This window comes from Bombina bombina, chromosome 5 (genome assembly GCF_027579735.1).
Source record: "Bombina bombina isolate aBomBom1 chromosome 5, aBomBom1.pri, whole genome shotgun sequence".
Taxonomy (NCBI): domain Eukaryota; kingdom Metazoa; phylum Chordata; class Amphibia; order Anura; family Bombinatoridae; genus Bombina; species Bombina bombina.
Window position 1 is genome coordinate 1,062,463,000 of NC_069503.1, and position 72,089 is coordinate 1,062,535,088.

The window sequence follows — 72,089 nt, forward strand, 5'->3', positions numbered from 1 at the left end:
TGAGTGTGGCATGCGGTGTGAGTGACAGTGACCGGGAGGGCTTTTTAGAATTTGAGGAAAGGGGGGATAGGGAAGAGATGGCTGGTCCTTCCCGAGGTACTCCCCTCTTGGCTTCTATTTTGCAGGTACCCAGGACTTCCTCATCCAGCAGGGATATGGCGACTCAGAGTTCCGGAGCTCTCGTGCCTAGAGGAGTCAGCAGTGCTTCTGGACAAGGCCAAGCCGCATCGGGCGCTTCCTCTGGTGAGATGCAACTTGGTTTACCTAGGGGGCGGTGTAATTCTTCCAGCTCTAGTGGGTCAGGGTCAGGATCTGAGATAGATGGGTCCCTGGGTTTGCACACGAAAGGGCATAGGAGGATGTATAGAATGTTGAGGAAGATGAGTAAGGGCAATCACAGGGATGACATTGCCAGTAGTGGGGCGCAGTCATCTCAACTCTTAGGGGTTGCTGGGGGGTCACCACAGGCGGTGAACAGAAAGGCAGCGGTACACGGGGATACTTATTCGTGCCAGGTACACAGTTTGCATGCACACCTTAAAACTAAAACTGTGAAACGTATCCAGGACGGTAAGTATGTTAACATGTTTGAGCTGTCTGCAGAGGCCTTTAAGTTTAAGGAGATGGCGGAGGATGGTACGGGCCCTAAGAAATTTAGGCGGCCTGATACCCTTGAGGAGTGGCATCGGTGTTTCCGGGTATACGCCACTTGCTACTTAGAGAGGTTTCCCGATCAGGGGACGGCACTCTTTAAGTACGTTGACACCATCGATGCAATACACAGAAAGTTTGCCGATGGTGCTTGGAGGGAGTATGATATGTTATACCGGAAAAAGAAAGTGGGCAACCCACTGCTTGATTTTGGTACGATGGATTTGCACCTCTGGGCGCATCTTGATGCGGAAAGGAGGGCGCAAGGAGGCGCCATAGCGACATCGCCCGGGGCTAGGCAGACTTTGCGCTTTCGACGGCGACAAGGGGGTGTATGCTGGCGATACCAGGACAAGGCGTGTGAGCGGGGCACTTCGTGCACGTTCAAGCACGTCTGCAAGTTTTGCAGCGGGCAGCACCCCGGGGCTGATTGCTCCAAAAAGCGAGACACCCAAACTGATCGGTTTGGGAGCAAAGGAGGCGCTGGCGCTAAGGGCGGATTCACCACTTAGAGTCCAGGTCATTTGTAAATGGCTGCGTAGGTACCCTGATAGGGCGGCTGCTCAGCTTCTGGATAGCGGGTTGCGGAGGGCTTTGTGATCCCGGTAGTAGGCCGGGTGGGGGGAGCACGAGACAGGAAAAACCTGAAATCGGCTTCCCAATACCCTGAGGCAGTCAGGGAAAAACTGGGCAAAGAAGTGGCCTTGGGTGGGGTCCTAAGCCCCTTTAGGGACCGGCCGCTACCGAATTTAGTTGTCTCCCCACTAGGGGTGGTCCCCAAGAAGGAGACAGGTAAGTTCAGGCTTATACAACACCTCTCTTATCCGAAAGGGCGGTCGGTAAACGACGCTATACCGGAGGAATTGAGCTTGGTCCGTTACCAGTCGTTTGACGACGCGCTGGCTCTGGTTAAGGAACGGGGGCCCGGGAGCATTAATGGCGAAACTAGACGTGGAATCCGCGTTTAGGCTACTCCCGATTCACCCATCATCCTTTGGGCTGATGGGGTGTTGGTTTGAAGGGGGTTACTATGTTGACCGTTGTCTGCCCATGGGCTGTTCGATATCCTGCGCGTACTTTGAGGCATTCAGCACTTTCCTGCACTGGGCGGTGGTCTCGGTGGCGGGGAGTGATAGAGTGGCGCACTACTTGGATGACTTTCTCCTGGTAGGGGCGGCCAACTCGCAAGAATGTGCCTCCTTAATGAAAGTCATGAGGTTCATGATGGCCAGGTTTGGGGTTCCTTTGGCAGAGGATAAGACGGAAGGGCCGTGCACGTGCTTGACGTTCCTTGGTATCGAGATCGATTCAGTGGCAGGTGAATGCAGGCTGCCTAAGGAAAAGGTCGCCAAGATGTTGGCGGCGGTGCGGGCCATGGTTGCAACGCAGACGTGTTCGCTGCGGGAACTGCAATCGCTCCTTGGCCTCCTTAATTTTGCGGGGAGAGTGATCCCGTGGGGGAAGGTGTTTAGCAAGCGACTAGAGCGGTGTTTGGGCGGAGGTAGGGCTCCGGCATCGCGTATTCGCATCACGAGGGACCTCGTGGCGGATTTGCAGGTCTGGGAGAGGTTTCTCCAGGACTTTAACGGCGTCTGCATGTGGCGAAGGGAGCCGATATCTAACCAAGCGCTACATCTGTTCACGGACGCTGCAGGAGCATCCGGGTATGGGGCTTACTTTGAAGGCGCTTGGAGTGCGGAGCCCTGGCCGACCGAATGGGCGACCAGAGGGCTTACACGCAATCTTTGTCTTCTGGAATTGTTTCCTATCCTGGTTGCGGTGGAATTGTGGGGTCACCTGTTTAGTAACAGGGCTGTGATTTTCTGGACGGATAATCTCAGCGTGGTGTTTGCGGTTAACAGGCTTTCTGCTTCATCGCCTGTGGTCGTACATTATTTGCGACACCTGGTGTTGAGATGTTTGCAACTGAACATTGACTTTAGGGCACGGCATGTGCCAGGGGTGCAGAATATAGTTGCGGATGCACTGTCGCGCTTCCAGTGGGGGGCATTTAGGGCTGCGGCGCCTGCCGCGGCTCCTAATGGTCTTTCTTGCCCTCTCTTTTTGTGGCAGATGGCGAAGGACTACAGCAACTGATCCCGGTGTTGCGGGCTTCGTTGGCGCCCAGCACATGGTCGGCATACGTGAGGTACTGGAGTGAATGGGTAGGTTTTTGCGACCTCCGTGAGTTCCCCTCTTGCGAGGGTGAACAAGGGTTTTTGTTGCGCTGGCTGGCGGAGCTGAGAGGTAAGCGAGCAACGAAGGGGACGGTGGTAGCAAGACTATCGGCTGTGGCTTTTTTCTGCAGGCTATATGCCTTTAAAGACGAGTCGCGATCCTTTCTCGTTAAACAGCTGTTGAGGGGCTGGGGCCGTCTGGAAGTTCCACTACGAGACACAAGGGAGCCCATTACGGCAGAACGGCTAGTAAAATTATTGGACGTGTTGCCAGAGATATGTTCCTCACCTTTTGAGGCCCGCCTCTTTGGGGCGGCCTTTGGCTTAGCGTTTCACGGCGCATTAAGGGTGGGTGAGTTGGTACCGCGAGTCAGAACGGTGGCCACAGGGGGGGTCATGCACAGCCATGTTCGGCTGGTGGAGGACTCCGTGCTATTGTTCATTCCCAGGTCCAAAACGGACCAGGAGGGCCGGGGAGCCTGGCTTTCACTGCCGGGGCAGCAGGGTGTTGCCTGTTGCCCGGTGCGGCTAGTGTCATCTTACCTGGGAGTACGGCCAGGAGGCTCCTCCAGGTTTTTGATACATGCTAATGGAGACCCACTGACCAGATACCAGTTTGGCAAGGTATTGGATAAGGCAGCGCAAAAGGCTGGCCTAGATGGGTCTCGGATCGCCCCACACTCCTTCAGGGTGGGGGCAGCGACGACAGCAGCAGAGCTGGGTTGGTCCTCGGATCGGATCCGCTCATTGGGGCGGTGGAGGTCGCAGCGGTATAAATCTTACGTTAGGCCGCTGTATGTTTGAGATCGGGGATCAAGGGTCATGCATGCAAGAGTTGGGGGGCTTGCGGGGGTGATACCAGAAGGTTATGGGCCAAGGTTGTGGACCTGGTCTTCTGCAAGCGGGCTAACTCTTGTTTCCTTTGTTTCAGAAATACGTCCAGGTCCTGTACGGGTGTGGATCGTCGGCCATTCATATGTGCACTGGGCCGCAATTAGAGCTGCAGCCATGCCAGGAGGACAGCAGCTAGGAATTGAATCGTCCAGGGCTGTGTTACGTTGGCTAGGGCGCAGAGGCTTGTCTTGGTCAGACCTGCCTGCATTGCTCCAGGCCGCAGCGAAAAGGTGGGAGAAACCTCACATTTTGATAATTCATGCTGGCGGCAATGATGTGGGGGCCATTCCCACATTGGATCTGATCCGGGCAATGCAGTCAGACCTGAGGCAGTTCAAACTCTGGTTTCCAGGTGTGAGAATCGGGTGGTCGAATGTGATCCCTAGATTAAGATGGAGGCACATGGTGTGTCATAAGGCAGCTTTCCAGGTCAGGAAAAAGATCAATAGGGACCTGAGGAAGCAGGTAGTGGAACTCGAGGGTTTTGTGGTAGAGCACGGGAACATCTCGGCAGCCCATAAGGGTTTGTATAGGTCAGGATGGGGTTCATTTAGAACCGGCAGGAGTAGATTTGTTCTTGCAGAACATCAGGCAGGAGTTACTCCTAAGAGTATAGGGTGGCGGCAAGAGTCAGGACCATTGTATATGCAGGTCAGTCTCTTGTGGCGGGTGGTCAGGATCACGGCTGCAGACTGGAAGGAGGTTTGGTAACGGCCATTGCGGTCAGGGTGACGTCACAGGCTTGGTATGCTTGGGCGTGCTCGGGCTGAGTATTGTTAGGCCGGAAAACCCCTAATTATGTAAGCTGCGTGAGTATCTCCGCCTTGTGGTCTGCAGCTGTGTCCCTTGGCCATTTTCTAGAAGGGGTTATTCATAGTTAGATGTAGGCCCCGATTGCCGCCACCCGTGGATAAGTTAACTGCCAGTTCCACGGCTGGTACCAATAAATGCGACCCACGGGTCTTTCACCCACAGAACTGTGTTGTGTTTTATTTATTAGTTGTTAAGTTATATTAAGTGTTAAGTTAAGTTAAGTTGCAAGCAGACACTCAGGAGATGTAGGGCATTTAATCCCTTAAGAAAGTGCAGGGCAAAATAGCCCGGAGCGTAGCTAAGGGTTAAGGCCTGTAGGAGTGAGTGCTGCTGTGTGTGTGTGTTTTAGTTACAATGTTTCACTATGTTGGGAGGGGTCTACTAACCTTATAAGAAGGATGTACAGGAATTCCACTTCCTCTTTGTTCCTGTGGACTCCCAGAAGAATTTTCCCCACCCTCCCAGCCCTGTTATGCACTGTTGTTGAATTTGTTATGCTCTGTTGTTTTGTCTTGTCATCCAACCGGATGGATTTGTTATGCATTACGGATTGGCACTTGTAATGCATTATGGATTTGGTGATAGGCATTACTGATTGGCACTGGTAATGCTCTATTGATTCAGTCAAAGAAATAACAGGCGGCAATCGGTCTGTCATTAGGTCTCTATCGAGACTAGGTGTCTGAGGCAGGAAGAGGGTTACTCGAACTACTTCCCTAAGACCAAGGACGGTAATTTTGAACTCCCCAGTTATTGACATGCTGTTCGTCAAGTCAAGGCTGGACCTACAGGTTTGGAGTTAATAATGCTTGCACCCTACTCTGGCGGGTGGTCAGGATCACGGCTGCAGACTGGAAGGAGGTTTGGTAACGGCCATTGCGGTCAGGGTGACGTCACAGGCTTGGTATGCTTGGGCGTGCTCGGGCTGAGTATTGTTAGGCCGGAAAACCCCTAATTATGTAAGCTGCGTGAGTATCTCCGCCTTGTGGTCTGCAGCTGTGTCCCTTGGCCATTTTCTAGAAGGGGTTATTCATAGTTAGATGTAGGCCCCGATTGCCGCCACCCGTGGATAAGTTAACTGCCAGTTCCACGGCTGGTACCAATAAATGCGACCCACGGGTCTTTCACCCACAGAACTGTGTTGTGTTTTATTTATTAGTTGTTAAGTTATATTAAGTGTTAAGTTAAGTTAAGTTGCAAGCAGACACTCAGGAGATGTAGGGCATTTAATCCCTTAAGCGTTCTGCTGCGACTTGTAATACGGGTGAGCTGAATATTCTGCTTGCAAAGGTCAATTTTTCATCAGTATAGCCGTACCGCAACACTTGTAATCTAGGTGCATGTGAATAATAAACAATTTAACAAATATATTCACATATATTGATCATTTGCTGTTTATATAAAGTAAATATTAACAAAGTAACAATATAACCAGCAAACCGAAAAGTATAAAATAATACAAGTCCACTCATAGAACACTAATGAGACTAAGATATAATTCTTAAAGGGACATGAAACCCATTTCCTTTCATGATTCAGAAAGAGAATACAGTTCTATATAGTTCTTCTGTTATCAAATTAACTTTGTTATCATTTTTGTTGACGATATATCTAGATAGGTAGCATGACAGGAAATAGTGCTGCTATCTAGTGCTTTTGCTAATGTACAACATTGTTGAAAAACTGCTGCCATATAGTGCTGCAGACACGTGCACGCTCCTGAACTTACCTTCCTGCTTTTCAACAAAGGAAAACAAGAAAACAAAGAACATTTGATGATAGAAGTAAATTGTTCTTTCTGAATCATGAAAGAAAAATGTCCCTTTAAGAAGCACTTAAAATGCATAAAGAATAGTGTTAGTGATAGAACAAAAGTTAATTCAGCACACCTCTGGGCACAAAGGTGAAAAAAAGGATATATCTACTTAAAGGGACAGTCTAGTATAAATTAAACTTTCATTATTCAGATAGGACTTTTAATTTTAATCAACTTTCCAATTTACTTTTATCATCAACTTTGTTTTTTTCTCTTGGTATTCTTAGTTTAAACTAAACATAGGTAGGCTCATATGCTGATTTCTAAGCCTTTGAGGGCTGCCTCTTATCACATGCTTTTTAAATCTCTTTTCAACACAAAGAGATAGAAAGTACATGTGGGCCATATAGATAACACTGTGTTCAGGCACAGGGGGTTATTTAAGATTTAGCACAAAACAATGCTAAATTTAAGACAATAGATAATAAACAGTCACAGTCATGTGATCAGGGGGCTGGAAGAAGGTAACTAGATACAAGGTAATCACAGAGGTAAAAAGTATATTAATATAACTGTGTTGGTTATGCAAAACTGGGGAATGGGTAATAAAAGGATTATCTATCTTTTAAAACAATAACAATTCTATGGTAGACTGTCCATTTAAGGGGGATAAATTATAGACCTGGTTCTTCACAAGTTTTCAGTTCTCCAGGAGAACGTTGTCATTAGCTCCCAAAGACAGAAATCTAATGTACATAACAAGGGGCCGAGCTACAAAGCGCATCCAAGATTCAACAAAGTAGATTTATTTACAATTCCCTTCTACACAACTTATTGCACTAACTCAATTTGTAATAGAAAATGCTTTTGTATATATGATGTAATTAGTAGAATCCTCCATGGGGTAGATTTATCATAGTGCGGACATGATACGATGTGGCGTATCATGTCCGCTGCACACGCTGTCGGCATTTATCATTGCACCAGCAGTTCTTGTAAATGCCCCCTGCAGATTAGCGGCCGCTAGCAGGGGGTGTCAATCAACCCGATCATATTCGATCGGGTTAATTTCTGTTCGCTGCCTCAGAGCAGGCGGACAAGTTATGGAGCAGCGGTCTTTAGACCACTGCTTCACAACTTCTGTTTCCGGCGAGCCATTCGGACCTTGATAATTCGCCCCCCATGTCTTTATCATAAGTACCATAGCGACAAGTGCCGCAACCTGTTTGGCTGTTAATCTATAGCTCTCAGTCAGACGCAGGACACACCTCTGTGATCCTAATGTTTTCACTGCTCCCACAATGCATCTTTAAACATTTAGTTTGAAAAGGTTTGCACAATTACACCAATGAAAAACATTGAGGTGCTTTGTGGGGACAGTGAAAGCCTTAGGATCACCCATTGTGATCAGAAGAGCCATCCAAGTCCAAGCTTCAAAACAGAAGGATGAGATAGGATCTGAAACCAGAAGGCAATTCCAGTAACCAGTGTATCTTAGTAAAGGGATCAGACAGGTTGCTTAAAGGGACAGTCAAGTCCAAACAAAACTTTCATGTTTCAAATAGGGCATGCAATTTTAAAACAACTTTCCAATTTACTTTTATCACTAATTTTGCTTTGTTCTTTTGGTATTCTTAGTTGGAAGCTAGACCTAGGAAGACTCATATGATAATTTCTAAGCCCTTGAAGGCCGCCTCTAATCACATGCTTTTGTATTTGCTTTTCACAGCAGGGGAGAGCTAGTTCAGGTAAACCCTATAGATAACATTGTGAGCACGCCCGTGGATTGTGGCAGACACTGCACTAATTGGCTAAAATGAAAGTCAATAGATAATAAATAAAATGTCATGTGATCAGGGGTCTGTCAGAAGAGGCTTAGATACATGTTAATCACAGAGGTAAAAAGTGTATTATTATAACTGTGTTGGTTGTGCAAAACTGGGAAATGGGTAATAAAGGGATTATCTATCTTTTAAAACAACAAAAATTCTGGTGTTGACTGTCCCTTTAAAGTGACAGTCTACTTGAAAATGTTTTTTGTCTAAAAAGATAGATAATCCCTTTATTACGCATCCCCCAGTTTTGCATAATCAACCCAGTTATATTAATATACTTTTTACCTCTGCGATTACCTTGTATCTAAGCCTCTGCAGATTGCCCTAACATATGAAAGTACCTAGGTTTAGCATTCAACAAAGAATACGAAAAGAATAAAGCAAATTTTATGATAAAAGTAAATTGGAAAGTTGTTTAAAATTGCATGCCCCTAAAAATCCGTATAGCCAATCAAGTTTACACATTGTGTAATCTTTACGCACCCAACAAACTGGACTATGAATTTTGGAATATAATGCAATCCACTATTCTATCCTTCACAGAAGGGTTTTTGTTAACAGGAGGAGACTTCAATATGGCCCCACAATCTCCCTTAGACAGACTGAGATACAACAGCAAACAACTAAAGGCAAAAAAGGACAAACTAGAAACAAAAATCTTTAAATGTCTCTTTCAGAATCTGTTGGTCAAAGACATCTGGCGGATGCAAAACCCCGATGTCCGAGACTATACCTGCTTATCTAGGGTACATAAAACTTTATCCAGAATAGACCTGTTACTAGCTGACGAGAGACTCTGCCCTAAGACTATAAAAACAGGAATCACACCCATAGTCATATCAGACCATGCCCCTATCTTTCTCGAAATTCATTTAAATAACCCAAAAACAGCTCCCCTGAGATTCAGGTTTCCTTACCATCTGGCCAATGATGTAAAATTTAAAAAATATTTAAATGATAAATTTAAAGAATACACCCAATTTAACGTAGACTACATTGATAAGCCGGAAATCTTTTGGGGAGCTGCCAAGGCAACTATTAGGGGAGAAATAATAGCATACGCGGCCAAAATATCTAAGATTATGAAAAAGAGAGAAAGGGAAGCTACCAACTTCGTTATAAACTCATAAATCATTTTCTCCTTCACAAATCATCTTTCAATTGGGCCAAATACACTAAAGCCAAAAAAGAAAGGGATGCCTTAACACTGCTCATTGAAACTCAAAAAGAGCTTAGATTTCAGGCAAAAATGTACCGTTTCGGTAATAAATCTGGGAAATTAATGGCCAGGTTAGTTAAGGCGGAAAAAAACCCCTCTTTTATTGATAGATTACAACATAAAGGGAACACCCTCACACAATCTGAAGATATACTAAAGAGTTTCACAAAATATTATAAAGACCTCTATTCTGCTAGAACTCAGGAGCCGGATCAGTCTCATGAATTTTGGAGCAAAATAACTTGTCCCACAGTTCCTGAGGAAATAATTTCCTATCTGAATAAACCAATTTCAGAAGAAGAAGTTAGCAAAACGATCTCTGAGTCATCATCCAACAAAGCAGCAGGCCCAGATGGGCTCCCTAATGAAGTGTACAAAATTTTAGCCTCTGAAGCGGTCTCATATCTCTGTAAGCTATTTAACCAATTTTTCATAGACGGTAAAAACATACCATCTAGTTTTACGGCTTCATACACAACTCTTTTGCTCAAAGGGGGGAAAGACCCAACTCAAAGAGAGTCTTACAGGCCCATAGCTCTTCTGAATTCTGAATACAAAATCTTAGCCTCAATACTTGCAAGTAGACTTCAAAGTGGCCTTACCCATATCATTCATAGCGACCAAGCATGTTTTCTTAAAAATCGCAACTCAGCCTCAAAGATTAGAGAAGTTTTAGCAATAACAGAATATCTGTCACGGAAGACAGCTAGGGGGGAGGAGTTGGGGGGCGCCTCAGATCTTGCAATAATTGCAATTGATGCTGAGAAAGCCTTTGACTCGGTATATTTTAGCCATATATTTACATCACTGGCGAAATTCGGAATCTCAGGCAAATTTTCAAATTTCATAAAAAACTTATATGAAAATCCCCACACCCAATTAATAATTAATAATTTTCTATCACCTGATATAGCAATTCAACGGGGTACGCGACAGGGGTGCCCCCTATCTCCTCTCATTTTTGACATAGCTATTGAGTCCCTGGCAATAAGGATCAGACAGTCTCTTCAAGGGATCACAATATCCAAACATGAAATAAAAATTGCGCTTTACGCGGACGATATACTTTTGTATATCTCAGATACAAAAAGGAATATACCCAAATTGTTGCACATAATAACCATGTTTGGGTCCTTTTCCGGATATAAAATAAATGCAGCCAAATCAGAGATCCTATGGCTCAGAAAAAAAAAGGAATCATTAATCGAATGTCCATTTAAAGAAGTCACAGACTCATTTAAATATCTGGGAATTATTATCCCGGTCAATCCCTCAGATCTATACAAACTTAATATAACACCAATACTACTATTGATTCGTGAAAAATTGAAAGTCTGGTTAAATTTACCAATTTCACTCTCTGGGAGAATCGCGTTATTTAAGATGGTCCTCCTCCCTAAACTATCATATGTTTTACAGAACACACCAATAATGATGCTCGAAAAAGATATTCGGTCTCTTAATTCTGCAATTAGAAACTTTATCTGGCAGGGAAGGAGATCTAAAATCTCAATATCTAAACTTTCAGCAGGAAAAGAATTTGGAGGACTGTCTTTACCAGATATAAGAACCTACAATCTTACTTTTCTCACTCGTACGGTGGTAGACTGGTTCTTATCTAAAAACTATGCGACCAACAATCACTTAGATGAAAATATCTGCTATCCCTTTCTCCCTACGGGACTGGCCCACTGTGAGCCTAAAGCACTCCCGCCTGAAATCAAGATTCTTAAAACTATGTCAAACCCCATCAAAGCATGGTGGAAGATAGGGAGTCTCTTAAAAGTCGAATGTAGAGCCTCACAGTATTTATCTATACAGGGTAACCCTAACTTTCGCCCTGGCTTAAACTCGGTAACTTTTAATAAATGGTATGCTAGGGGTTTGACGAAAGTCAACCAAATTGTCAGGGCAGATATAAAATGTGTGAGAACATTTGAGGAATTGAAAAATCAATTCCACTTAGCAAATAACGAATTTTTTGCTTATCTGCAATTAAGACACTATATCTTAGAATTGGTGAAAAAGACAGGCTGGTGCTGGGCCATGGGAGAAATGGAGAACTGGCTCTTATTAACAAAGAGCGGGCATACATCAATCACATATTGCTATAGATCTATTTGCAATATCAAGGGTCTGCAAGTATTAGATCAGATAGCAACGGGCTGGAACAGTCTAACTATCTCTAATGACATCGAACCAAAATTTATTCAAAGATCTATCAGAATTGTATCTCAGGCCACGCTTTCTGCGAACTGGAGAGAGACACATGTCAAACTCATGCATAGAGCTTATTTTACGCCAGAGAAGGGCCATAAACTACACAATGTAAATTTTAATACATGTCCAAAATGTTCTCTCTATGCGGCAGACTTAAAACATATGATCTGGAGCTGCCCGAAAATTAGCCAATTTTGGCATAAACTAGAGTACTGGCTCAATAACACACTGGGAACCTCCCCTCTGGATCTCACATTAACGCAAGTGGTCTTCTGTATAAAAAAGCAGGAAAAACAACCCCCCCAGGATAAATTAGTAACTCTCTCAATATTAGCCGCTAGAAACTTAATAACTGCATGCTGGAAAAAACATAGGGCCCCTACAATATTAGAAGTAAAAAATTATCTTAAAAAACAATGCATGTTAGAACAGAGAGACACAAATCTAAACAATGAGGAAGATATTAAGCTATTTTTCAAGAAGTGGTCAGCATTTATCAAAAGTTTTTCAGACAATGAAGTAGAGCATCTGATCTTTCCATTTAGAAACTCGGAGATGGTGCAGCTAAATGCCTGGTAATAGGGAGGGAGGAGAGAAGAAGGAGAGACAGGTTGCCCTTTTACCTTATGAGTTTTATTTTATTTTCATTTTTATTTTTTATAAAAAAATTTTTTTTCTTTTTCTCTTCTTTTGTGTGTGTTTGTTTGTTTGTTGTTTTGTTTTTCCCCCGTTTTGGTTTTTTGACATGTTTTGTTTAAATTTGTTTTGGTCTATATTATTTTTCTTCAGACATATTTTTCTGGCTTAATTGTTAAAAATATAAAAATCCAACAACATGGTTACTTAAACTGTATATGACAAGTATTATTTTCATAAAATGCAGTTCGAAGTATGTCTTGAAATAGAATAGGTATGCACATATTTCATTTAAAAATTAGCTTATCACATGATTACAATAATGAGAAATTTTTCTTAGAGTATGTGTTTCATGTAATAATGGCATACCTTGTGTTTAATTTAACACTGTGTATTATTAGAATTTCTATTTTTTGTTTATTTTGTTCATATGTTGGAAATAAATAAAAGATATAAAAAAAAAAAAATTGCATGCCCCATATGAATCATGAAAGTTTGATTTTTACTTGACTGTCCCTTTAAGACAGTAACATTGCCAGGGTCAGGGCCAGGAAGACAGGTCAGGAACAGGAACACTTTAGTGACACTGAACGGCTTTCCGACAAGAAAAGTATAAAAAGCGCTAAGCAAGCACACTTTCTTCCAGTACAAGTATCCAGAAGGCAGCCTCACCATTCTTAGTGGCCCTGATATTCACAAAAGCGCAGCTCCCAGCATGCTGCACAGCTTTACCTCGGGTACTGGTATAGACATCACTCAAGTTGTTTATAAGGAACATTCGGCTAGATTAAGAGTTTTGCGTTATGAGGGGTGCGGTACTAACTTGCACGTTATTGTCACCGCTCACTTACCTACAGAGCTGGTATTACAGGTTTTTACAAACCCGGCGTTAAAAGGCAAGAAGTGAGCGTAGAGCAAAAGTGAGCTCCATACCGCACTCCAATACCAGTGCTGCTTAAGTCAGACATCAATGGGGAGAGCTGGCTGAAAAAAAGTCTAACACCTGCAAAAAAGCAGCATAAAGCTCAGTAACGCAGTCCCATTGATTCCTATGGGGAAACAAAAGTTATGTTTACACCTAAAACCCTAACATGAACCTCAAGTCTAAACACCCCTAATCTTACACTTATTAACCCCTAATCTGCTGCCCCGACATCGCCGACACCTACATTATACTTATTAACCCCTAATCTGACGCTCCGGACATTGCCGCCACTATAATAAACATATTAACCCCTAAACCGCCGCACTCCGGCATCGCAAACACTAGTTAAATATTATTAACCCCTAATCTGCCGCCCCTAACATCGCCGCCACCTACCAACATTTATTAACCCCTAATCTGCCGCCCCCAATGTCGCCGCCACTATACTAAATTTATTAACCCCTAAACCTAAGTTTAACACCCCCTAACTTAAATATAATTAAAATAAATCTAAATAAAACCTACTATTAATAACTAAATAATTCCTATTTAAAACTAAATACTTACCTATAAAATAAACCCTACGCTAGCTACAATATAACTAATATTTACATTATAGCTAGCTTAGGGTTTATTTTTATTTTACCGGCAAGTTTGTATTTATTTTAACTAGGTAGAATAGTTACTAAATAGTTATTAACTATTAAATAACTACCTAGCTAAAATAAATACAAATTTACCTGTAAAATAAAGCCTAACCTAAGTTACAATAACACCTAACACTACACTACAATTAAATAAATTACCTAAATCAAATACAATTAAATAAATTAAATACAATTACCTAAATTACAAAAAAAAAAACCCACTAAATTACACAAATTAAAAAACAAATTACAAGATATTTAAACTAATTACACCTAATCTAATAGCCCTATCAAGATAAAAAAGCCCCCCAAAATAAAAAAAAAAGCCTAGCCTAAACTAAACTACCAATAGCACTTAAAAGGGCCTTTTGCAGGGCATTGCCCCAAAGAAATCAGCTCTTTTACCTGAAAAAAAAATACAAATAACCCCCCAACAGTAAAACCCACCACGCACACAACCAACCCCCAAATTTAACCCTAACTAAAAAATCCTAAGCTCCCCATTGCCCTGAAAAGGGCATTTGGATGGGCATTGCCCTTAAAAGGGCATTTAGCTCTATTGCGGCTCAAAGCCATAACCTAAAAATAAAACCCACCCAATAAACCCTTAAAAAAACCTAACACTAACCCTGAAGATCCACTTACAGTTTTAAAGATCCGACATCCATCTTTAACGAAGCCGGGAGAAGTCCTCATCGAAGTGGCAAGAAGTTCTCAACGAAGCCGGGATAAGTCTTCATCCAAGCCGGGAGAAGTGGTCCTCCAGACGGGCAGAAGTCTTCATCTAGACGGCATCTTCTATCTTCATCCATCCGGCGCAGAGCGGCTCTATCTTTAAGACATCCGGCGCGAAGCATCCTCTTCCAACAAAGTCTTCTTCCAGAATGAATATCTCTTTAGGTGACGTCATCCAAGATGATAGAATTCTATCAGCCAATCGGAATTAAGGTAGAAAAAATCCTATTGACTGATGCAATCAGCCAATAGAATGCAAGCTCAATCCTATTGGCTGATTGGATCAGCCAGTAGGATTGAACTTCAATCCTATTGGCTGATTGCATCAGCCAATAGGATTTTTTCTACCTTAATTCCGATTGGCTGATAGAATTCTATCAGTCAATCGGAATCTAAGGGACACCATCTTGGATGATGTCATTTAAAGGAACCTTCATTCAGTAAGAAGACTCCGGATGAAGAGGATGCTCCGCGTTGGATGTCTTGAACATGGAGCCGCTCTGCGCGTCTGCCCGTCTGGAGGACCACTTCGTCCGGCTTGGATGAAGACTTCTGCCGCTTCCTTGAGGATGGATGTCCGGTCTTCAGAACAGTAAGTCGATCTTCAGGGGGTTAGTGTTAGGGTTTTTTAAGGGTGTATTGGGTGGGTTTTATTTTTAGGTTAGGGCTTTGGGCTGCAAAATAGCTAACTGCCCTTTTAAGGGCAATGCCCATCCAAATGCCCTTTTCAGGGCAATGGGGAGCTTAGGTTTTTTTAGTTAGGTTTTTATTTGGGGGTTTTGTTGTGTGGGTGGTGGGTTTTACTGTTGGGGGGTGTTTGTTTTTTTACAGGTAAAAGAGCTGATTTATTTGGGGCAATTCCCCGCAAAAGGCCCTTTTAAGGGCTATTGGTAGTTTAGTTTAGGCTAGGGTTTTTTATTTTGGGGGGGGGGGGCTTTTTTATTTTGATAGGGCTATTAGATTAGGTTTAATTAGTTTAAGTATCTTGTAATTTGTTTATTATTTTCTGTAATTTAGTGTAATTTAGTACTTTAGCTAATTGTATTTAATTTATTTAATTGTTTTAATTTAGGTAATTTATTTAATTGTAGTGTAGTGTTAGGTGTTAGTGTAACTTAGGTTAGGTTTTATTTTACAGGTACTTTTGTCTTTATTTTAGCTAGGTAGCTATTAAATAGTTAATAACTATTTAATAACTATTCTATCTAGTTAAAATAAATACAAACTTGCCTATAAAATAAAAATAAACCCTAAGCTAGCTACAATGTAACTATTAGTTATATTGTAGCTATCTTAGGGTTTATTTTATAGGTAAGTATTTAGTTTTAAATAGGAATAATGTAGTAATTGATAGTAATTTTATTTAGATTTATTTAAATTATATTTAAGTTAGGGGGTGTTAGGGTTAGACTTAGATTTAGGGGTTAATACATTTAATATAGTGGCAGCGACGTTGGAGACGGCAGATTAGGGGTTAATAAATGTAGATAGGTGGCGGCGATGTAAGGGATAGCAGATTAGGGGTTAATATTATTTAACTAGTGTTTGTGAGGCGGGAGTGTGGCAGTTTAGGGGTTAATATGTTTATTATAGTGGCGGCGATGTCCGGAGCCGTAGATTAGGGGTTAAAAAATATAATGTAGGTGGTGACGATGTTGGGGGCGGCAGATTAGGGGTTAATAAGTTTAAGATTAGGGGTGTTTAGACTCGGGGTTGATGTTAGGGTGTTAGGTGTAAACATAAATTTTATTTCCCCATAGGAATCAATGGGGCTGTGCTACTGAGTTTTACGCTGCTTTTTGGCAGGTGTTAGACTTTTTCTCAGCCGGCTCTCCCTATTGATGTCTATGGGGAAATCGCGCACGAGCACGTACGACCAGCTCACCGCTGACTTAAGCAGCGCTGGTATTGGAGTGCGGTATGGAGCACAATTTTGCTCAATGCTTACTTCTTGTCTTTTAACGCCGGGTTTGTAAAAACCTGTAATACCAGCGCTGTAGGTAAGTGAGCGGTGAGACAAAACTGCTCGTTAGCACCGCACCGCTCATAACGAAAAACTCGTAATCTGGCCGTTAGAGAGCAAAAAAGGAGAGTTTGATGCAGTGAGCAGTGCAGATGGAGAGAATTTGCTCCTTCAGTAATGGATCGAAAGTAATCATGTATGCTTAATATATACAAAAAAAAGGAGAAGAGAGTACAAGGATACACATCCGGTAAATAACACCCAGCAAAGATATATGTATCAATGATGACAGTCCCCCATGAATAATCAATGGTTAAATTCAGAAACCCGGCTAGATGCAGTTCGTAGAAAAATACGATGCTCAGTGTGCCTTAGCACGATATAGTAAGGAACCAGTAGAAGCCACTCACCCACGTCTATGCGACCATACCCGGTGAGCATCCACTGCAGCGGAATGGTGCCCTTGAAGCTCCTTCTGCTCACCAGGCTTTGTTCAATCCTGTTGGTTGGAGACCGGAGATGTATCTTGCCACAGCCTGTTGAGCAAACACACAACCTCTCCGTGCGTGACCAGGCTCTGCGGCGCAAACTTTCTTCCGGTGCACTTCCCTGTGCAAATCCTCCAATCACTCGAGATGACAGCGGTCACGTGGGTGGGGTGTCAGCCAATCAAAGTGGATGGTTCGTTATCCGGGTAAGATGATTCCATGTGGGGGTAGTCAGGAACAAAGAATCGTAAAGTGGAGATGAATATTCCTACGGGATCAATGAAGAAGGAAGAACGCCTTGTCGTTCTTGTAGTAGTATATACGAAAAAAATAGTTCATAATCCGTAGGTAGAATGAATAAAAATAGACTTTATTGGTAACATCCATTAAAACACATGTTGGAATAAAAGACTAACAGGTTTTACGCGTTTCGTCAGGAGCCGTATTCATAAACCTGTTAGAACAAATGCATCACAAGTTTAAAAAGCATGTTCTCAGTAACTATTGGCCGGTGCTGAACACTCCTTCCAATAAGTTTAACTCATACCACTCCAAAGTTACATGTACAGAGCTAGAAGGTTGGATTCAAAGGGAGGCATCAGATAAAGGATATTAACAATACATTGATAAATAAATAAATACATTCATTACAAAACAATGTTATGATAATAAATGAAAAAATGAAAACAATGAAAAAAGTGTGAAATAAACTCATAATCATTTATATAATGTCATTATTATTTAAACCTTATAATTTCAAAATTCACTAATTTATCCAAACAATATTCAAAATTCAGAATTAAAATTCAATCTGGCATATAACTGTCTGAGAGTAAATATATAATTAGTGATAAATATATAAGGATGAATGTATGAAAAGCATAGAGACATGGAAAAAAGGCATAACAAAACAAATTGATGAGATGATAATGTCAGTAAAAGCATCAGTGTTTGTGGAACACACAAGGATGGCTGACACTGTACGTAAAGCTCAGAACCTCAATACTCCTTGTGATAAAATTGCATATATATGTATCCACAAACTAAAAAGATGCTGATTGTCAAGTCTCCATACTTAACACAAATACATCAAAAAAATAATAATAACAATAAATAATAATGTATATTTATTTCCAATGATTAATAATATCATATTCTGAATTAAAACCATGGGGGATTTGTGTTTTTAATTTCATAATCCAATAGACTTCTTGACGTGCTAAGATTTGATCTTTGTCTCCACCTCTGGTGGGTAATGTTATTGCCTCAATTGCTCTCCATTTAAAGGAAGTAACATCCTTTTGATGTACTTCCAGAAAATGCCTAGATAGTGCTGAACAGGGTTTGTCATATTTAATGTAGCCCAAATGTTCACGTATACGGGTTCTAACGTCTCGACTAGTCATGCCAACATACTGTTTTGAGTCTTCTGTACACTCAATTAAGTAAATGACATAACTAGTCGAGCATTTGACACAGCCTTTTGTGAAAAATGATTCGCGTGAAACACAAGAGTAGAATTCTCGGCCCTCAGTCAGAAAATCACAGGCTTTACATCTATGGTTACCACATTTGTATGTGCCGTTTACTAGTAACCAAGACCCTGTATTTCTCTTCAAGCTTGGTAGCTGGCTGGGGGCAAGAATATTACCCAAGGTGAGATTTCGAGAGTATACACACCTAAACCCTTTTTCAACAGTATCTTTCAAACCAATATCCCACCAAAAAATAGGGAAATATTTTTTTACAATATCACAAACTGAAGTATAATCAGAAGAATATTTTGTGATAAAAGATAAATCCTTATCTTCAGTATTGATTCGAGACTGGTTACTTAAGGGAGGTCTGCCATCTTCCAGAGTTTTTTTTAGCTAGGTGGTTAATCATTCTAAGCGGATATCCTCGCGATTTGAGTCTATCCTTAATGTTTATACTTTCTGTTTCATAATCTTGATCTCTGCTGCAAATCCTACGTGCTCTAAGGAACTGACCTTTGGCAATCCCTTTGAACATGTGTGAAGGATGAGCGCTTTTATTGTGCAGAATAGTATTGCCAGAGATTGGCTTCCTATAGAGTGTGGATTGAATTTTGTTACCAACATTGGCACCACTTAAGGTGTTATCCAAGAAATTCACCTTATTTTTTTGCCACTCAAATGTAAAATTCAGTCCATTATCACTGGCATTTAGATACGCAACAAATTCAGAAGCTCTAGCCTCTGTTGATGACCAGATGAAAATAAGGTCATCTATGAAGCGTTTATAGACAACTATTTCTTCCCTGAAGGGGTTTCTCTCATCATACAGAAACATGCATTCAAGCCAGCCCATGAATAAGTTAGCAAAAGAGGGGGCAAATTTTGCCCCCATGGCTGTGCCCTGTTGCTGCAGATAGAACACCCCATCAAAGAAGAAATAGTTGTGTTCCAAAAGAAATTGTGTTTCTCTCATCAAATATTCAATACACAATAGGGGAAAAGCTCTGGAAACATTCCATAATAGAGTCATTGAAGATTTACATCTTCTTAATAATAAAAATAATACCAAGCCATCACACAACCTCTCTAAACGGGAAAATGAGGCTATTGCCTCACTTAAAAATAATGAATCGATAGTGATACGACAATCCGATAAGGGAGGTAGTGTGGTGGTCATGGATCGCACACAGTACGTTGGTGAAGCTTTACGTCAATTAAGTGACACCAATGTTTATCTGGTTCTGAAAAGAAATCCAAGTAGTGAGTTTCAATATGAATTGGGGCAGATCCTGGACGACGGAGTAGCCATGGGCATCTTGGATAAGCAAACAGCAGATGCCCTATATGTTAAACATCCGCTAACTCCGGTCTTCCATCATCTGCCTACGGTCCACAAAAGCTTAAATGACATTAAGGGCAGACCAATTGTATCAGGTATTGGCTCACTATTGGAGCCCCTTTGTGACTGGTTAGACAAGATTTTACAACCTTTTGTACTTGCACTACCCAGTTACATTAGGGATACCACGCATGTCTTGAGGATTCTGGATGACATTGAATGGAGACAGGAGTACAGTTGGCTCACCATTGATGTGACCTCGCTGTACTCCAGTATTCCTCACGACATGGGTTTGGAGGCTATTTCATTTTTTCTCCATAAAGATTCCAGCATGAGTGAAACAACCATTGAATATTTGATGAGAGTAACACAATTTCTTTTGGAACACAACTATTTCTTCTTTGAGGGGGTGTTCTATCTGCAGCAACAGGGCACAGCCATGGGGGCAAAATTTGCCCCCTCTTTTGCTAACTTATTCATGGGCTGGCTTGAATGCATGTTTCTGTATGATGAGAGAAACCCCTTCAGGGAAGAAATAGTTGTCTATAAACGCTTCTTAGATGACCTTATTTTCATCTGGTCATCAACAGAGGCTAGAGCTTCTGAATTTGTTGCGTATCTAAATGCCAGTGATAATGGACTGAATTTTACATTTGAGTGGCAAAAAAATAAGGTGAATTTCTTGGATATCACCTTAAGTAGTGCCAATGTTGGTAACAAAATTCAATCCACACTCTATAGGAAGCCAATCTCTGGCAATACTATTCTGCACAATAAAAGCACTCATCCTTCACACGTGTTCAAAGGGATTGCCAAAGGTCAGTTCCTTAGAGCACGTAGGATTTGCAGCAGAGATCAAGATTATGAAACAGAAAGTATAAACATTAAGGATAGACTCAAATCGCGAGGATATCCGCTTAGAATGCTTAACCACCTAGCTAAAAAAACTCTGGAAGATGGCAGACCTCCCTTAAGTAACCAGTCTCGAATCAATACTGAAGATAAGGATTTATCTTTAATCACAAAATATTCTTCTGATTATACTTCAGTTTGTGATATTGTAAAAAAATATTTCCCTATTTTGTTGGGGGATATTGGTTTGAAAGATACTGTTGAAAAAGGGTTTAGGTGTGTATACTCTCGAAATCTCACCTTGGGTAATATTCTTGCCCCCAGCCAGCTACCAAGCTTGAAGAGAAATACAGGGTCTTGGTTACTAGTAAACGGCACATACAAATGTGGTAACCATAGATGTAAAGCCTGTGATTTTCTGACTGAGGGCCGAGAATTCTACTCTTGCATTTCACGCGAATCATTTTTCACAAAAGGCTGTGTCAAATGCTCGACTAGTTATGTCATTTACTTAACTGAGTGTACAGAACACTCAAAACAGTATGTTGGCATGACTAGTCGAGACGTTAGAACCCGTATACGTGAACATTTGGGCTACATTAAATATGACAAACCCTGTTCAGCACTATCTAGGCATTTTCTGGAAGTACATCAAAAGGATGTTACTTCCTTTAAATGGAGAGCAATTGAGGCAATAACATTACCCACCAGAGGTGGAGACAAAGATCAAATCTTAGCACGTCAAGAAGTCTATTGGATTATGAAATTAAAAACACAAATCCCCCATGGTTTTAATTCAGAATATTATATTATTAATCATTGGAAATAAATATACATTATTATTTATTGTTATTATTATTTTTTTGATGTATTTGTGTTAAGTATGGAGACTTGACAATCAGCATCTTTTTAGTTTGTGGATACATATATATGCAATTTTATCACAAGGAGTATTGAGGTTCTGAGCTTTACGTACAGTGTCAGCCATCCTTGTGTGTTCCACAAACACTGATGCTTTTACTGACATTATCATCTCATCAATTTGTTTTGTTATGCCTTTTTTCCATGTCTTTTTTCATGTCTCTATGCTTTTCATACATTCATCCTTATATATTTATCACTAATTATATATTTACTCTCAGACAGTTATATGCCAGATTGAATTTTAATTCTGAATTTTGAATATTGTTTGGATAAATTAGTGAATTTTGAAATTATAAGGTTTAAATAATAATGACATTATATAAATGATTATGAGTTTATTTCACACTTTTTTCATTGTTTTCATTTTTTCATTTATTATCATAACATTGTTTTGTAATGAATGTATTTATTTATTTATTTATCAATGTATTGTTAATATCCTTTATCTGATGCCTCCCTTTGAATCCAACCTTCTAGCTCTGTACATGTAACTTTGGAGTGGTATGAGTTAAACTTATTGGAAGGAGTGTTCAGCACCGGCCAATAGTTACTGAGAACATGCTTTTTAAACTTGTGATGCATTTATTCTAACAGGTGTATGAATACAGCTCCTGCCGAAACGCGTAAAACCTGTTAGTCTTTTATTCCAACATGTGTTTTAATGGATGTTACCAATAAAGTCTATTTTTATTCATTCTACCTATGGATTATGAACTATTTTTTCTTAATATATACAGTCTATTTGAATAAGGGATCCACTGTGAATTTGACACATCTATTTATCAGAATAAAATATATTTACTGTGCTATTATTTTCATGATTTGTATTAGAAAAAGCTGATTTATTGTGCTATTAGCTGTTTTAATCTTCTGTATGTTCAAATATATTATTTTTCTTATTGTGTTTATGGTGTTCAAAACTAGGGATTGTCACACTCCACGTTGCTTTGCAGCTGAAGAACAGAGAATATTGGAAAAAACTTCTATTTTAATATGGAATGCACAGTAAAAAAAACAAACAAAAAAATTGTATATAATAAAATAATTAGTTATTTTAAATATTACACGCTACAGATACAGTATCACATTTTAAATAATGTCAAACTCCTAAGTAGGCATTGAATCATTATAATAGACATGCTTAAAGGGACAGTAAACGTTCAGAATAATGTTATATCATTTTGCACACAGTAATATATACAAAGTGCTTTGCAGGCTTGTTGGCTAATCACAGCACGCCCGGTAGCGCTATTAGACTAAATGTAGCTCGCTCCTACTACTAGACCAGAGCGGGAGCGAGCTACATTTAGTCCAATAGCGCGACCGGGCGTGCTGTGACTAGCCAGCGAGCCCGCATAGCACTTTGGATAGCCAAGACCCGCTCAGTAGATTTTGGAGCGGAGTCCAAATTTACACTTCAAAATCTGAAAATACTTTAAATTTTTTAAGTTACTGCTAAAATAATGTTATACAATTCTGCACTGTGTGCAGAATTGTATAATATTATTCTGAACGTTTACTATCCCTTTAAAGGGATATGAAACCCAACATTTTTCTTGCATGATTCAGATAGAGCATGTGATTTTAAACAACTTTCTAATTTACTTCTATTATCAAATTTGTCTTTGTTCTTTTGGTATCTTTTGTTAAAAAGCAGGGACATATGCTTAGAAACCATATGGAGAATAATAGGGCAGCAGTTTTGCAAGAATGTTATCCATTTGCAAGAGCACTAAATGGCATCCCTATTTCCCACCATATAGTGCTCCAAATACCTATCAAGGTATCTCTTCAACAAAGAATATCACAAGAACAAAGGAAATTTGATAATAGAAGTCAATTGTAAACTCTTTTAAAATGGTATGCTTTGTCTGAATCACATAAGACAATTTTTGGGTTACATTAAAATAACAAACCATAAGAGTAAAACATTGTAACATGAATAGGTATTTTGATTTCTCTTATCTATTAACTTTATTACAAACTGTTGTTTTTCCATTTGTTATATTTTCTGGGCAATTATCTATTTAAATATAATTAGACTATAAATAAAACACAAATGGGACAATACACATATCTAATGAAAAGAAAAAATATAACACTGTAAATTTATAAATTCATCTCTGCAAATCTAGATCTTAGAGTGGGGATCTTTTACAAGAATCAATCCGGCTACACAAATATCTCTGAAGGGCATGAGCCGCTGATTACTTCTGTATTCGGATCCTCATGAAAGACATGAATGCGCATTCCTACTAAATACATTTTATAATAGATGCAAATTGAAACATTTCTTACAATTGCTTTCTGTTGCTGAATCATCAAAGTTTAAACAGTTTTAGTAGCAAAAGACTGTACAATAGTGATGTATAGGTTTACACAGTTCATATACAGTATATATGTCCATTATGTAACAAAATAAATCACCCAGTATAGACAGACACCAGTTTCTATTCTAGATATGTTACTGCTTCATCCTAAATGCATATTCATTTTTATATCATTGTGTTTAATAAAAAAAATACATTAGCAATGTCACATAAATTTAACAAGTACAGAGGTAATTAATTTAAAGGGACAGTAAAGTAATGTTTCAGATAGAGCCTGTAATTTTAAGCAATTTACTTCTATTATCAAATTTGCGTTGTATTCTTGGAATCCTTTGTTGAAGAGTAAACATAATAGGCTAATAAGAAAATTAGGAAAGCAGTGTTTGCAACTACGTATAACATTGCTATAAGCATTGTTGCAAACACTGCTGCCAGATGACTAAAGACAGTGGTATGTGCACGCTCCTAAGCTCACCTAGGATTACTCTTTAACAAAGTATAATAAGAGAACTAAGCATAAGTCAACTGGAAAGTGGTTTAAACTATCATGCTGTATCCATGCCAGTTAAGTGTAATTGCGGCCTTACTGTCCCTTTAATGAAACTGTTGGTCAATCTATTAATCAGACATTTGAATGTAAAAAAAATAAATGTTCTACTTTATTAGAGGATATTATTTTCAAACAAATTTCCATGTTTTCCTTTTAGTTAAATACCTGTCTCCGATTTTCTTGTGACATAATTTATGTAATTCAAGCAGCTTTACTATGTCAAACAGCAGGTCTTCTAGGAATGGCTTAGTAAAAGCTGGTCTATGTAGTTTTCATACCACAGTGAGGAAGGGAAATTCATTACATTTAAAAAATAGAATTCTCTTATTTTACTTTGTGTTTAACCCCTGCAAAGGATTTAAACTAGACATGTGCATGGCGAAAAAATTTGTTTCGGTTCGGATCGATTCGGAATTTTTCGAAGTTCGGTTCGGATCGATTCGAATTCGGAAAATTTCGAATCGATTCATTTCGGATTAGTTTTGGATTCATTCGGATTCGAAGAAATTCGGCTGGATTCGGTTGGATTCGGTTCGTAAATTCGGCAATTCGGTAAGTGTTAGGTGTGATTAGACTAGTATTATACTGTATATTAGGTGTTAACCTAACATACTGTATAATACTAGTTTAATCCAATGGCCATCCAAATTTACGAATCGATTCGATTCGATTCAGTTCGATTTGGAAAATTCGGCAAAATTTTAATTCGGAAATTCGGTTCGATCCAAATCGCCGAATTTTCAGAATTTTCAGAATTTCCGAACCGAACTGAATCGCACATGTCTAATTTAAACTAATAGTTTAATTCACTCTCCAAGAACACCAACCCCTGTACCTTTCCTGGTCAGGATGAAACTGATATATGAACAATATGTTCGTATACCTGCATTTGATTGGCTCACCAACCTAATAGGGAGCTGAAAAGGAGAACTATATTGACTATGGCCTATTGCGGCTGTAAACTATAAAAAAAAGCAATGAAAACAAGGGATGTGCAAAAATTCAGCTTTCGTTATTCGTTAGAAAAACGAATGCCGTAAATGGCTTAGGTCTGCCGCATTGGGCTAATTGGCACTGGATTTCGTAGAGATAATTTGCGACACAATAATATCTGTGCAAATACATATATTAATGTGTTGCATATTTTCTCTAAAAAAGTCAGGGCGAAAATTAGCCGAATTCCACAGTCCACCGACTTTTTCTGCATTTGTTTTACTAACGAATATCAAAAACTGTTTTTTTTTTTCACTTTAATTAATAAAGACCAAGTCTATTTGTGTAACACCTTTGTAAGGGTGAAAAAACAATGAATAAAAATAAAATAACAATAAAAATAATAATAAAACAAAAACATATTGTTTGCACTAGAATTCTGCATCTCAGATTTCATGGAAAAAAATATGAACTATAATCTATAGTTACAGTATGTTACATTAAAATATACTGAATTATACAGTTGCTTTAATTGCTGTGTTTCAATTGCATCATATTAGCATTCAAAATATATAATTAATTTTTACAATTTATAGAGACAGGTGCATTTCTTGAAAATTGATCATGGTAATTAAAGGGATATTAAGCTCCAAAATTATCGTTCATGCATATGCAGGAGCCCTATTTAAAAATATTTGCATGAAAAAGGTCAAGCTTAAGAGTTGTTGCAATCAATTAACACAGAGGGTGAGTTTTAAAATATTTTCAGTACATTACGACTATATTTGCTGCAATTGTTTTTCAATAGTCAAGCTCCACCCATCACTTGCTTCATTTGGAGATACCAATCAGAACTTGCTACTAGAGTAGACACAGCTATCAACGGTGATTATGTTCACAAAATATTAATTGTTTTGCCGTCCCTTATCAGATAATCCCTGCTGAAGCCAATGAGGGACAGATATGTGTTACGGTTAGGCTTGAGAAGTCTGCCATGTGCTCTTGCAGTTATCAAAATTGGAAAACGTAATTTTCAGACTTAAACTACAGGAAAAGGGGGAATCTATATATTAAAAGTTTAACGCAAAGTTGTTTAGTACATGCAACTGGGCCCTAAAAACTACTTGCTTACTGACTCATAAGCAAAACTCCACCTGCTCTACATATTGTTTTTTTTTCTCAACACATTTTAGAATGTCCTCTTTCAGATGCAACATAGCACTAGATTGTTTCCTTGTACCTTCAACTAGTAGGAAAAAATACAGTGAGTGGATTTATGTTTCCTTTGGGATTGAAATGATGAGTAATTAAAACTGATTATATTTACAGAGTAAAGTGAAGATTCATTGCTATCTTTAATAATGGTAAAGTACAGAAGAAATTGGTTCAGTGTCTTCTTTAGACTAAATAAGACGGCACACATTGAAGAGTTATGCACCCATGATCAAATAATCTGCTTGGAAGTTTTCCCTTTGACGTCCAGGTGTCTGTTTCAGGATCATAGCAGTCAAATGAATCTGTATCCTCAATGGCGTTATCTACAGTAAGACAACGTCCGCCTGTCACATAGATTTTATTTTGCAGAACTGTGGCACCATGATGCATTCTTCTGTCCTTCATGTCAGCACATTTTCTAAACTTGTTTAGTTTCACATCATAGGCAATGATTCTTCGTGTATAACCTGCAAGACAATGAAGCTTAATTTTAAACACAGTTTATAGTTTTGCTACAAGATATCAGTTTTCTTTTAAAAGGCCATGATACCCAAATGTTTAAACACTTGAAAGTGATGCAGCATAGCTGTAAAAAGCTGACTAGAAAATATCAACTGAACATCTCTATGTTAAATAATATGTATGTGTGTATGTTTCTCGGGCGTATCAAAGACACTGCCTCACCCGCCTCTGACCTCACTGCACGTCACTGCTATGTAAAAAAGAAAGATATTTTACCTCAAAAGTTTCTCAGTAGCCACATCCCATTGTAAGGGACTTCTAAGCAGCATATCAGTATGTCTGTCCCGGAACAACCGAAGGATTGAGCCTTGTGCACTCTCATCTTATTTCCCTATTCAGTGTAAGGAAGTTTACAATGAAATCTTATGAGAGTTAAGTGAAATCTCATGAGATCACAGTAAAAGAGTTCATGACCTCAGCACTGTTGATGTTGATTGGCTGCTGTTCATTTCTTCATTTTTTATTTTTTTTACCTGCAGCTGGGAGCAGCTGAAGTTTAGCTTTTTACACAGAACTTACTCTGCTGAGCTGAGAAAATTGTGAGGTAAAATATCTTCCTTTTTACATAGAGATGCTCAGGTGATATTTTCCTGTCAGCTTTTTACAGTTATACTGCATCAGTTTCAAGTGATTTAGCATATGAGTATTATGTCCCTTTAAGTGATTTTAAATATTACTAGTTCATTGTCAAAATGGCTGTGTAATGAGGTTTGAGGACACATAACGGTGTCAGTATGTATTTGACTGACAAGCCCTTCTAGAAGTTCAAATTTACACTATTTTACGTAAGCTTTCTTTTGTTATTGGCCAATCCTTTTTTTAGCTCAGTAACACTAGCTAATACTTTAACTTTATTTAAAGGGACATTAAAGTAAAAATTAAACTTTCATGAACTTGGAATTTTAACAACTTTCCAATTTACTTCCATTATCTAATTGTCTTCATTCTCTTGGTATCCTTGTTGAAAAGCATACCTAGGTAGGCTTAGGAGCACCAGCAATACTGTGAGCTTGCTGCTGATTGGTGGCTTCACATATATAACTCTTGTTGTTGGCTCGCCTAGTGTGTTCAGCTAGGTCTTTGTTGTCTCTTCAACAAAGGAGGCCAAGAGAAATAAGCAAACTTGATAATAGAGGTTTCATTGGAAATAATATGATCTGTCTGATTCACAAAACCAAAAAATTGGGTTTCATGTCCCTTTAGGTTTATGCCGCTGTCCAGCTGCTCCTCTCCTGCCCTGAATGTTCAGAAATAGCAGGTGAACAGTTTTTTGTCTGACAAAACAAAATACATTTTTGTCTGTATACACGTCTGTCGAACACTGTAACCTAGATTACAAGTGGAGCGAAATTGTTACCACGAGAAGGGTACATTTGATTGTGATTATGCAATATTTTTACTGCTACAACTTGTATTATAAGTAATGCATAAAAAAATATCAGGACCTCATTTCTATGAACGTGCAGTAACTAACGCTCCCTATAAGTTGACTGAGGAGTGCAAAGTGGAAATACACGCTTGTATTCCAAGACTATGGTTAGGTCTTGTACTCGAGGGATAATAATATTACCGCTAGAAATATTAACCAAAGTGAAACGTTCGGGTAAAGCTCAGGTGTGACTGTACATACAGGACGTCATAAACCATAAAACTGGCCTCTTTCAATACTTTTTACAAAGAACTCAGCAATTGTGAACAGAATAAACACACTAATGTCATTGTTAGATGTAGAGACAATGTATTTTAAAATTGGTTTGTCCTTGATATGTTTACAGTGACTTGTTATACCAGTTTCAGAGTGTAAAACTTATGGGAAATGGCTCCTTTAGGTATATTTTGTATATGAAATAGCTATCTGCTAAACCATAAAAAACATAACCTAATCAAATTGTCTGAGTATGCAGGGAGAGCAGATCTCTATATTTACACTGTATACAATAATGGAAAAATTAACATTTTATTATCGAAGACTCATTTATCTTATCTCTCTGTCTATACACAGTGGTAAAATGAGCAATTGAAAAGGATAATGCTATTACCTGCATCCCCCACTGGGAACTTGATTACTGCTCACTACCCCCTTTTGTTTACATAGCTTTTCATAAGAGAATAGTATTTATATTTGTAGTATATGCGGAGGCATCAACTGAGAAAACATCTATTTTGAATGGTAACTTAAAGGTAAGGATCTATTTATAGAAAATTTGATAAACTCCAGCATGTAAAACATCATCAATTGGAACATACAGGGAGTGCAGAATTATTAGGCAAATTAGTATTTTGACCACATCATCCTCTTTATGCATGTTGTCTTACTCCAAGCTGTATAGGCTCGAAAGCCTACTACCAATTAAGCATATTAGGTGATGTGCATCTCTGTAATGAGAAGGGGTGTGGCCTAATGACATCAACACCCTATATCAGGTGTGCATAATTATTAGGCAACTTCCTTTCCTTTGGCAAAATGGGTCAAAAGAAGGACTTGACAGGCTCAGAAAAGTCAAAAATAGTGAGATATCTTGCAGAGGGATGCAGCACTCTTAAAATTGCAAAGCTTCTGAAGCGTGATCATCGAACAATCAAGCGTTTCATTCAAAATAGTCAACAGGGTCGCAAGAAGCGTGTGGAAAAACCAAGGCGCAAAATAACTGCCCATGAACTGAGAAAAGTCAAGCATGCAGCTGCCAAGATGCCACTTGCCACCAGTTTGGCCATATTTCAGAGCTGCAACATCACTGGAGTGCCCAAAAGCACAAGGTGTGCAATACTCAGAGACATGGCCAAGGTAAGAAAGGCTGAAAGACGACCACCACTGAACAAGACACACAAGCTGAAACGTCAAGACTGGGCCAAGAAATATCTCAAGACTGATTTTTCTAAGGTTTTATGGACTGATGAAATGAGAGTGAGTCTTGATAGGCCAGATGGATGGGCCCGTGGCTGGATTGGTAAAGGGCAGAGAGCTCCAGTCCGACTCAGACGCCAGCAAGGTGGAGGTGGAGTACTGGTTTGGGCTGGTATCATCAAAGATGAGCTTGTGGGGCCTTTTCGGGTTGAGGATGGAGTCAAGCTCAACTCCCAGTCCTACTGCCAGTTTCTGGAAGACACCTTCTTCAAGCAGTGGTACAGGAAGAATTCTGCATCCTTCAAGAAAAACATGATTTTCATGCAGGACAATGCTCCATCACACGCGTCCAAGTACTCCACAGCGTGGCTGGCAAGAAAGGGTATAAAAGAAGAAAATCTAATGACATGGCCTCCTTGTTCACCTGATCTGAACCCCATTGAGAACCTGTGGTCCATCATCAAATGTGAGATTTACAAGGAGGGAAAACAGTACACCTCTCTGTACAGTGTCTGGGAGGCTGTGGTTGCTGCTGCACGCAATGTTGATGGTGAACAGATCAAAACACTGACAGAATCCATGGATGGCAGGCTTTTGAGTGTCCTTGCAAAGAAAGGTGGCTATATTGGTCACTGATTTGTTTTTGTTTTGTTTTTGAATGTCAGAAATGTATATTTGTGAATGTTGAGATGTTATATTGGTTTCACTGGTAAAAATAAATAATTGAAATGGGTATATATTTGTTTTTTGTTAAGTTGCCTAATAATTATGCACAGTAATAGTCACCTGCACACACAGATATCCCCCTAAAATAGCTATAACTAAAAACAAACTAAAAACTACTTCCAAAACTATTCAGCTTTGATATTAATGAGTTTTTTGGGTTCATTGAGAACATGGTTGTTGTTCAATAAAAAAATGAATCCTCAAAAATACAACTTGCCTAATAATTCTGCACTCCCTGTATTGAAGCAGAAAAAAGTATACAGTACAATGTAACTTTAAATGAATAAACTTGTAGACATTCCCAGTTCATCACTGTAGAAAGCTCACCTCCTATTATGAAGATCTGATCTCCCACCACAACTGCAGGAGCGCATACATTTTTTACCATCCTGGTCTCCATTCTGAACCACATGTTTCGTGAAGTATGGTAAACCTAGTGAACCAATTAACACAGCAATATTTAGGGAACTACAGAAGAAATAAGTGAATTTAAAAGGAACAGATTAGAATTAGTAAGTACAATAACAAGCAATGGAACTAAAAGCAACAGAATGTTAAAAATGTATAAAATAGTTCCATATGTAACGTGCAGAAGAACCCATTAAACCAACCTTGTTTATTGTATTTTGCATTACAAGTTCCTGAACCAGTGCCATCTTACACATGGTACCTAATAATCTCCTTCCAATTGTTTGTCTTGTTTCACTAATTCAATTCTGCTCTCTTAATAACAGAATGCTCTTCATAATGAAGAAGAGGAATGCACTTTGGGAGAGCGTAGGCATTGGCAAGCTTTTGTATCATGCCTGAACAGGAAACGGGTGATTTATGTTGCTATCAAGAATTTAAATCAGTTATAATATTTTCCAGGTAGACTGTTATACCAGTTATTGAACATATTGTACTATTGCATTAGGGCATGGAAAACAAAGAGTTGAATCAAAGGCATAAGTGTAACTATTGGGGTGCAGAAGCTGGTTTGCTTCTGCACCAAAAGATGTACAGGGATCCCAAAGGAACCACATAAATATAGATACATGTGTATTTAGATATATTTATGTGCATGTGTGTGTGTGTATATATATATATATATATATATATATATATATATATTTGTGTGTGTGTGTTTGTGTTTCTATGGGTTGATTATCTAACATTCCCTAGTATCAGATGTTAAGAACCTTGGATTCCTCCAATAGAACATAATGGAGTTTGTTAAAGGGACAGTCTAGTCAAAATTAAACTTTCAAGATTCAGATAGTGCACGTAATTTTAAACAATTTTCACTTTTATCATCAAGTTTGATTTGTTCTGTTGGTATTCTTAGTTGAAAGCGAAACCTAGGTAGGCTTATTTCTAAGCCCTTGAAGGCCGCCTCTTTTCTCAATGCATTTGACAGTTTTCACAGCTAGAGGGCATTAGTTTATGCGTGCCATATAGATAATATTGTGCTCACTCCCATGGAGTTATTTATGAGAGGGCACAGATTGGCTAAAATGCAAGTCTGTCAAAAGAATTAAAATAAGGGAGATGTCTGCAGAGGCTTAGATGCAAAGTAATCACAAGATAATCACAGAGTTAAAAAGTATATTATTATAACCGTGTTGGTTATGCAAAACTGGGGAATAGGTAATAAAGGGATTATCTATCTTTTTAAACAATAAAAATTCTGGTGTAGACTGTCCCTTTAATAAAGCAAAACGTTACAGGGTAGAGTGAAATTAGCAGGAATCAGAAGCCACTGCATTGCAGCCAATACAAATACTCTATTTTCAGCATATAAGGATCTATTTAAGAAGCAGAAGATGCTGCCTCCGACCCATTCCGCTTCAGTTCCGGCTGAAGGTGAAGTTAAGAAGCAGCTGTCCTAAGACCGCTGCTCCTTAACTCGTCCGCCACCTCAGAATACGATCGGGGCGGCATTGCACCAGCAGTTCACAAGAACTACTGGTGCAATGATAAATGCCGACAGTGTATGCTGTCGGCATTTATCGATGTACGGTGGACATGATTCGCTATACCGCACATTAATAAATGGACCCCATAGTATCTTACAACTTTCTCTTTTTTTCTGTTAGAGTAATGTGTTTTCTACATTCTGACACAATCTCTGTAAATTTTAGTCTGCAGGGGGGAAATATTTATATAATATGTGAGACTTGGCGGAAAACTTTCAGCTGCATTCATGAAACTCCCCTGCCAATTCCAATACCAGACTTTTAAGTAAAAATTTTAAATATTTTTTTGCATGTCGTACTACAGTATTGACTTAAAATGTTTTTTTCTTGTATAATTTCAATATGATTTTTAACCATTTAATGGGCACATCGCTGGTATTTCTATGGGGGTGCCGCTTTCAATAGCGCAGTTTTAGCAAGCTTTCCAGAGGGAGGGAGGGTCTAATAGCGTGGTCGTTAAGGGGTTAAATTTTACATCAAAAAACATTTTTTTGCAGAACAATTGGTTACATGTGTTTAATGATTCAACATTAAGGGGCCAATTTATCAAAGCGTCAACTATGTTGCATTCACCGGCATCAATAAGCTCGCCAAACATCGCTGCCGCGGATCTGAATACGATCTCCTTATTTATCAAAAAAGTCATCAAAAACACACGCATCAAGTACTATGCGAAGAGCATCGGACTGGTGTTAACTAACAGTCATCGATGTTGCGGCTATTCAGGTTTTGCCCAACTTTATTTATACCATTTCATTACTGTCCATGAACAAGCACATTTCTCTAAAGCTAATCTTTTATTTTTCATCTGTTAATTTCCAAGAAATAGATTGATTTATACCTCAACAAACAATATCTCATAGAAAGTTATTTTTATATTGATTTGTTATATGATACTTTCACAGACATTAATGTTCATTTGTGTTTCTAGGAGTCATGTTTTTTTATTTATTTTTTAAATTATTATTAATGCTAGAATTTGTACATATATCCTTACTTGTGTGTGTATATATCGTGGCCGGACTTTTAGCCGGCGGACATTTGGCAGACTGACATTTGGCCGACGGACATTTGGCCGACGGACAAGTGGCTGTCAGATAACAGTCCGGCCACGAGATAGATAGATTTGATAGATAGATACATAGATTAGATAGATAGATTAATAGATGCGATAGATAAATTTGATAGATTCGATAGATAGATAGATAGATAGTTTTGATAGATAGATAAATAGATAGATTCGATAGATAGATAATTTCCCAGACAGAGAATTACAAGACGTGCGACTGGGACCCATGGTAAGGTTCCCAGAGGCAGTTGCGGCGCCCGAGGCTCTGATTAGAACAGAGCACTCTGGAGCGTATCTACCCTCGGCCGAAATCGGAACATTCTTCGGCATTCTGTCCGTCGGCCAAATGTCCGTCTGACAGAAGGCTGTCTGCCAAATGTCCATCTGCATTTTGTCAGAGCACTGTATATATGTGTGTGTGTGTGTGTGTGTGTTATGTCAGAAATCTTTTACAAACATATTTACATGTCGCTAAGTTCCTTTTTTTGTTCTAAACAATGTTGTCTGTCATATCTCTGTGTTTATTCATACCACTGCATGTATATATTGTAAATGTATTATTATTCTGAGCAGGAATAATTGCGAATATAACACGTAATCAGAGTTTCATGTGTATTTATTTGCAATCAATGGATATTTTAAAGGGATAGGAAAGTAAAAATTTAAGTTGCGTGATTCAGATAAAATTAACTTCTATTTTCAAATGTGCTTTGTACTCTTGGTATCCCTTGTTGGAAAAGAATACGCACATATCCTACACTAGTGGGAGCTGCTGCTGATTGGTGCCTGCACACATTTATCTCTTGTGATTGGCTAACTAGGTGTGTTCAGCTAGCTGCCAGTAGTGCAATGGTGTTCCTTCAGCAAAGGATAACAAGAGAATGAAGCAAATTTGATAATAGAAGTAAATTGGAAAGTTTTTTAAAATTGTATGTTCTATCCAAATCATGAAATAATATTTTGGGGTTTCCTGTCCCTTTAAGAGCTGGGCCAGGTTTCTCTCTACACCTGTCTAACCCCTCCTGATTGCAATCTATTTTTAAAAATCACCCCTTCACAGGGGTGGTTTTTAAAAATATGGCGCAAAGTGGAGAGTGGGACTTGTATTACATGGCTTAAACATGGTGCACATAGATTTTTCATAAAAAAATAAAAAATAAGTTAGCTATATTATGTTGTGTATTTATTTCATTTTTATCTCTATATCTATTAGTGCAACAAGTTTGGGGCAAAACTTTGCACCAAATATGTAGAAATAATATTGTCCCCTTGCTTTGTAATGAGAGACAAAGTTGTAGCATAATCCAGCAGTAGTGATGTATTTTTCATTTGTATCCCTATATCTAGTGCACCAAATGTAGAGAAATAATATTGTTCGATTTAGAAAGGGTATAAAATTTTAATAAAGTTTCTAATTTACTTTTATTATGTAATATGCTTCATTCTCTTGCAGCATCGAACATAAGCTTTCTGTTTTTAGACTCCCATTGACTTCTATGTCATCCGCGACCTTAAGGGTGACGGATTGAAAACTGGGTACACTGAGTCGGAAAAGACGCAAGCGTAAATGTAGAATTTTTGATAACTGCTTGAATACCGCAGTTTTCAACTCGCATCGATCTGCGTCGGATTGAGATCGCGGGATCGTATTTTATGTCCCAAATTTCAACATTTGCCAATCTTTACGCTTTGATAACTACGGCGGATCAATCTCGCGACAATTACGACGCTAGCAGGGGGTGTCAATGAACCCGATCGCATTCAATCGGGTTGATTTCTGTCGATTTCTGTCCGCCGCCTCAGAGCAGACGGACAGGTTATGGAGCAGCTGTCTTCAGACCGCTGCTTCATAACTTCTGTCAGGCTAGCCGGAAACACGGGGCATCACGCTCCATACGGAGCTTGATAAATATGCCCCTCTATCTGAATCATGAAAATAAAAAAAAACTGGGGTTGTAATAAGCAATAAATGCAATGCTTGTGCACTACTTATCGCTGTGGACCGTTCTTATGCACAATTTGGGCTAGATTACAAGTGGAGCACAAATTTGGCCATTTACGGGTGCACATTAAATAACTAGCTACAGTGGGGGAAAAAAGTATTTAGTCAGTCACCAATTGTGCAAGTTCTCCCACTTAAGAAGATGAGAGAGGCCTGTAATTTTCATCATAGCTATACCTCAACTATGAGAGACAAAATGTGGAAACAAATCCAGACAATCACATTGTCTGATTTGGAAAGAATTTATTTTCAAATTATGGTGGAAAATAAGTATTTGGTCACCTACAAACAAGCAAGATTTCTGGCTCTCACAGACCTGTATCTTCTTCTTTAAGAGGCTCCTCTGTCCTCCACTCATTACCTGTATTAATGGCACCTGTTTGAACTTGTTATCAGTATAAAAGACACCTGTCCACAACCTCAAACAGTCACACTCCAAACTCCACTATGGTGAAGACCAGTGTTCCCTCTAAGGCCAGTTTTGTGTGCGGCCCAGCAGTGAAACAGTTAATTAAGTAACCACACCCTGCAATTAGCAAACATTGTACAATTCAGATGGCAAGGTATTGTTCTCTTGTTAACTGTTTCACTGCTGGGCTGAACACAAAACTGTCCTTAGAAGGAACACTGGTGAAGACCAAAGAGCTGTCGAAGGACACCAGAAACAAAATTGTAGACCTGCACCAGGCTGGGAAGACTGAATCTGCAATAGGCAAGCAGCTTGGTTTGAAGAAATCAATTGTGGGAGCAATAATTAGAAAATGGAAGACATACAAGACCACTGATATTCTCCCTTGATCTGGGGTTCCACGCAAGATCTCACCCTGTGGGGTCAAAATGATCACAAGAATGGTGAGCAAACATCCCAGAACCACACGGGGGAACTTAGTGAATGACCTGCAGAGAGCTGGGACCAACAAAACAAAGGCTACCATCAGTAACACACTACGCCGCCAGGGACTCAGATCCTGTAGTGCCAGACGTGTCCCCCTGCTTAAGCCAGTACATGTCCGGGCCCTTCTGAAGTATGCTAGAGAGCATTTGGATGATCCAGAAGCAGATTGGGAGAATGTCATATGGTCAGTTAAAACCAAAGTAGAACTGTTTGGTAGAAACACAACTTGTGTGATTGGAGGAGAGAGAATGCTGAGTTGCAACCAAAGAACACCATATCTACTGTGACGCATGGGGGTGGCAACATCATGCTTTGGGACTGTTTCTCTGCAAAGGGAACAGGACAACTGATCAATGTACATGAAAGAATGAATGGGGCCATGTATCGTGAGATTTTGAGTGCAAACCTCCTTCCATCAGCAAGGGCATTGAAAATGAAATGTGGCTGGGTCTTTCAGCATGACAATGATCCCAAACACACCGCCCGGGCAACGAAGGAGTGGCTTCTTAAGAAGCATTTCAAGGTCCTGAAGTGGCCTAACCAGTCTCCAGATCTCAACCCCATAGAAAACCTTTGGAGGGAGTTGAAAGTCGGTGTTGCCCAGTGACAGCCCCAAAACATCACTGCTCTAGAGGAGATCTGCATGCAGGAATGGGCCAACATACCAGCAACAGTGTGTGACAACCTTGTGAAGACTTACAGAAAATGTTTGACCTCTGTCATTGCCAACAAAGGATATATAACAAAGTATTGAGATTAACTTTTGACCAAATACTTATTTTCCACCATAATTTGCAAATAAATTCTTTCCAAATCAGACAATGTGATTGTCTGGATTTGTTACCACATTTTGTCTCTCATAGTTGAGGTATACCTATGATGAAATTACAGGCCTCTCTCATCTTCTTAAGTGGGAGAACTTACACAATTGGTGGCTGACTAAATACTTTTTTTCCCCACTTTATTACAAGTGGCTGGTTAATGCTACCGTGAGCTTGCGGTAGCATTTTGCGCTCAAATTCATTAACCAGAGATCAGATCTCTGGTTAATTAAAAATAAAATTTACAGTTCATTTCTAAAAAAAAAATAAAAAAAAATACGAGCATCTTATTTTTTTATTAAAGTAACTGCACAAAGCATTTATAAGGGATTAACGTGCCTTTACATACTGGTCTATGGGGACTGTATGTTGCCTGTAAATATATATGCTTATATACATATGTATTTATGTGTTAATATGTGTATATATTAGGCTTTATTGGCTAATAAGGATGACTTCTACAGCTGTGTTGATGGACAACATTACTTCACCAGCATTAACAATGTAGGCATTATTGAAAACAAGAACATTCACTAAAAATAACAGTAATACAATAATCATTTATTTTAAGTGAGATAAAATAAAAATAAAAGAAAATTGATTTTAAATGTCCCTTTAATAAAATGATTTAAAGGCATTTTGTTCTCTTTTATGTTTCTTAAGTGCACTCTTTTACTTTCTTATTTTAAGTTTTTTGTTCCAGTCATCAGCTTGGTATGATTCTTTACTTATGAATAAATAACAGATGTCTAACCATATTTGTTGTATTAAGTTTAGATTAAATCTCTTTTGAATAAAATAATAATAAAAGAACAGTTTGAGAAGGGAAGTTCATGGCACAAAAAATACTAGGACACCATATTATAATTTTAAATGTATATTCCATTCTATCATAGTTTTTTTGTTAAATAGACTTTCAGTGTAGCCCTAAAGGGATGTTCTGATGTAAGCATTTGTTAGAACTTGTCATTTTAGCGTTACACACTTAGGTAAAGGCCACATTGCAGCTCTCAGGCAGGAAACTGACAGTTATTGGCACATACATGCATCACCACTACTGACTGGCTCCCTTTGGCGTCCAACTTGTGGGGCATGCAACGATTGGAGGAAGCCGTATTTGTCACCTATATGCTAACAACAGTAGGAGATGCGGGCAGCGGATCGGCAGTATGATAAATATTTTTAAAAAGAAGCGTCATTGTAAAGTGTAATGAATTAAAGTGCCCCTGTTCTTAAAATTATTTTGAGATATTGGACAGTAATTCATTAAACTTTACAACTACTTTAATGCAGCTCCCCAACAGGAAACTGACAGTCAATGGTACATACATACCTCACCACTACTGACTGGCTCACCTACTAGTACCTGCAAACATATCCGCTCTTGAGCAGGAAACTGACAGTCATTGGCGCATACATGCCTCACCACTACTGACTGGCTCACCTACTAGTACCTGCAAACATATCTGCTCTTGAGCAGGAAACTGACAGTCATTGGCGCATACATGCCTCACCACTACTGACTGGCTCACCTACTAGTACCTGCAAACATATCTGCTCTTGAGCAGGAAACTGACATTCATTGGCGCATACATGCCTCACCACTACTGACTGGCTCACCTACTACTTCCTGCAAACATATTCACTCTTGAGCAGGAAATTGACAGTCATTGGTACATACATGCCTCACCACTACTGACTGGCTCACCTACTAGTACCTGCAAACATATCTGCTCTTGAGCAGGAAACTGACAGTCATTGGTACATACATACCTCACCACTACTGACTGGCTCACCTACTAGTACCTGCAAACATATTCGCTCTTGAGCAGGAAACTTACAGTGATTGGCGCATACATGCTTCACCACTACTGATCACTACTGACTGGCTCACCTACTACTTCCTGCAAACATATCCATTCTTGAGCAGGAAACTGACAGTCATTGGTACATGCATGCCTCACCACTACTGATCACTACTGACTGGCTCACCTACTAGTTCCTGCAAGCATAGAAGCCCCTGAGGAGGAAACTGACAGTCATTAGCGCATACGTACATCACCACTACTGACTGGCTCACCTATTGTTTTCTGCAAGCATAGCAGCTCCAGAGCAGGAAACTGACAGTTATTGGCTCATACATGCAACACAACTACTGACTGGCACACATTCTAGTTCCTGCAAGCATAACCGCTCCCGAGCAGCAAAAATGACAGTCATTGGCGCATACATGCATCACCATTACTGACTGGCTCACCTACCTTCAAGTATTGCAGCTCCTGAGAAGGAAACTAACAATCATTTGTGCATACATGTGACACCACTACTGACTGGCTCACCTACTGGTTCCTGCAAGCATAGCCGCTCTTGAGCAAGAAACTGACAGTCATTGGTGCATACATGTGACACTAGTACTAACTTTCTCACCTGCTTTTTCCTGTGAGCATTGCAGCTCATAGGCAGGACTTTACCTGTGTGTTAAACCCCTATGTGGAGGCTAAGCATATAGTACATTAGGGTTAGTAATGCAAAAATAACATGCTCTAATGACCAATAATATCCTATTGGGACCTACTCTGGATTAAAATCAATACAATAGGATTCTCAGCTTGTTGTATGTTTGATTTTGTTAATTAAAAATATATAAACAACAATGAGAGAGTGTAGAATATTTGCCGTACTCTACCTGTATGAGCCGGACAGGATTCTGCATTACATCTTGCCCACCAAAAAGGTAGATTCTTTGGTCTGCAGCAGCAATAGCTGGGTGAAGGACGGCTACTGGTATACTTGCCATGGTCTCCCACTTGTTATAAATCCTGTCAAATCTTTCCACCGAGCTCAGAATTCCCTGATTTTCACCAATTCCTCCAATAGAGTATATATAGTTTTTGTATGCTATACTTCTATGGGAATAACGTGCGAAAAGCATTGGTTCACCCTTGCGCCACTGGTTTAATTTGAGAGACAGAATGTAAACAGTAGAGTTAACTGTGTTTTTCTTGCTGTCAATGGTCAATCCTCCTAAAACAAAGACATTACCATGCAAACCCACAGCTGAAGCCTTGTAAAGGCGAAATGGAAGCTTAGCAAGTCTCAGCCACTGGTTGGTCTTTTCACTATATAACAAAACATCTCTAGTGGTCTGCTGGCTATCTTTTCTTCCACCAACATTGATAAGGAATTCCTGGTGTGAAAAACGCCTTGGGACTTGCCACATGGGTTTGATATCTGGAGCAAGGGTAATGTTGAGAGAAAACATTAAGGAACATGCTGTCTCCAAAATGCTTTTGCACACTGGGGAAGACTGGATAAGAGGGTCACTGGCAATGAAGTGAAAAAGGAATGTTGGATGGACATATTGCAGTCTAACCTTTTTAAATAATTCCTGCAAGTAGCACTTACGTCCTTGGAAGTCATGTTGGATCCAGGTCATTAAGGTTTCAAAAACGTGTTCCTCATTACCACAGAGGTCATCATCTCCAAGATAATTTAGTAAATCTAGAACACAAAGATCCTTAAGATCATCAGACATAGAAACCTCTGGAAAACATTGCAACGCCATTTCTGTAGCTTTCTGTTTGAGATTCAAACAGTTAAAAAGTTCAGAAAGGTGGATCATGCTTAAGCAGTTTTGTGGATTCAATTGGTCCAGGAGGTACTTGGAACAGACTTCCAATAAGTTTTCATACTGTAGCATTGAAGCTGCTTGAATTAGACCCAGCACCTTTTCCTTTGTGATTAAGATTTCACCAGTGTAAACATAGTTGATAATTTGGCGCAATGAGTCTGAATCAAGTCCTATGATGTTCACTCTTTGTTCACCACTCTCTCGAAAATGGTTGCAGAACATTGCTTTGAAGTAAGGGCTACTACAAGCAAGTACACTTCTGTGACAATAAAATTCACATTCTCCGGTGCAAATAATCACATCAGTTAACAAACCAGCTTCTCTTAAATCATTCAGATTCCTAAGTAAGTCACAAGAATGACTCTCATCTTGAAAAAGGTACTCTTTTGCCAACTCCCCAGTCATTTTGAACCAGTATTTATATGAGGTACTTTTAAGTAGAAATGCAGTCAGTGTATTGGGTCGCTGTTACAACAGAGATACATCATTATGGAACACATGGTAGCATCAACATCTTCCTACAACCTAAAAAAAAAATGGAGAAACAAAATGAAATGTATTTATTGTTTTGAAATGGCGGTTTTGTATGTTTTATATATTAATAATCAGTTTGACCATTGAAAATACATTCTTAAGTTCTGAACATTTGACACAATTTTTTTATACATAAGAAAAAATAATTGTACAAATATTTTGTCTACTCTAAACCATCTGAACCTCATTTCTAGAGTACTTAAAATTATTTTAGGTTCTAACACTAATGCATGGGGCCGATTTGCTAAATGTCGAATGGACATGATCCGCTGTAGCGGATCATGTCTGCCCGACTTCGCTAAATGCCGACAGCATACGTTGTTGGTATTTAACATTGCACAAGCATTTCTAGTGAAATGCTTGTGTAATGCTGCCCCCTGCAGATTGGCCGCTAGCAGGGGGTGCCAATCATCCCGATCGTATCTGATCGGGATGATTGCTGTCCGACGCCTCAGAGGTGGTAGACAAGTTAAGGAGCAGTGGTCTTAAAACCGCTGCTTCTTAACTCCTGATTCCGGTGAGCCTGAAGCCTTGCGTGAAATAAGCAGCATTGACTGCTTAGTAAAACAGCCCCATAGGCCTCTAGTTATCAAGCCGTCATTCGCAAATACGCTGGAATTCCGCAGTGTATTTGTGGTGAGGCTGATTCGCCTTAGTTATCAACCCCTATTGCCCAGCAAAAGCAGAATATAGTGACGTAACCTACGATCCGCCGGACTCAGTCCGACACAGATCGATGGTTACGTCACTACAGATGTTCCGAACGCAAGTTCGGCACAATCTGACTACTTTTGGTAGTTATCAAACTACTACCAGGTACTCTCGCCACCATTCCGGGCCAGCATACCTGGATTTCAATCCGCCGCCCTGGAGGCGGCGGATACCATAGGAATCAATGGGAGTCTGACCATAGCGAAAGCTCATGTTCGCTGCTGCCCGATATCCCATTGATTCCTATGGAAAATGTCTGCACCTAACACCCTAACATGTACCCCGAGTCTAAACACCCCTAATCTGCCCCCCCCCTACACCGCCGCAACTAAATAAATGTATTACCCCCTAAACCGCCGCTCCCGGACCCCACCGCAATTATAATAAACATGTTAACCCCTAAACCGCCACTCCCGGACCACGCCGCCACCTACATTATACATATTAACCCCTAATCTGCCGCCCCCTATACCGCAGCCACCTACATAAACTTATTAACCCCTATCCTGCGGATCCCAGACCCCGCCGCAACTAAATAAATTGTTTAACCCCTAAACCGCCGCTCCCGGACCCCCCCCGCCACCTATATTAAAGTTATTAACCCCTATCCTGCCCCCCTATACCGCCGCAACCTATATTAAAATTATTAACCCCTATCCTGCCCCCCCATACCGCCGCCACCTATATTAAACTTATTAACCCCTAAACCTAAGTCTAACACTAACCCCCCTAACTTAAATTATTCCTATTTAAAACTAAATACTTACCTGTAAAATAAACCCTAAGATAGCAACAATATAACTAATAATTATATTGTAGCTATTTTAGGATTTATTTTTATTTACAGGCAACTTTGTATTTATTTTAACTAGGTACAATAGTTATTAAATACAGGTAGCCCTCAGTTTACGCCGGGGTTAGGTTCCAGAAGGAATGGTTGTAAATTGAAACCGTTGTAAATTGAAACCCAGTTTATAATGTAAGTCAATGGGAAGTGAGGGAGTTAGGTTCCAGGCCCCTCTCAAAATTGTCATAAGTAACACCTAATACATTATTTTTAAAGCTTTGAAATGAAGACTTTAAATGCTAAACAGCATTATAAACCTAATAAAATAATCACACAACACAGAATATATAATTAAACTAAGTTAAATGAACAAAAACATTTGCTAAACAGCATTATAAACCTAATAAAATAATCACACAACACAGACTTCACTTGCATTTTTCTGCAAACAGTTCTTTCTATGCATTCCAATCTGGATTGATTTATAGACAGGAAGATCTTGTTCCTTTGAAATCTGCTCGATAGCTCAGGTCTGGTTAAACTGATTAATTTCAGCTTGCTTGGCTTTGCTCCAACACAAGCAGACAGCTCCACCTACTGGCTATTTTAATTAATGCACTGCTTATCAATGCTTTTCAATAGCAGTCACATGACTGGAAAAAAAGGTTGTTATTCTGAAACGGTGTAAATTGAACCGTTGTAAAACGAGGGCCACCTGTAGTTATTAACTATTTAATAGCTACCTAGTTAAAATACTTACAAAATTACCTGTAAAATAAATCCTAACCTAAGTTACAATTAAACCTAACACTGATTGGAACAGCCAATAGAATGCGAGCTCAATACGATTGGCTGATTGGATCAGCCCATCGGATTGCACTTCAATCTGATTGGCTGATTGAATCAGCCAATCAGATTTTTCCTACCTTAATTCCGATTGGCTGATAGAATCCTATCAGCCAATCGGAATTCGAGGGACGCCATCTTGGATGACGTCCCTTAAAGGAACCATCATTCGTCGTTAGTCCGTCGGGGAAGGTGGATGTTCCGCGTCGGCGGTCTGAAGATGGAGCCAGAAGAAAGAAGATAGAAGATGCCGCTTGGAGGAAGACATCGCCCGGAGGAAGACATCAGTCCGACACAGATCGATGGTTACGTCACTACAGATGTTCCGAACGCAAGTTCGGCACAATCTGACTACTTTTGGTAGTTATCAAACTACTACCAGGTACGCTCGCCACCATTCCGGGCCAGCATACCTGGATTTCAATCCGCCGCCCTGGAGGCGGCGGATACCATAGGAATCAATGGGAGTCTGACCATAGCGAAAGCTCATGTTCGCTGCTGCCCGATATCCCATTGATTCCTATGGAAAATGTCTGCACCTAACACCCTAACATGTACCTCGAGTCTAAACACCCCTAATCTGCCCCCCCCCACACCGCCGCAACTAAATAAATGTATTACCCCCTAAACCGCCGCTCCCGGACCCCACCGCAATTATAATAAACATGTTAACCCCTAAACCGCCACTCCCGGACCACGCCGCCACCTACATTATACATATTAACCCCTAATCTGCCGCCCCCTATACCGCAGCCACCTACATAAACTTATTAACCCCTATCCTGCGGATCCGAGACCCCGCCGCAACTAAATAAATTGTTTAACCCCTAAACCGCCGCTCCCGGACCCCCCCGCCACCTATATTAAAGTTATTAACCCCTATCCTGCCCCCCTATACCGCCGCAACCTATATTAAAATTATTAACCCCTATCCTGCCCCCCCTATACCGCCGCCACCTATATTAAACTTATTAACCCCTAAACCTAAGTCTAACACTAACCCCCCTAACTTAAATTATTCCTATTTAAAACTAAATACTTACCTGTAAAATAAACCCTAAGATAGCAACAATATAACTAATAATTATATTGTAGCTATTTTAGGATTTATTTTTATTTACAGGCAACTTTGTATTTATTTTAACTAGGTACAATAGTTATTAAATACAGGTAGCCCTCAGTTTACGCCGGGGTTAGGTTCCAGAAGGAATGGTTGTAAATTGAAACCGTTGTAAATTGAAACCCAGTTTATAATGTAAGTCAATGGGAAGTGAGGGAGTTAGGTTCCAGGCCCCTCTCAAAATTGTCATAAGTAACACCTAATACATTATTTTTAAAGCTTTGAAATGAAGACTTTAAATGCTAAACAGCATTATAAACCTAATAAAATAATCACACAACACAGAATATATAATTAAACTAAGTTAAATGAACAAAAACATTTGCTAAACAGCATTATAAACCTAATAAAATAATCACACAACACAGACTTCACTTGCATTTTTCTGCAAACAGTTCTTTCTATGCATTCCAATCTGGACTGATTTATAGACAGGAAGATCTTGTTCCTTTGAAATCTGCTCGATAGCTCAGGTCTGATTAAACTGATTAATTTCAGCTTGCTTGGCTTTGCTCCAACACAAGCAGACAGCTCCACCTACTGGCTATTTTAATAAATGCACTGCTTATCAATGCTTTTCAATAGCAGTCACATGACTGGAAAAAAAGGTTGTTATTCTGAAACGGTGTAAATTGAACCGTTGTAAAACGAGGGCCACCTGTAGTTATTAACTATTTAATAGCTACCTAGTTAAAATACTTACAAAATTACCTGTAAAATAAATCCTAACCTAAGTTACAATTAAACCTAACACTGATTGGAACAGCCAATAGAATGTGAGCTCAATACGATTGGCTGATTGGATCAGCCCATCGGATTGCACTTCAATCTGATTGGCTGATTGAATCAGCCAATCAGATTTTTCCTACCTTAATTCCGATTGGCTGATAGAATCCTATCAGCCAATCAGAATTCGAGGGACGCCATCTTGGATGACGTCCCTTAAAGGAACCATCATTCGTCGTTAGTCCGTCGGGGAAGGTGGATGTTCCGCGTCGGCGGTCTGAAGATGGAGCCAGAAGAAAGAAGATAGAAGATGCCGCTTGGAGGAAGACATCGCCCGGATGGAGGACCTCTTCTTTGCCGCTTGGATCAAGATTTCGCCCAGATGGAGTACCTCTTCTTTGCCGCTTGGATCAAGACTTCGCCCGGATGGAGGACCACATCGCCCGGATTGGATGAAGAATTCGGCTTGGCTGGGTGAAGACGACTCAAGGTAGGGAGATCTTCAGGGGGTTAGTGTTAGTTTTTTTTAAGGGGGGATTGGGTGGGTTAGAGTAGGGGTATGTGGGTGGTGGGTTTTAATGTTGGGGGGTTGTATTTTTTTTTTACAGGTAAAAGAGCTGATTACTTTGGGGCAATGCCCCGCAACAAGCCCTTTTAAGGGCTGGTAAAAGAGCTGGTTACTTGGTAATTTAGAATAGGGTAGGGCATTTTTTTATTTTGGGGGGCTTTATTATTTTATTAGGGGGCTTAGATTAGGTGTAATTAGTTTAAACTTCTTGCAATTCTTTTTTATTTTCTGTAATTTAGTGTTTTTTTTGTACTATAGTTTAGTTTATTTAATTTAATTTTAGCTAATTGTAGGTAATTTATTTAATGATAGTGTAGTGTTAGGTTTAATTGTAATTAGGTTAGGATTTATTTTACAGGTAATTTTTTAAGCATTTTAACTAGGAAGCTATTAAATAGTTAATAACTATTTAATAACTATTGTACCTAGTTAAAATAAATACAAAGTTGCCTGTAAAATAAAAATAACTCCTAAAATAGCTACAATATAATTATTAGTTATATTGTTGCTATCTTAGGGTTTATTTTACAGGTAAGTATTTAGTTAATATGAGTAATATTTTAGATTTATTAAAATAATATTTAAGTTAGGGGGGGTTAGTGTTAGTGTTAGACTTAGGTTTAGGGGTTAATAAGCTTAATATAGGTGGCGGCGGTATAGGGGGGGCAGGAGAGGGGTTAATAACTTTAATATAGGTGGCGGCGGGGTCCAGGAGCGGCGGTTTAGGGGTTAAACATTTAATTTAGTTGCGGCAGTTTAGGGGTTAATGAGTTTAATGTAGGTTGCTGCGGTGTAGTGGGGGGCAGGATAGGGGTTAATAACTTTAATATAGGTGGCGGTGGGCTCCGGGTGTGGCGGTTTAGGGGTTAACATGTTTATTTATTTTTGGCAAGGTCCGGGATCCGCAGGATAGGGGTTAATAACTTGAATATAGGTGGTGGTGGTGTAGTGGGGGGCAGGATAGGGGTTAATAGGTATGATGTTGGTGGCGGCGGGGTCCGGGAGCGGTGGTTTAGGGGTTAATACATTTATTATAGAGTTGCGGCGGGGTCCAGGAGCGGCGGTTTAGGGGGTAATAACTTTATTTAGTTGTGGGGGGCTCCGGGAGCGGCGGTTTAGGGGGTAAAACAGTGTAGTTTAGTGTGGGTGCTTAGTGACAGGCTATCAAAAAAGCTGCGAAGAAGCCGATGAGCAGCGAGATCGATGACTGTTAGTTAACAACAGTCCGCTGCTCATCGCTCCGTACTTGGAGCGCGGCTTCTTGACAGCTTTTTTGATAACTTTGGCGAACGTATTCAGGTCCGCGGCAGCGATGGTAGGCGAGCTTAGGCGAGCGTATTGGGCCGGCGAATGCAGCTAAGTAGACGGCTTCATAACTAGAAGCCATAGTCTCAAAATAGAATGGGCAAAATTACAAGTCGCGCAGCAAATCTGTTTTTCGCAGTTATGGCTTTTTCGCATTTGGGGTTTGCGCAGGCATTACAAGTTGCAAAATAACTTATTTTGCGCACGCGTTATCCCCCATAATCCAAAAAGCCCAATCGTGTGCTCGTTCCCGTATTTCCCATAGAAGTCAATGGAGAATACAAATAGAAAAAAAACAAAACTAATCTGTTGCGCAAAGCCCATGACGTATTCTCCTCGAAAAGTGTGCATGAAAATGCAATTATTTCCTATTGTAAGAATGTTTTCTTAGCGGAATTTGTTATTTATAAATAAATATTTCTCTATATATGTGATGGTTTTTGGACTGATATATCTATTTATTTGGAGATCTGTATATAAATATATATACAGGTGGCCCTCGTTTTACAACGGTTCAATTTACACCGTTTCAGAATAACAACCTTTTTTCCAGTCATGTGACTGCTATTGAAAAGCATTGAGAAGCAGTGCATTTATTAAAATAACCAGTAGGTGGAGCTGTCCGCTTGTGTTGCAGCAAAGCCAAGCAAGCTGAAATTAATAAGTTTAACCAGACCTGAGCTATTGAGCAGATTTCAAAGGAACAAGATCTTCCTGTCTATAAATCAGTCCAAATTGGAATGCATAGAAAGAACTGTTTGCAGAAAAATGCAAGTGAAGTCTGTGTTGTGTGTTGTGTGATTATTTTATTAGGTTTATAATGCTGTTTAGCAAATGTTTTTGCTCATTTAACTTAGTTTAATTATATATTCTGTGTTGTGTGATTATTTTATTAGGTTTATAATGCTGTTTAGCATTTAAAGTCTTCATTTCAAAGCTTTAAAAATAACGTATTAGGTGTTACTTATGACAATTTTGAGAGGGACCTGGAACATATCTCCCTCACTTCTCATTGACTTACATTATAAACTGGGTTTCAATTTACAACTGTTTCGATTTACAACCATTCCTTCTGGAACCTAACCCCGGCGTAAACTGAGGGCTACCTGTATATATATATATATATATATATATATATATATATATATATATATATATATTAATGATTATGATTCGCACTCCTCCAATTTTTATCACTGATTATGTAAGTTGATATCAGATCAAAATGTGCTTGGGGGGATTTAAGATAGATATTAAATTAAGAAAATTTCTATTGTATTTATTGTTTGCTTAGTGATTAAGGAATTGAGCTCTTATAAATACCATTAGTATTTGGATACTAACACTATACTCTGGTGCCGGACAAAGGGAACTGTGTAGTGTGGAATAGAGCCACACTATTTTCTCTTTTTTCTTAATATATATATATATATATATATATATATATATATATATATATATATATATATATATATATATATATATATATGTCTAGATATCTTGAGATCTATATGCGAATATCTCTTTCAAAATCCATCAAAGATCTTGTTAAATGTGCATAAGATTGTAATGTTAAACATATCTCTATACATATAAATCCATGTTTCTCTAAGTGTATGTATGTCAATGTAAAATCCCTTCATTTGCTTTTTTTTCCTAACACCCGAGATCTCCTATCTTAGAGCCCTTCTAACTTTTGTGTGCAATATTTTTTTTTAAATAATTTTTATTAAGACAGTGTTAATATGAGTGTAACTGTACTTTGTAATGTATTTTTGAAGTGTTCTGTGAAACTTTTATGTTGCGGAAAACTGTTAACTACAGTTCTTTGAGCGCGGAAAAGATTGTTGTGTAAAAGGCGATTGCGCGCTTTTTCAAGATTTATAATGTTTGCGCAATGGAAATGAATTGCGAAAAGACCATTTCGCGCGCTGAAAACTCATAACGCGTGACTTGTAATTTTGCCCAATTAATTATAGGTTAGCCTGTGTTCTACCTAGTGTCAGGGCCGGCCTTAGGGGTGTTCAGCCGGTGTGGCCACCTTGGGCCCTGCACTTAGGGGGGCCCCGCACTGGTGTTGCACATTTAAAAAAAAATATTTTTTTTTAGTAATGGCGGTTTTGGCAGAGGTGCTGTGGTGCATGCGGGAGTGCGACGGGAGGGCGGGGGTGGCTTTTGCTCGCTCAAATGTGCAGTGGACTGTGGAAGGCTGAAGATATGAGCGTTCTGTGGGTGCAAGCAGAGAGTTAGGACTTAGTCACAATGAAGTGGAAGGAAGGTATGAGGTTTTCATAAATACAGCCATAAGAATGTATATCAAAAGACACTGTGAAGTTACAAAATGTATTATATATGTTTTCAAATGAAACCTTAGTAATATGAATCTATAAGTCTTACTCAGTTTGTTGCAGCACAAATATTTCCATGTGACAATTGCTTCACTTTCTCAAAAATGTAACTGTCTATCCACAAACAACCTCTATTGTAAAATAGATATAGATATTCTCTAACTTCTTTTCTTAATTTGTTATATGTTTAATACACTTTGAAATATGTAAAATATTGTTTTGTTTTTTTAAATAATTATTTCTGTTATTCAAATATATTATGTGTAAGAAAGATGGTCATATTTATTATGCTTTACAGTAATAAAACAACTTTATTCTATGATATTGCAAGTACATCATTATGCTATTATAAACAATACAGCAGTTTCTTTACAATTACATAAATATAGTTTTCCAACTTAAACAGAAATGAAGAACAAACACTTAAAAAAACAAAAATCACACACACACACACACAGAAATCAATATTATTGCCTACTGGTTGCTATAGACAACTTCCTCAGTTGTATTAGTAGACTAGACAGTGACAGATACACCTATGAAAAAAATGTAGGTTTGAACAGCAAGATAAACTTTTTTTTATAAAGTGATGCTGTTAGAAATATGATTTAAATATGACTTATTAAAAACAATGCTTCATTTTTTCCTTTCCATAAACTTGTACCTCAAATTCAATTAACACTGATCCTCATACCTATACAGACTTGTTACAGAACTATATTGTACAATATACAGTTTATTATACTTCACAAGTTTACTCTAGTGTAACACAGATGTACTATATTTTTATGTTAGAATATTACATAGTTCTATAACCTAGTTCTATTTTTTTTTTTACAAATCTGTAATATTATTATTTATAGATCTATAACATGAAAAATAAATATTGGGCTGTATGTTATCATTAAACAAAATATAAATATTATTGTACACTTAAACACTATTATTTTACATTTATAAATATTATCACATAGCATGCTGTTTGTGATTTACAACATTATGTATTAATAAAATATTATTATAAAACTTCTGAGTATTAATTTACATACTTAAGTATCTATACACTGATACAGCTATGGAAAAAAAACAACTGAGAGCGGCAGGGAGGGGGAAGAAGGGAGTGGGGAGGAGGGGAGGAGGGAGAGGGGGAATCTGGTTATCATACTGAGGGATGTATAAGAGGGTGGGAAGTTGATCTGGGAGGGGTAGGGGGGTATTGGGGGGCAGAAAAAAATGTTGTTGTTGTTTTTTTTTTTTAATGAGCCTTATTTGCAGCAAACTGGGTACTGGCAGACAGCTGCCAGTACCTAAGATGGCGCCAAATAGTTAGAGGGGGAGGGTTAGAGAGCTGTTTGGAGGGGATCAGGGAGGTTGGGGGGATCCTACACTGGGCGGGGTTGTGGGCAGGTAGACAGGGGGCCCCATTTTGCCATCCTGCCTCGGGCCCCGCAATGGCTAGTGTAATGGTAAGACGTGATGCTTCACATAGGCGATTTGTGGCATTACACAAGGCTTTCTGTCTGGCAGATGATAACAAAACTAACACAAATAATGTTAATAGGTGTATATAATGTATGAGTATTGACTGGTGGGGTAATCTTATAGGTACTTTGAAAGGTTTTAGGAGGTCCCCTCCCCACATATAACCTTCACCATCCAGTTGGCTTCAGTTCTCTCTATACGTGTTTAGAAGAATAAAGTAGTGTGTAATGTGGCTCTTTTTTTGTGTCTTTCATACAATTAGTGTCATGCCCTCCTTTTCCAGGCTACCAATTCAGGCTTCATCAGAAGAGTAATCAAAGAGTTTATTGAGATGTTCCAGCTTGCTGATTTATTTTCCTGCTGTACCCTGTGGTCTCCAGTTTGCCCACTCTTGCTCTAGATACATATCCTTCCATACTTACAGGGTGTATGTTCCATATTATTGAGAGGTTTTTAAGAGAGAAAGATTTCACTTTTTGGAGTTATACGCCTGCGTTATGTGTTTGAGTTTGCTTTTTTCTGCAGGTTCATATGATATACTATCCCTTATTTACATGTTTTTGTAAGCTGCACAATACATTTTTGTATACAGGATCCCCCTATTCACAATTAGTATTTGCAATAAGAACGCAGATTATCACTGCTGTATTATTACTGGCACTGCACCATTTATGGCTAAAGTTTGTAAGCAAAATACTTTATTATGTTCTTGCAGCAGCCCAATCTTGCTTTGTTACTCAAACAGCTCATTGTTTTAAATGCTTTCCCTACAGTTCCATCAGGAAGGTTCTGCCAGTAGTTTACAGATGGAAGAGGCAGTCAGTATAATGTGATCCTGTTTATAAGCAAGGATCCAGCAGGAAGGTAGGTGCTATGCATAGCTGTGGCGAAACAAAACGGTCAACTGAAAGACTCAAGGATTCAGAAGGGAAATAGTCAGTACCACTCAAATGGATTGGGTCTGAAGTGCAGACCTGTTTATTGGATAAGAATTCTATGGACTTTCAAAAAAATGGATACAGCTTAAAGGAATAACAAACCCAATTTTTTTCTTTCATGATTCAGATAGAGCATGCGATTTTAAGAAATGTTCTCATTTACTCCTATTATATTTTTTCTTCATTCTCATGCTATCTTTATTTGAAAAAGCAGGAATGTAAACTTAAGAGCCTACCTATTTTTGGTTCTGCACCTGGGTAGCGCTTGCTGATTGGTGGCTAAATGTGGCTGAAATAATCAGCAACTTTACCCAGGTGCTGAACCAAAAACAGCTGGCTCATAACCTTACACATGCCTTTTCAAATAAAGATAGCAAGAGAACAAAGGAAAATGTATTATTGAAGTTAATTAGAAAGTTGTTGCATGCTCTATCTGAATCATGAAATAAAAAAATGAGTTTATTATCCCTTTAAGCAGAAGAATGCTTGAAATCCAATTATATAGTTTCCTTCCATCAAAGGATGACTAAATTTAGATTACAGCTCTCTTAATCCTACTACCAATGCACATACATTCAAAGGAGGCCAATTCTTGGCAATGTCCTCTCCTTTTGCCCCTGAGGAAATGCTGTAAGTTAGCATTTTCATGTTATCAATCCATACATTTGGGCTTCTGTGTAATTTCTTCCCCTCTTGACAGTAGAGATCCTTCACTTGTATTCCCATAGTACAGCTGGCTAGTGCTCTTCTTGGTGGAACACTCCTTACCTGTGCCGCTGGGTCATGCACAAAAATAATTGGTAAAATGCTCAAATATACCTAGAAAAAATGTCTACCCAGTCAAGCTAATTTTGCAAGAATGAGTTACAGGTTCAGCTGCTAAATACAAAACAAACTTTGGGGTTTGGGGATCATGCAAGTTCAAACCACTCTTTTCTGGACCCATGCAAATGAGATATATGGGTTCGCTGCCAAGCTTAGTGCATATTGGATATGCAGAAAATTTTGGTAAATAATATCCATTAGACTTTTGGTTGACAGATATGTTCAATTGTTTGTTTGTTTTTAATTTAACAGGGATTTTTGGTAGCTGTCATTTTTAAATCAACTGTGCTAATAGTTTTTCTCTTGAGAAGAAGGGTTTCCAAGACCATGCAGGCTTTCATTGAACAGGACTTTATGGTTGCAGCTTAAGAAATTGTTAATTTTACCTGGTTTCATATGAGATCTACAGCTGAGCTTTTGGCATAGTAAAACCACAGTCAAGGGTCTGTCTCAAATGACCCATCTATCTATCTTTGGGCCTGATGAGGAAAGCTCTCCGCTCAGGTGAGATGATCTTAAATGATCCTCCAGCACTGTGAGATCCCTAGTGAAATTCTTAAAAGGCAAATTTGCAATACTTCTCCAAGGGGTGTTCTCTGCATTTCCGTATGTGAAGAAGAGACAAGCCCAGTATAAAATAGTACTGCAGGACATGAGAGTTCAGCTGCATTTACACTTTGTGCTTTGTATTCTATATTACTTTACACTTCAGATTACATTTTATTACATTTAAACTTTGCACTTTCTATTTTGTATTTAAATTTGAATACAGCAGTGTATTTATGATTGTGATTTTAAAAATTCTGATTATACTTTCACAGATTCTGTGTAACTTTAACAAATTAGGATTATACTTTGTATATTTAAGTGTATCTCTTACAAATTACATTGCACTTTGCAGTTCCATTTAAAATACAACTAAAAAACTGTCAGCTTCAATTTCCCAGAAAGCTTCATTACTTTCTATGAGCCAGAGATAATAAAGCATTCTCTAGATTGGAGCGAAATTATAGTGCAGACTTCACAGGGGCTGAATTCGTTGCATTTTCTAAGAAAAAAAGGTAGAACCTGGAAGTGCCAGAGAGATGAGAGATGCCTTCTATAGAAAGTAATGAATCTCCCTGGGATACAAAATTTCACTTAGCAAAGAAAAGGTAAATGGAGAACACCTTGGGCTGATATAAAGGATCAGTTTTCATCAATTACAATTTAAACTGACATTTTTTCACTATAATTTAACTTGCTTTTGTCTAAATTTTAGCATATTGTGCATATTGTGAATTTTGAGCAAACTTCACCTGCATACAGCTGGCGAGATAAATTATTGAGAGAAGTTTGTTTAAAATGTTTACATAATTTCAAAAGACTTGTGAGAGAGGTTCAGACATACCCTTGAAACTCCCCTGTTCAGCCCAGGGAACCCCTTGTCCCTCCCACTTTCTGAAACTGTTCGTTGTAGTTTACAATGGAGCAAATGCAAAGTGCAATGTAATTTGTAAAAGATAAACAGAAATATACAAGTATGATCCTAATATGTTAAAGAAACACAGAAACTTTCAAAACTTAATCAGAATTTGTAAAACTACTGCTGGATCTAAATCTAAATGTATTAAAATAAAAAGTGCAAAGCATAAATGTAATAATACGGAAAGGACCCAATCAGAAGTGTAAAGTATTATAAAATACAATGGACAAAGTGTAAGTGTAACAAAATTCTGATAACGGGCAGTGCTATATTGCACAGGGCTTGATTCTCCTTCATGTACAGAAAAGAAAGAGATCTCACAGTGCTAGAGAGTTATGCCCTTTTTCCTTTGAGCATTCAGTGAGTTCAGACCCTGTTAAGTCTGCACTACAATTTCTCTCCAAGCTGGAGATTCATTTGATCATCAGGCCCATTATGAGGTTGACCCTGAATCAGTAGTTAATCAAAAGCAAATGTTACCAAAAGAGGTATTTCTTCTGCCCAATTCATCTACTACATTTGTCAATTTGTAAATGTACCACTATATTATATTAAAGGGCCATAATATTCGTAATTTAAAGACTATCAACCTGCTGTGTCATCCAAAAGAGTTCACCGGAGCCTTCTTCTGTGTGTACTAATGGAAGAGACTTTAACAGGGGCACTAGAGTGAATGTTTTTCTTGATTCAGATAGAGCATACAATTAAAAAAAAAGAACTTTCCTGTTTACTTTTATTATCAAATTGTGTGCAGCCTATTTAGATGCACACTTTCTGAGTCATCACCTCCTTCTGAGCATGTGCAAGAGTTCACAATATATACATATTTGAGTCTCTGATTGGTTGATGACTGTCACATGATACAGAGGGCAGGGAAATGGAAGACATTACAAATTTGTCAGAAACAAAATTTACTGCTGATTTGAAATTCAGACTAAGGGGTAGATTTATCAACTGTCAGGCGGACATGATCCGATGTAGCGAATCATGTCCACCTGACATCGATCAATGCCGACAGCATACGCTGTCGGAATTTATCATTGCACAAGAATTTCACCAAAACTGCTTGTGCAATGCCGCCCCCTGCACATTTAAGGCCAATTGGCTGCTAGCAGGGGTTGTCAATCATCCCTACTGTATCTGATCGGGATGATTGCTGTCCGCCACCTCAGAGGTGGCAGGTGAGTTAAGAAGCAGCGCTGCTTCTTAACTTATGTTTCAGGCGGACCTGAAATTTCGGGGATAGATTGCAGCATCCCCTGCTTGATAAATCTACCCCTAAATGTTATTGCATTGTCTTTTAAGTAGGCATTTGTTGAAAACATAAGTATTATGAAAATAGAAGTAAATCGGAAAGTCTTTTTTGATCTATATGAATCATGAAAGCTCAATTTTGACTTCTAAGTCAGTTTAATTTCTACCTCCCGACTATATTAATGGTTGCCCAGAAGGTATCAATAACAACAGAGCACTTATACTGCTAACTATGCACATAATCAAACAACATTACACTGTGCAAAACTTCCATAAATTCCACTGTACCTTAAACCTGTGTTTTAACAATGCACTATGAGGGATATTTATCAAAGCCTCCACTATGCTGCATTTGCCGCCACCAATACGCTCGCCTAACATCGCCTAACATCGCAGCCGCAGACCTGAATATGATCTCCATATTTAGCAAAATAGCCGGCAAAAAGCCGCACACCAAGCGGAACTTCAAAAACTGTAAGTTGATCTTCGGGGGTTAGTGTTAGGTTTATTTAAGGGTTTTCTGGATGGGTTTTATTTTTACAGTAGGGTCTGGGCAGGTAAAAGAGCTAAATGCCCTTTTAAGGGCAATGCCCATACAAATGCCCTTTTCAGGGCAATGGGGAGCTTAGGTTTTTTTAGATAGGCTTTTTATTTGGGGGGGTTGGTTGGTTGGGTGGTGGGTTTTACTGTTAGGGGGTGTTTATTTTTATTTTTACAGGTGAAAGAGCTGATTTCTTTGTGGCAATGCCCCGCAAAAGGCCCTTTTAAGGGTCATTTGTAGTTTATTGTAGGCTAGGGTTTTTTAGGGGTTAATAGGTTTAGTTAATGATAGTGATGTGGGAGGCCAGAGGTTTAGGGGTTAATACGTTTATTTAGTGGCGGCGGGGTCTGGGAGCGGCGGGATAGGGGTTAATACATTTATTTAGTTGCGGCGGTGTCGGGGAGCAGCGGAATAGGCGTTAATAACATTATGTAGGTGGCGGCGATGTCGGGGCGGCAGATTAGGGGTGTTTAGACTCAGGGCTTATGTTAGGGTGCTAGGTGTAAATGTAACTTGTTTTCTACCGTAGAAATCAATGGGATATCTGGCAGCATCGAACATAAGCTTTCACTGCTTTCAGACTCCCATTGATTCCTATAGCATCTGCGGCCTCCAGTGTGGCGGATTGAAAACCAGGTACGCTGGGCCGGAATAGCCGCGAGTATACCTGTTAACTATTTGATAACTTTTAAAAAGTGTCAAATAGTGCCGAATGTGTATTCGGAACATCTGTAATGACGTAAGCATCGATCTGTGTCGGATTGAGACCGGCGGATCGTATGTTACTTCACAGATTTCAACTTTTGCTGGTCTGTAGGCTTTGATAACTAGGTCGGATCAAGCTAGCCACAATTACGCTGCGGAATTCTATTTTGCGGTTGACGGCTTGATAAATATCCCCCTATATCTTTTCACCAACATATCACAATAAAACACTGATGATGACTAAGTTATAACTAAGTGGTTTAGTGCGTCTTAAATATAGCAAATATTACTAGTGCTGTAAAGACAGCCAACAATTTACAATAGCTATCAGTGCAGATGAATCCCACTGTTAAATTGTATCATAACACACACACAATAAGCTGAAAAAAGTCCCTTCTATAGCGGGGACTTATATTACTTTTATGCTACCTGCAGATGCATTCAAATTGAGTCTTAGAGTACTGAGCAAGCGATTTTAAAAGAGAGGAGTTACTATGACCTTGTGAGAGTGCCCCTGACGCGCGTTTCACATAGGAGGGGAATTTGAATGTAATTTTGTTTCCTTACATATATACTGTTAGAGTTGGGCAACCTGTCTCTTTCTTGCAATTCTTCTTGCATTTTTAGTACATAACTATGTACTGTATATTAATTGCCCACAACTTGAGGGTAAGCTAATTCAAGCACTAATAAATTAACCCTTAAATTTTGATTACACAGTAGCCCTCGCTTCCCTACTTCTTTACCTAACACTTATAATAACATCATCTAATAAAAATTATTGAGAAAAAAAAATTGCACACAAAAGTTATAAGGGCTCATAGATATGAGGTCTCAGGTGTTAGAAAAAAAAGGCAGGCAAAGGGCTTTAACATTGCGATCTCTTCATGTCGGGTTAGCGCCCTTGAGAACATGAGTTTGGGCTAGCGCTCGAATAGGGTGTTTTTTTTCCACTTTTTTTGCTCCATTGACTTCTGTGGGGAATACGTTATTGCGCGCAATATTCTATTTGTGCTAGAAGTAAGCTGTTTGTGCGCGTTGAGTTAGTCCGAGCACAATAACTTTTTACTTTCAACTTGCAATACGAGCGTAACCCGACACATGCAAAAAGTTTACTTCTAGCGCAATTAGCGCTCTAGCAAAATAGCTAAATAGCGATCCACTCATAATCTTGCCCTAAATGTTGCATTTATTTATTTGTCCATCACAATTACTGTAAAGCAATATTGTCCAATCATGGCTGTGCGCCATTACAGTATATTAATTAAGATTATACTCATGCACCTCCCTATCAACACCACAGAATGCGCACACACTCATTGCTCATCATTGCAACTAAAGGCTGAAACGTGAAAAGCAATTCCCTCTTCTCTTTAGGTGGCTTGCTCTTCTTTGGGATAATCCTGTATCTGTTTTACATCTGTATATATATAATTAAATGGAACAGTTCTTCAAAGAATAAAAGATCACACTTTCTGATGAACAAATTTCCTGGAATAAAATTGATTGAACTTAAAGGGACATGAAAATTAAACTTTTATATGATCAACTAAAAAAAATATGAGCTACTGAGCTTTTGAATCACTAATACTACAGATCTATGTGGTATAAACAAAACTGCTGCAATCACACTCACACACACATATACACATATACACACAGACAGAAAGACAGAAAGGCAAAGAGATAGATAGGTAGAGAGACAGCTAGATGACAGACAGACAGATGATGATATATGATAGATAGATAGATAGATAGATAGATAGATAGATAGATGACAGACAGACAGACAGACAGACAGACATACAGACAGATATATAGATGATAGATAGATAGATGGATGGATAGATAGATACAGAAATAGATAGATGATAGATAGATAGATAGATAGATTGAAAAAGAAGGAGAGAGAGAGAGATTAATAGAGATAGATAGATAGATAGATAGATAGATGACAGACAGATAGATGACAGACAGGCAGACAGGCAGACAGACAGATAGATAGATAGATAGATAGATAGATAGATGACAGACAGATAGATAGATGACAGACAGACAGATAGATAGATGACAGACAGATGGATAGATATATAGATAGATAGATATAGATAGATAGATAGATAGATGACAGACAGACAGACAGACAGACAGACAGACAGACAGATAGATAGATAGATAGATAGATAGATAGATGACAGATAGATAGATAGATAGATAGATAGATAGATAGATGACAGACAGATAGATAGATAGATAGATAGATAGATAGATAGATGATAGACAGACACAGAGTTGTACAATTGCATGCTTAAGGAGAACTAGTATTTTCTTTTTCACATTTAATCTTTAAATCAAACAAAACACAATGATATATTAAAAACTGCATCAAATTTGACAATGTATTCTTTAAATCTTCTGAAAAGCAAAGTATTAAATAAGTATTTTGTACAACTGCCCAAGCAGTAGTAATATGACAAACCACACTTATTTACCTTAACAAGTAAGTCCTTTCGCTTGCTCACTGCCTGCTGTCTGTGATCTGAGTTTGTCCAGAACACACGTTAACGTCAAGTTGTTAAGAACTGATGCTTTTTGATGGCGAAATGATTTATATGTTCATAGTTCTGACTTTTGTTTATGTGGAATTCAATTTTAGTGCTTACTAAACCTTTCAAAACAACTGGCAAAAGCAACAACGCAGGGTACATACTGAGACTAATTTTAGCTTTTGCAAGGGTTCTCAGTATTGTCACATGTGACTGCTCTTTGGCAGTGAGGTGAGCAGATTGCATATTACACAACATATCCAAACCCAGTTTGTTCCAGCCAGTGTTTACATATAATAAGTATACAGAGTTATAACAATAAAATACATTCTGGCTCTCCTATGAGAAATGTCTATAATGTCTTATTATGCAGAGTCTATTGAATAAACAGTGTTTATCTTGCGGATTGAGTGAGAGCTGCATAGCATATCATTATATGGCAGCTTTCTCTAGCAGTCAAGAGCACTGTTTTTCAACACCAGTCCTCACGGAACACCAACAGGCCAGATTTTCAGGATATCTGATCTAGAACACAGGTGAAATGATCAGCTGATGGATGAGAGCAGGTTAGTAACCATGGTTACTGATCAGCTGATTATATTATGAAAATCTGTCCCATTTATATGCCTTGAGGACTGGTGCTGAAAAAAATAAAAAATAAAATTAAAATAAAACATTTAAATTTACTTATTATATCAAATGTAACTTTTACTTGTGGTCTCTTTTGTTGTGTATTGTGCACTGTATGTATAACATTGTTGCAAATACTACTGTCATATAGTGCTTCAGACACATGCACACTCCTGAACCTACCTCAGTATGCTTTCATAGAAAGGAGCTAAGTATAGCATATTCCGTCTCTAACTCAGTGTTTCTCCTCTCCTGTCCTCAAGTACCCATAACAGGTCAGATTTTCATGATTTCAAAGTAATAGTAACATGATGGAGCCTCAGCAGTGTTTGCCCATATATGGGCTTCCTGCCCAAGATGAGTAATGAACTCACAGACCCCTGTGAGGTTATAGACGGTCCGTCTGTGAGAATGTTTGAAAATACAAACATCAAGGAATTAACTAACTGTTAAATGATCCCCTGTGAGCTAGGTACACATCTTAAACAGCCATGTGTCCATATGTGTTGAATCCACATCTATGCTGGCTAACATGAGACCATGTTTTGCAATTATACTATTAAACCCATTGTTAAAATACAGCCTGTATGATTTTAAATACTGCATAGAAGTGAATATATATATATATATATATATATATATATATATATATATATATATATATAATAGAAGTGAATATATATATATATATATGTACATATATTCAGACAACATATTAACCCCTTAATGACCACAGCACTTTTCAATTTTCTGTCCGTTTGGGACCAAGATTATTTTTACATTTTTGAGGTGTTTGTGTTTAGCTGTAATTTTCCTCTTACTCATTTACTGTACCCACACATATTATTTACCATTTTTCTCGCCATTAAATGGACTTTCTAAAGATACCATTATTTTCATCATATCTTATAATTTACTATAAAAAAAATATAAAATATGAGGAAAAAATCACACTTTTTCTAACTTTGACCCCCAAAATCTGTTACACATCTACAACCACCAAAAAACACCCATGCTAAATAGTTTCTAAATTTTGTCCTGATTTTAGAAATACCCAATGTTTACATGTTCTTTGCTTTTTTTGTAAACTATAGGGCCATAAATACAAGTAGCACTTTGCTATTTCCAAACCATTTCTTTTCAAAATTAGCGATAGTTACATTAGAACACTGATATCTTTCAGGAATCTCTGAATATCCATTGACATGTATATATATTTTTTTAGTAGACAACCCAAAGTATTGATCTAGGCCCATTTTGGTATATTTCATGCCACCATTTCACCGCCAAATGCAATCAAATACAAAAAATCGTTCACTTTTCACAAATTTTTTCACAAATTTTTTCACAAACTTTTGGTTTCTAACTTAAATTATTTACAAACAGCTTGTGCAATTATGGCATAAATGGTTGTAATTTTTTCTCTGGGATCCCCTTTGTTCAGAAATAGCAGACATATATGACTTTGGTGTTGCTTTTTGGTAATTAGAAGGCCGCTAAATGCTACTGCGCACCACACGTGTATTATGCCCAGCAGTGAAGGGGTTAATTAGGGAGCATGTAGGGAGCTTTTTGGGGTAGTTTTAGCTTTAGTGTAGTGTAGTAGACAACCCCAAGTATTGATCTAGGCCAATTTTGGTATATTTCATGCCACCATTTCACCGCCAAATGCGATCAAAATAAAAAAAACGTTAATTTTTTCTCAATTTTAGGTTTCTCATTGAAATTATTTACAAACAGCTTGTGCAATTATGGCACAAATGGTTGTAAATGCTTCTCTGGGATCCCCTTTGTTCAGAAATAGCAGACATATATGGCTTTGGCATTGCTTTTTGGTAATTAGAAGGCCTCTAAATGCCGCTGCGCATCACACGTGTATTATGGCTAGCAGTGAAGGGGTTAATTATGTAGCTTGTAGGGAGCTTGCAGGGTTAATTTTAGCTTTAGTGTAGAGCTCAGCCTCCCACCTGAAACATCAGACCCCCTGATCCCTCTCTTCCCTCCCCCACCCCACAATTGTCCCCGCCATCTTAAGTACTGGCAAAAACTCTGCCAGTACTAAAATAAAAGGTATTTGGCCCTTTTAAAAAAAAAAAAAAAAAAAAAGCATATTTACATATGCTGATGTGTAGGATCCCCCCTTAGACCCCAACCTCACTGATCCCCCACCAAACAGCTCTCTAACCCTTCACCTCTGCAATAATGGGGGCCATCTTGAGTACTGGCAGCTGTCTGCCAGTACCCAGTTTTGTAACAAAATGTGCCTTTTTTTTAAAAAAATGCCCTTTTCTGTAGTGTAGCTTTCCCCACCCCCCACCAAGACCAACCCCCAACCCCTTCCAGGTCCCTTAGATTACATTTTTAATATTTATATTGTATTAGTGTTTTTAACTTTCTCTTTTTTTTTTTCTGTAGTGTAGCGGTTCCCACCCGCTCCCGCCCCGTTCACGCGCCCGCCCACCACCACCCGTGCACGCGTGCGCTCCCGTGCGTGCCCCCGTAGCTCCCTCCCCCGATCCCGCCCCCCTCCACTCCACACAGAGCATCGATGGCCGCCCACCCGCCTCCCACGTAAGCTCCCACCCACCAACGATACCGGCCATCGATGTCCGGTGCAGAGAGGGCCACAGAGTGGCTCTCTCTGCATCGGATGGCCAAGGGGGGTTATTGCAGGATGCCTCCATATCGAGGCATCACTGCAATAACCGGAAAGCAGCTGGAAGCGAGCAGGATCGCTTCCAGCTGCTTTCCAGACCAAGGACGTACGCCACACGTCCTCGGTCATTAACTGTATTTTTTTTGAGGACGTGTGGCGTACGTCCTTGGTCGTTAAGGGGTTAAATATATGCCTCAGACTGTATTAAATATATATATATGGGAGATACAATTCAAATTTGTAATAGATTAATTAACAATTATAATGATCGCATTTTTGAAATATAACATGTTGTTTTTCTATCTTCCAGATGGGGCTAAAAGATGCTAATACAGAATTCCAACATGGGTTGACCTAAGTCATATCATATGGTTATGCACTAAATGTTTATGAAACTTTAAATATATCTCTTAAAATATAATAAGATGAATATATAGGAATTACTTTGATGTGATATGACAATAAAATATTGATGTTTGATATCAGATTGTAGGTTTTCTTTTATGCTATTATTATTATTTTATTATTATTAATGGTTATTTGTAAAGCGCCAACAGATTCCTCAGCGCTATAAACAAAGGTGGAGTACAACAAAACAATTATAGGGATCAAATGGGTAGAGGGCCCTGCCAAGTGTTGCACTGTTGTAGTCAGCTCTTAAGAAGGTGATCTACAAACAGCTGGACTCTTAGGCTTACATGCTAAGGGGATTCAGGGGATAGCAATGGAGGAGAGGAACTGGTATAAAAAAAGGTTAGCGTAGGTTGTATGCATCCCTGAACAGTAGTGTCTTTAGGAAGCACTTGAAGCTTTTAAAACTAGAAGAGAGTCTTATGGGGCAAGGCAAAGAGTTCCACAAGATGGGAGCCAGTCTGGAGAAGTCCTGTAAATGGGAGTGTGATGAGGTGACAAGAGAGGAAGAGAGTAGGAGGTCGTGAGCAGAGCGAAGGGGACGGGAGGGAGAGTATCTGGAAACAAGGTCTGAGATATAGGGGGGAGCAGTGCAATTGAGGGCTTTGTATGTCAGAATGAGAATGTTGTGTTTGATCCTAGAGGCAAGAGGAAGCCAGTGAAGGGATTGGCAGAGAGGTGCAGCAGATGAAGAGCGACGTGTAAGGAGGCTGAGTCTGGCAGAGGCATTCATTATGGATTGCAAAGGAGCTAGGCGGCAGGTGGGGAGACCAGAGAGGACAGAGTTGCAGTAATCGAGGCGGGAAAGAATGAGAGAGTGGATTAAAATCTTAGTTGTGTCTTGTGTAAGGAAGTGTCTAATTTTAGACCAAACAGCTCTCTAACCCTTCACCTCTGCAATAATGGGCGCCATCTTGAGTACTGGCAGCTGTCTGCCAGTACCCAGTTTTGTAACAAAATGTGCCTTTTTTTTAAAAAAATGCCCTTTTCTGTAGTGTAGCTTTCCCCCCCCCCCCCACCAAGACCAACCCCCAACCCCTTCCAGGTCCCTTAGATTACATTTTTAATATTTATATTGTATTAGTGTTTTTAACTTTCTCTTTTTTTTTCTGTAGTGTAGCGGTTCCCACCCGCTCCCGCCCCGTTCACGCGCCCGCCCACCACCACCCGTGCACGCGTGCGCTCCCGTGCGCGCCCCCGTAGCTCCCTCCCCCGATCCCGCCCCCCTCTACTCCACACAGAGCATCGATGGCCGCCCACCCGCCTCCCACGTAAGCTCCCACCCAACAACGATACCGGCCATCGATGTCCGGTGCAGAGAGGGCCACAGAGTGGCTCTCTCTGCATCGGATGGCCAAGGGGGGTTATTGCAGGATGCCTCCATATCGAGGCATCACTGCAATAACCGGAAAGCAGCTGGAAGCGAGCAGGATCGCTTCCAGCTGCTTTCCAGACCAAGGACGTACGCCACACGTCCTTGGTCATTAACTGTATTTTTTTTGAGGACGTGTGGCGTACGTCCTTGGTCTTTAAGGGGTTAAATATATGCCTCAGACTGTATTAAATATATATATATGGGAGATACAATTCAAATTTGTAATAGATTAAATAACAATTATAATGATCGCATTTTTGAAATATAACATGTTGTTTTTCTATCTTCCAGATGGGGCTAAAATATGCTAATACAGAATTCCAACATGGGTTGACTTAAGTCATATCATATGGTTATGCACTAAATGTTTATGAAACTTTAAATATATCTCTTAAAATATAATAAGATGAATATATAGGAATTACTTTGATGTGATATGACAATAAAATATTGATGTTTGATATCAGATTGTAGGTTTTCTTTTATGCTATTATTATTATTTTATTATTATTAATGGTTATTTGTAAAGCGCCAACAGATTCCTCAGTGCTATAAACAAAGGTGGAGTACAACAAAACAATTATATGGATCAAATGGGTAGAGGGCCCTGCCAAGTGTTGCACTGTTGTAGTCAGCTCTTAAGAAGGTGATCTACAAACAGCTGGACTCTTAGGCTTACATGCTAAGGGGATTCAGGGGATAGCAATGGAGGAGAGGAACTGGTATAAAAAAAGGTTAGCGTAGGTTGTATGCATCCCTGAACAGTAGTGTCTTTAGGAAGCACTTGAAGCTTTTAAAACTAGAAGAGAGTCTTATGGGGCAAGGCAGAGAGTTCCACAAGATGGGAGCCAGTCTGGAGAAGTCCTGTAAATGGGAGTGTGATGAAGTGACAAGAGAGGAGGAGAGTAGGAGGTCGTGAGCAGAGCGAAGGGGACGGGAGGGAGAGTATCTGGAAACAAGGTCTGAGATATAGGGGGGAGCAGTGCAATTGAGGGCTTTGTATGTCAGAATGAGAATGTTGTGTTTGATCCTAGAGGCAAGAGGAAGCCAGTGAAGGGATTGGCAGAGAGGTGCAGCAGATGAAGAGCGACGTGTAAGGAGGCTGAGTCTGGCAGAGGCATTCATTATGGATTGCAAAGGAGCTAGGCGGCAGGTGGGGAGACCAGAGAGGACAGAGTTGCAGTAATCGAGGCGGGAAAGAATGAGAGAGTGGATTAAAATCTTAGTTGTGTCTTGTGTAAGGAAGTGTCTAATTTTAGAGATTTTGTTAAGGTGGAAGCGGCAGGCTTTAGCCAATGACTGAATGTGAGGAGTGAAAGAAAGATCTGAGTCAAATGTGACCCCAAAACATCGGGCATGCGGGGTAGGGGTAGTTGTCGACAGTTATAGAGAGATTGGTGGTGGAGAGTTTAGAAGAAGGGGGGGAAATAAGGAGCTCAGTTTTTGAGAGATTTAGCTTGAGGTAGTGAGAGGACATCCAGTTAGAGATGTGAGAAAGACAGTTAGTGTTAGCAAGGAAGGAGATAGGTCTGGTGCAGAGAAGTAGATTTGGGTGTCATCGGCATACAAATGATATTGTAAACCGTGGGACTTTATTTGGGAACCTAGTGATGACGTGTAGATTGAGAAGAGAAGGGGACCGAGGACAGAGCCTTGCGGTACTCCGACAGAAAGTGGTGACGGGGCAGAGGAGGCCCCATAGAAGGCTACACTAAAGGTACGGTTTGACAGGTAGGAAGAGAGCCACGAGAGGGCTGTGTCACAGAGGATTGGAGGGTTTGGAGCAAAAGAGGGTGGTCAACAGTGTCAAAGGCTGCGGACAGATCAAGGAGGATAAGCAGAGAGAAGTGGCCTTTTGATTTTGCTCTAAGTAGGTCATTGGTAACCTTAACAATTGCTGTCTCTGTGGAGTGATGAGGACGAAATCCAGATTGCAATGGGTCAAGGAGGGAGTTTATTGTAAGCAAATGGGATAGGCATGCATAATCTAGTTTTTTTAAAAGCTTTGATGCAAGAGGGAGGAGGGAAATAGGGCGGTAGTTGGATGGGGAGGTAGGATCAAGGGAAGGTTTTTTGAGGATAGGTGTGACCAGTGCATGTTTCAGAGATGAGGGAAATATACCGGTGCTGAGGGAGAGGTTGAAAGTGTGTGTGAGTATACGGGTAAGGGTGGCAGAGAGGGAGTAGCTGTGAGGGGATAGGGTCAAGGGGAGAGGTAGTGAGGTGAGAGCGCAGTATAAGTGCCAAAACTTCTTCCTCGGTAACAGGGGAGAATGAGCTAAGTTTAAGGTTATGTGGGTTGTGGTTGATTGAGAGCATTTGAGGGGCTGAGAGAATGGAATTATGTTGAGAGCTGATTTCATTTCTGATGGAGTCGATTTTGTTATTGAAGTGGTTGACAAAGTCTTGAGCTGACAGAGAAGTTGTATTAGGAGGTAGGGGAGGGCGGAGAAGAGTATTGAAAGTGGAGAACAAACTTTTTGGGTTTGAAGAAAGATTAGAGATAAGAGTAGATAAGTAATGCTGCTTATCGATATTCAGCTTCCAGTTCAATTCACTTCAGAATACAAAAGAAGTATTTTTGCAATGTGATAAGAAAAAGTATCCTAATTTGCTTGGAGTAACTGTGTCCCTGCAGCAGTTATCAGTTACCAGCCTTCCAGCAATTATCAGTTACCAGCCAAAAATCTAGCAGCCAAAAGTTTAGCAGCCAAAGTTTTTTTTTCTTTCTCCATGCTTGGGGTTACATCATGTGATATAACCCCACCCCTTTTTGGATGCTGACAGGAAAGAATTATTAATGCAAGGAGTTATGGTGGTTTAAATTGTCATTTTATAAAAATATATTAAATTGTAATAGAAATAATTGAATGAAACTGTTTGTCTCTGTCTGCTGCCCCCTGTGTTGCGATGCGAGAATTACAGCCAAAAGATTTGACTGTTAACAAAGATGCATTGCCAGGGAAACAAATAAAGGGCTAATCCGATAAGACCTCCCAGGTGTCCAATGAGATGTTCAGTTTTGAAGGGCCTCCCAAACCAATTCACCAATGATGGTACAGAACAAAAAGGGGTGGTGTTATATCACATTGATTTGGAGAAAGAAAAAAAAACTTTGGCTGTTAAACTTTTGGCTGCTAGATTTTTGGCTGGTAACTAATAATTGCTGGAAGGCTGGTAACTGATAACTGCTGCGGGGACACAGTTACTCCAAGCAAATTGGGATACTTTTTCTTATCACATTGCAAAAATACTCCTTTTGTATTCTGAGGTGAATTGAACTGGAAGCTGAATATCGATTTGGTTATTTTTGTTAAAGTATAAGAGGTTGCTAAATATAAGTAATATTCAAATCAAAGGTATTTAGTAATTATAATCAAATAGCAGGTCTAAAAGAACAAATTGTATTTTAACCTTGTATTTCATAGCCTATGTATTGTAAAACTAATCATAAATGCCAAGTAGTTTATCTTTGCAAATATACAAATATATTTTAGAATTGTCTTAACTGTAGGTAATTAAGAACCATTTCAGCATAGATAAATTGGCATTTAAACTGACTGTTTACATTAAGAATATAAATACTTCTGGTGTTCTAATTAGAATTGTATTAGAATTATTTGTGGGTTAAATAACTTAATTGTACCAGTGTGAATGTTAGTGATTTATATCTTGGCCTCATTGTGGTATTTTAATGCAATTCAATTGTGAATAAATAAGGTAAATGTTTTTAATAATGTTTAATAATTTAAACGTGTATAGTATTGATTCATATCTGGTTTTCTACAAATATATTTCAATGTGTCTATAAATTTTAACTAATATAAAGAATTTATGAATTTACATTAATTTTATTGCCTTGGTATATGCATTTTTATTGGGGGTTTATTTTAAAGAATAATTATTAAATATATTGTGTTATAACCCAGCCATATACTGACATATTATATGGAGGCACTTGCATGAGATATTATTAATATGTATAACATTGATATAATATGTTTGTAGTAAATAGAAATTATTATTGGAAAAAAAATGGAAATTTTGTAAAAAAAAAATATTCATCTAAAAAAATATTATTATTCATTTTTTTTATTGTGATTAAATATTTCAAAGTTAATATTAATATCTTGAAATATTATTAAAAATTTATTTTGAAAAATTGATGAAATATTAATTTTTCATATTTCAAAATTAATATTAATATTTTTTAAAATATTTTTTTTCTCTCTTATTGGTAAAAATTGTATTAGCGTTTTTATCTTATTAAGTACAACACTAAAATAGCTATGTCTTCAGCAAAAAGTAACGCTAGCATTTCTGTATATGATGAAAATGTGCCCTCCCCAAGATCCTCTGTTCATGAAATGGCTCAGGCATAAACTCTTAGATTCGAAGCCATGAGCCACCTCATGAGCAAGCTTGATATTGGGGACAATGTCTCCATGTATATTAAGGAGTGTAAAGCTAAGGCCAAAGATTTAGTTAAAGATATGTGGGTTGAAGATGGTGAATTATACCAAATTTTACTGCAACTTAGTAAATGCACGGAATTTAGATTAACTCAATTAAGGACTGCGTCAGAAATGAGTTTCAAAATACCCAAATTATAGCCCTAATTCAGGCCCAGAGATAACTTTTCCCATTAGGCAATTACCTAACTCTGGAGGACAAGATGATTATTACATCTCAGAGGAAGAGGTCAGTTACTATAGCGGGTCAGAAGGGGAGGCTAGCTTCTCAGACAGCCCATAAAAAATGCACGGGTGAAATTTCAGCATAGTAAAGGTAGGACAGATAAGAGGCGCTCTAACTCAAACAATAAGTTCCCAATGAAATCCAGTAATGTACTTAATAAAGTGTATGACACCCCTATAATAATTAAATTGCTAAAGAACGCAGTACACACATTTTCCAAAAGGGGGACCACTTCCATAATTGACCACTTAGAGGCCTTTGAAAATGCTTTATCTATATTGAATGTTACAAGTGAGCAGTTACAAATTGAATTTCTGCCCTGGGTATTTGAAGGTAATATCACAAATTCTTTGCTTCACTAAAGGATAGGAATATTCATTCCTGGAATGAGACAAAACGACAGTGCAGAAAAGAATTCGGGCAACATCGCACTAAATCTGCAGCGAAAATAGCTGTATATGGTTTAAAATGTAGTGCAAATCAAAGCCCTATAGAATTCCTTTCTGTACTGAAAAGTGCGTACAGTATGGCTGAAGATAATCCCATATTTGAATGCTCAGAATTTGTGAATTTATTTTTTGAAGCACTGCCTGCGCCCATCAAACTTAATTTAGCTAGAGATTTTGATGAGAACTGCACATTGGAATGGCTGATCAAAGAGAGTACAAAGTTATACTCTATTCAGCAGTCCAGTGAACAGGGGGTTAAAAGAGAATCAAAACCCAGTCTCAAAATTGTGGCAGAAACTAGGGTGTCACCTAGCCCCCTCAATTTGGAGTTTTAAAAGAAAACCTATGCGGAGGTAATCCGAGAAAACAGGCCATCCCCACAAAGTTTTAACTCTGCCCCTCCCCCAACATGGGCTGAGGCGCAGAGAGACTATACCCAAAATGGGGGGCATACCCAGGTAAATAATTACTCCCAAAGAGAATACCTACAAGATAATAGGTATCCCCGCAAAGGTAGATACAATAAGTAGCAAAAATACTCTCAGGGTAACCAGACACCCCAAGTAAATAGTGCTCCCCAAAATACTAACGCTGAACAAGTTGAACCCCAGGGGCAAGCACGCCAGGATAGAAACAGCGGCCCTGATTCTGAGGCTGCCCAATGGTCCAGGAATCACTACTATGGGGCATCAAGAGATAGGCCCAGGGGTAAAGGTAACTTGTACGATCAAGTAGATCAGCTTAGTACCCAGGCTAATTTGGTTGAGCGAATAATTCGCTAATATGAGTCAAGCGTTTACGGCTCAGCAACCTAACAATCTTTTTTTAGGGTTACAGCCAGTGGCCAGCAGTGGACCACAGGCACAGTCATAAATATTGCAGTATCACCTGAAAGAAGGGGGAGGAATATACCAAATGAAATGATAAATGTCAATAATGGTACTAATCATGTTCTCTCCCCACAGACCAGAAACGGACGATTTAGCTGTGATGGCGAGCAACCTCAGCTTGAAAGCATTAACAAATCTCTTCCTTTGCAGCATTCTCTTAACCTTATTTCCACAGATGCACTACACAATAACCCAATCAGCCCCATTATAGAGGCCATGAATGAAATTTCTTCTGCATCGGATAACACGGCGGATTCAGGTAACACGTGGCAAAGCCCACAAATGTGCAATTATGCCAATTTTATGTGTGAAATGGTAGAAACTGCAGGGAGATATTATGTATTAGCTGAGCTGCAGGATTCAGTCTCCAACCCTATCATGGGATTAATTGATACTGGGTCTCAGGCAACTATTTTTTCCCACAAGTACTACACACAGCTAAATGAGCTAACACCCCACAAACCTAAAATAAAAGAATTTGATGGTTCACTAATAGGTGTTGGGGGTGACTCTCTAAAAGTCTACTGTCAGTATATGGCCGAGTTATAACACAATATATTTAATAATTATCCTTTAAACTAAACCCCAATAAAATATGCATATACCAAAAACCATAAAATTAATATAAATTCCTGAATTCTTTTTATTAGTTAATATTTATAAACACATTGAAATATATTTGTAGGAACCAGAATATGAGTCAATACTATACAGTTTTTAAACTATTGTAATATGCTATTCAAAGATCATAAAAGTTGCCTTATTCACGATAGCCTCCCAAATCAGAGCTGCATTTAAAATATCACAATGAGAACAAGATATAAGCCACTAACATTCAGACTGGCACAATTTCAACAGTGCTTAGTTAAACAATAGGACAATATACACTCTAATTAAAACATCAGAAATAGTATCTATTATTTGTGCAAACAACCAATTGTCTATGCTAATTTCTCTAAGCTGAAATAAATAACAATACACAGGCTATGAAATACTAGTTTTAAAATACAATTTATTCCTTTAAATCTGCTACCTACAGCAACAATGGATGTTTGTTTTAAATATTTAGCATACAAAAGGCAAACTTAAAACTATCCAGGACTATGAACATGAATCCAAAATATAAATATGCTCTTTAAATCTATTAACTACAGCAGCAGTGAATATTCCTTTAAATCTGCTATTTGACTATAGTTGCTAAATATCCTTGATTCAAATATCAAAAATTAG

The 72,089-nt window shown here is 38.9% G+C and overlaps 1 protein-coding gene across 1 annotated transcript; it reads right to left on the reverse strand.

Annotated features, from left to right (window-relative positions):
* Positions 1–22,522: 22,522 nt before the first annotated feature.
* On the reverse strand, positions 22,523–59,888 carry KLHL38 (kelch like family member 38). The gene is made up of 4 exons (XM_053715334.1): positions 59,697–59,888; positions 40,105–41,574; positions 31,001–31,106; positions 22,523–27,047 (listed from the first exon to the last, which is right to left on the reverse strand). The coding sequence occupies exons 2-4, from the start codon at positions 41,452–41,454 to the stop codon at positions 26,764–26,766; spliced, it is 1,740 nt and encodes a 579-aa protein (XP_053571309.1). The 5' UTR covers positions 41,455–41,574; positions 59,697–59,888; the 3' UTR covers positions 22,523–26,763.
* Positions 59,889–72,089: the final 12,201 nt, after the last annotated feature.

Excerpts from the sequence above, each read along its gene's own strand:
- KLHL38 (XM_053715334.1), bottom strand. The coding sequence starts at position 41,454 with ATGACTGGGGAGTTGGCAAAAGAGTACCTTTTTCAAGATGAGAGTCAT. Across the intron at positions 31,107-40,104 it reads ATCCTGTCCGGCTCATACAG|GTTTACCATACTTCACGAAA; the intron begins GTAGAGTACGGC and ends TTGGTTCACTAG. Across the intron at positions 27,048-31,000 it reads TCAGATCTTCATAATAGGAG|GTTATACACGAAGAATCATT; the intron begins GTGAGCTTTCTA and ends ATTGTCTTGCAG.